The sequence below is a fragment of the Symsagittifera roscoffensis genome, chromosome 4, assembly GCF_963678635.1.
Source record: "Symsagittifera roscoffensis chromosome 4, txSymRosc1.1, whole genome shotgun sequence".
In the NCBI taxonomy this organism is placed as follows: domain Eukaryota; kingdom Metazoa; phylum Xenacoelomorpha; order Acoela; family Convolutidae; genus Symsagittifera; species Symsagittifera roscoffensis.
This window is the reverse complement of record NC_087065.1, coordinates 52,801,862-52,873,950: the sequence shown is the minus strand read 5'-3', so window position 1 is coordinate 52,873,950 and position 72,089 is coordinate 52,801,862. Positions and strand designations below refer to the sequence as shown.

The window sequence follows — 72,089 nt, the reverse complement described above, 5'->3', positions numbered from 1 at the left end:
AGATATGATGTCCTGCAAACCATACTTTCTTAAGTTTTAGATACGTGTGGGGTTTATTTAAACACACTCGAACAAAAATTCAGTTTTGATTGTTTAAAAATAAGTGTTTCACGATTGCTCAACAAAGTTTCGTTTGACAAAACCGCTTCTTTTTTGATTCTCTACTAATTTTTTAACTTGACATTTTTTTAAGGCTAGGAAAAAGTCAGTCTGGTCCAAAATCGTTCTGGTAAAAGTCTCAGCCCCAAGGTTACCACCACATACTCATACTTGTCCGCAAGCATAAAATTACTCCATTAATCTAAAATAATTGAGATAAGAAATCATAAGTACAAAATATTGATATAAAATTATTCTTGCGTATCGGGCAGAAACGTTTTGCTGCTAATAATAGCAGTTTTTTTTCTGCTGCATAAAAAACTTCAACTTTTTTTCTGGTCTTTGAAAAAGTCTCATTAACTATTACATTATATTTTAAAAGTTCTGTTACTATCGCTTTTCAAGATAAAAAGTTCCAATTGACAAAATAAGCAGAACAAACAGTAGATAATTAAAGCAGTTGATAGATGAATTTTCATTTTTCTGAGAGATAGGGAAGTTTCAGTGAAAAACATTTGCAGTGTTCATTTTAACGTTTTAAAATATTTCTGGGAAAAATTGTTAAGTTTTGCCTATTGATTGAAGTTCTGTTCTATGTGCTGCTCTATCAAATATTCTGCGCTATAAAACGAATTCTTCCAGTTCAATTGAATTCTGCTGCCTTTTGAGCTCTGCTTTCGTACATTTGTTTTTTGTGTATCATTTCCTGTTGGTTGATGTAGTGTTTGTGTCTTCTTACTAACGAGTATTTTTGCAATAATTACTGACGATTAGGCGCGGTTAGTTTTGGTCGGGGGTGGCATGCTCATAAAGTAATTTCTGATAAAGTACACCGTCATTTCGCCACGTTACCTTATTTTTGGCCGGATAAACTCGTGCAACTTCTTAGTTTAATACTAACTTTACTCTGATAGTTTTTAGTGTCAATGAATCTAGAATATATTGGTATTCTTGCGAGGTTGAAGGGAAGAAAAAAACAACTGATTTTAATCTGGATTATAACTTTACTGGCTGAAGTTATGAATAGTTTCAGCTCTACGATTTATTGTTATTTTTAGTATTAGATCATGATTGGTTTGTAATAAGTATTTTACAGTACTAAATATCAAGATTTGTATAAAATACTTGATTTGAACTGGTTCCAACTATTTGGAGCTTGAGAATTTTTTTAAATCAAAATTTTTCTTGCGAAGGGTTTGTGGAGTAACTTCTAAAATCTTTGAGGAGAGCGTAGATTGATTGTGTCAGCGAAGTACATATGTTGGGATTGAGAGATTGTTTTGATTCCAAAAAGATCTTAAAGAACTTGCAGATTTGTGTTATTGAAGGGTCGATTTTGTAAATTTGAGCAATACTACCTTCTTTATGATTCGTATTGGTCGAGTAGAAATCTATTTGTTCGCATTGATCGAGTAGCGAAACAAAAAGATGACTTCTCTGAGTGAAGCGCCACGTGAGAAGAATACGTATGTTTGAGTTTTGATATCGAGTTGGCCATTGTTTTTTGTCCCTTGTCCATTAATAATTTGCTGCAATGTAGGGTCCATACTCTGTTTTAAAAGAGTCGGAGTTCTCAGCAGATGCTCACGATGTCCTTTGAACGACAAGTGGGTTAGGCCAGTTGAGGTATACTTGTGAGTGTTTTTTTAGAAGTGTCTTTTCTTGCTTATAACTTTTTTCTTTCTTTGGTGTCAGGTGTTTTGTAAATTGGTTTGTTGTGTTCTTTTCTTAAAAACATATTGTCGTTAATTAGATTTGACTTGAATTTTTTTAAGGTTTCAAGTGTTCTTATTAAAAAGTTGATTTGTCTTTCAAAAACCAGTTTTATCTGGTTTGAGTATAGTGGGATTTTCTTGTACATGTTGGTAATGTGGTATTGTGGTGGCGTTTTGTACCTCATTACTCAGTTTTTATTATACTATATTGTATGACATTTTTTCAGCATTTGTACTATCAATTTACTGCATCGCTATAAATTTTTTCACAATTAGAGTTTACCGCGATCGTTAGCACTTTTATACTGTTTCTAATTTTGTTTGATTTTCATGATTTTAGAAAATATTGATGAGATCTAAAAGAAGATCGTGACATACATTCATATGAAATGGTGAGTAAATTTTCATAACTGATTAGTAAATAACAAGTTCATTCTTATTAAGTAGAATTGGAGTCGGGAAATGGCATTCTTTAAAATTTTAAAAGACGCCAACGAAGCTCAAGTGTTTTCGTGATCTTGAGTTCTTCTTGTGAAACATTGAAATCGTGATAAAACTTTTAGGTTTTTGGTGAAGTTCGACAACCAGCATTACAACCCGACACGAGTCAATCAAAATTCTTCTTTCATACTTTGATTCCGGAAATTTTACTCGTATTATTTACGCCTAACGAATTAGCCCGCACTACACGTCGTTCCACATTGCATTTAGGAAAAATAATTGGTTTTATTAATTTGATACGCAACACATTTTAACATCATAATTTGATATTATCAGCCTAAAATTCATCGTTTGTCATTATTTCGTTAACAGAGACCAGTTAACGATCAGTCGGAACGTTCAGGGTTTTGCCCTGATACGAGCAATCTTGTTATCTATCATTAAGGTAGCTTGGTCTGCTGTGCTAGTACACCCATCTATGAGTATCGAGCCAATGGCAAACTTTGATCTTGAGCAATTTCGATAGCAATATTGGTGATTTTGAACAGTTTATCCGGTCAAAAAAATAATGTGTAAGAGTTCTAATCTAGCTGAATTACTTTTTTGGACACAGTATTAATTGAGGAAATGAGTGATACGCTGAAGCCGACGTGAAATTGAACCGTGATTGATTATTTATGCTGTTCAGATTCATTGACCGAAAAGGACAATGCCAACGGTTTGCTATTAAGTATAAAACGCATGACATGCAGCCGGATCTGTTTGGCCGTGTTCATGTTTAGATCGTAACTTTACTTGAATTGACGATTGTATGCTCTTTTATTCTTGAATGCCTAGATAGTTAGAAGATAGGTTTTTCACAGTGCCATCGTTTGGTGCATTTAATTTAGCCTATGTTTTGTCATTCGCACAAAAGGATGCAAGATGGTTTGCACTAAAATTGTATTAAGGTGTTTTGTGCCTGCCTCTTTCATTTGAAAACTGTTGTACCTCCTTCAGTGTGATTTCCTCGGAAATACCTGAATGCATCCTTTGTATTTTTGAATATATTGTACCTAATAATGCTCAAACATAAGTCTTGTTGATGTTAGCGCCTGGTTTTTTATTCTCTCATTATGTTCCAGATTGCTTTGCGATAAAACATCTTCGTTTTTGACAACTTTTTGTCATTTTAAAGTCTGTACAACTTAACTCTAAATAAATCAATTAAAATAAATTTAAAAAGAACAAGACTGCTCATATCAGGGCGAAGCCCTGAATGTTCCGACTGCCTTTAAGGTTTATGGAGCAGTAATATCATAAACAACAAAAAAATAAAATAAAATAAAACGAAATTTTTTTTTCTAAAATTTGAATTTTTTTCGTTGAAAATCATCCCCCCACACGCCATATAAAGTACAAAACAGTAGATTTCGCTCCTTGTAACAAATCATTTAAGGCAAATAAGCTTCCTTCAACCAATTTGGAACGATTTTTAACACGGATTAAATCTCCGCTTATGCGTTATTAGTGCGAAATATAGCGCGCGTTAATTGTCCCAAATTGGCCAAAATGGAAATCTTTAAACCCCCATAACTTTATGAAAAATGATAGAATAGCTTTTCAAATTTGAGCTCAGGACAACAATACCTTTTGAATGATATTTAAAAATTCCGTCAAAAATGGCTAGTTGAAAAGTCGAAATTTGTGTGAAGAAAAAAAAACCCACCCCGAGCACAAATATTCCGTTACTTTCGTATCGAAAGTCGGAACAATAATCATTCTACAGTTTTCTAGAGTAGGCTCTTAATACATATATTAAGTCCAAACATTACAGCTGATAACGTCGATCATTAAGCTACTTTTTCATCTCATCAATTATATATCTAACCAGTAGGTTCTTAATATACATAGATTAAATACAAACATTACAGCTGATGACGATCATTAAGCTACTTTTTCATATCATCAATTATATATCTAACAGCTTGGCATTCCTTCTCTGCTGTGCAGAATAGAGTTATCGCTGTCTAGGTTGCAGAAAGCAGTTATTTTGTTGAAGCTAAATTCTGATCGCTTTCTTCAACTCTCACATAGATCTTGATTAAAAATTCTCCATTATAAATTCACGAGTTCGCTTACGAGTTTTCCAAATTCTCTGATTATAGGTTTGAAATCCATATTAACAATAGTGCTCTACAGATTGAATAAGTTGATTGTTTTCTTCTGATCTCCCCGAAAACCGCAAGAACTTCTGTCAAAAAAATTAATTAAAAAAAAACAAGACTGCTCGTATCAGGGCGAAGCCCTGAATGTTCCGACTGCCTTTTAAGGTTTATGGAGCAGCAGTAATAACCTAAAAAAACTAAATGAAATAGAATAAATTGAATTTTTTTTTCTTAAATTTGAAATTTTTTATGAAAATCATCCCCCCACACGCCATAGAAAGTACGAAAAGATAGATTTCGTTCTTTGTAATTATGGCGAATAAGCTTCGTTCAACCAATTTGGAACGATTTATAAGACGGAATAAATCTCCGCTTACGCGTTAATAGCGCGAATTATATCGCGCGTTAATTGTCCCAAATTGGTCAAAATGGCCAAGATGGCAATCTTTAAACCCTCTTAACTTTACGAAAAATGATCACAGGTGAAATATCTTTTCAAATTTGAGCTCAGGACAACAATACCTTTGAATGATTTTTAAAAAATTCCGTCAAAAATGGCTAGTTAAAAAGTCAATATTTGTCTGAAGAAGAAAAAGCCCACCCGAGTGCAAATATTCCGTTACTTTCGTATCGAAAGTCGGAACAATAAAATGTAAATTGCCTCAAAATTTTGTTATTGATCAGATAACTATATTTATATGAAAGGTATACGTACATATAAACGCACACTTCATATTGGCTAGTTTGATGAAGTTTTCAAAAAAAAACAACACTGCTCGTATTAGGGCGAAGCCCAGAAAGTTCCGACACCTTTTAAGGTTTATGGAGCAGTAAAAACATTTAAAAATTCAATGAAATAAAACAAAATCTATTTTTTTTCTGAAATTTGAAATTTTTTACGAAAATCATCCCACCACACGCCATACAAAGTACAAAAGGATAGATTTCGCTCCTTGTAACAGACCAATTATGGCACATAAGTTTCTTTTAACCAATTTGGAACGATTTCTAAGACGGATTAACTCTACGCTTACGCGTTAATAACGCGAAATATATCGCGCGTTAATTGTCCCAAATTGGCCAAAATGGCAATCTTTAAACCCCCATAACTTTACGAAAAGTGATCACAGGTGAAATATCTTTTCAAATTTGAGCTCAGGACAAGAATACTTTTCGAATGATATGAAAAAAATTCCGCCAAAAATGGCTTGTTAAAGAGTCGAAATTTGTCTGAGGAAAAAAAACCCACCCCGAGCACAAATATTCGGTTACTTTCGTATCGAAAGTCGGAACAAAAACAATTGTTCAATCTAACTCCACGCTTTATTTGGAAACTAGTGCAATATTTAATTTACAAGTGCAATATTTGATATACTAAAGCAATATTTTTCCTAGAATAATCAAACAATACGAATACGAAAAAAAATTGCGTATTAGCGTAAAAACTTGTTCAAATGTGTGTTTTGTTTAGTTTTTTAAACGTGTTTTGTACCAGATATGCAACAGCTGATATTGCATCTCGAAATTTGATCACATCTTATCGTGACACTGCGTTTATTCACAAAAGTTTTTACTGCAATATATAGCTGTTTTTCATCTACTACAAAACTCATTTCTGTGAACTTTATCTGCTTTTCGAATCATGTTTCCGTGCGATTTATGAAAAAATAGTGCAATATTTGAAAACAGTGCAATATTTGAGACACTAGTGCAAAATGGGAAACAATAGTGCAAAATTTTTCCTTGAATAATCAAACAAGTTACAAATTAACAACAGCTAAAACTGCATCGAGAAGTTTTTTGACATAAGTCGAGACACGCAGTGTCAAATGCGAACAAAAGTCGAACTGTTACATATCGAGTTGTTGAAAATTCGAACTATTCAAAATTCGAGCTGTTGTTTATCTGGTAAGAACAAAACAAAACTAAAAAAAACGTTTCAAGCGTAGTTATTTTTTTCTTTTGCATTTGTTTGGTTGATTAAATGAAGCTCAAAAACATAATGCATACTATTTATTTATTTTTCAACACAGCACAAAAACATATTGATCGCATAAGTTTGTTTTCAAATTGATACAATTTAGCATTTTTCTTTTCCCAGATTGTGATTGCATTGCAATTTTGATAATGGCCAGGCCATCATACACTATTGGACAAATATAAGCGCAAATTTAGTTTTTTAGTCTCTGAAATTTTTTAAAATATGTTTGTTTGAAGGATATCTTTTTGTCGTGATTTATTTCAGAGTTAATCAGAAATTTTACATGGACCGATAGTAAATGATCAGAGTAACCATCTCTGGATTTATTGTTCCGACTTTCGATACGAAAGTAACGGAATATTTGTGCTCGGGGTGGGTGTTTTTTTCTTCAGACAAATTTCGACTTTTTAACTAGCCATTTTTGACGGAATTTTTTATATCATTCAAAAGGTTTTGTTGTCTTGAGCTTAAATTTGAAAAGATATTTCACGTGTGATCATTTTTTGTAATGTTATGAGGGTTTAGAGATTGCCATTTTGACCAATTTGGGACAATTAACGCGCGATATAATTCGCGCTATTAACGCATAAGCGGAGTTTTAATCCGTCTTAGAAATCATTCCAAGTTGGTTGAACGAAGCCTATTTGCCATAATTGGTTTGTTACAAGGAGCGAAATCTATCCTTTTGTGCTTAATTTGGCGTGTGGGGGGATGATTTTTATAAAAAAATTTCAAAATTCAGAAAAAAATTTTCATTTTGTTCTATTTCATTGAATTTTTTAATGTTATTACTGGTCCAAAAACCTTGAAAGGCAGTCGGAACATTCAAGGCTTCGCCCTGATACGAGCAGTCTTGTTAAATTTTGGTTTCAAATGTTTACGAGTTAAATTCGGGTCTCAATAAATGGCCAATTTTCTCAACTTTGCCAAACCTTTTTTAAACGGCGTGAAAAATTTGGAAACAGTCGCGTTTAGCAAACGTTTCTCGCTGAAAGTGGTACACATGGCATAAACAATTTCGTTTTGTAGAGCAATAAAAAAATATTTCAAAAAATCATAAGTCAGATGAAGATGTTTGGAATATTCAGATCCAACCAAACAGGTAAGTTTTTCAAAACAAACATTAACAAATTCGCAGATGATATTCGCAATAATTTTCTCTTGGTCTATGCAAAATTTGTTTTGTGAATTCGAAGCAAGTGATGAACTCTGAAAAATTGCATATTAGGGGATGAAAATCTGAACCTGAGTTTTTTGTCCACTATTCTAGACGCCTATTACTCTTTTAAACAATATATATGTCTCTCACGGCCAAGCACGCAATCCGTATCACTTGGCTCATTTGGCGGGACGTTTGAATGTTTTTCATTCATATCGACTGCTTTCATTTCGACTACTTTCATTTCGACTAAATTGCTTCTTCGAGCATTCTCAAAACTCTAAAAACATACCCTATTTGCTAAATTTTCTTCGCCACATGTGACATTAAGAATAGCAAAAAAAGATATTTTACTGCCTTTGCTGAAACCTTTTGAACAGAACCTTTTTTTGCTGAAACCTTTTTTTTCAAATCAGAAATTGACCATTGTTGTAATAATGTATATTAATTATTTTTTAGATGGTCACTTTCATTGAGGGTCACTCAGATCATTTTCTCAGAGCGATCGGAAAAGTTTTTGAATTTCAAACAAAAATATTTATGAAATGATCTTTGAAATTAGGCTTTTTGTGCGTCAGAAACATCAAAACTTGGCGTTTAACTTTGACCACTAGTAGATAATCGCAAAAATTTGCAACTTCTTTTTGGGTCAATCTCGAAAATGAACTCACCTAAACTTTTAATTTGCAGACTTATAAGTTTTTTCTGAAACTGAAAAAGCCCGTTTTCACCACTTTTAAGAGTAATGAACGAAGTTATTTTTTTTTGTTATTTTCCGTAAAAAGTCTTAAATTTTGTTTACGCTTGTTGCCAAATTTTGTTGCCAAAATCGTTGTCAATAAATATCAAATTGAAGCCAGTTTTCACGCTCTGTAATATTTTTTCTGTGGGATTTAACAGTTTTTCGATTAAGCAAGCTGATTATAAAAAATCCATCATGCAATCTGAAGCAACTTGAACAAAAAATTAGTTTTTCATTGTGACAAGTGTCCTAAGCTTTCTTGTGACTCATAATCTTACGCCATTGAATTATATTATTACAGATGTCGAAAATTGGCTTTTTCAGACCTGGACTAACGGGTTACTGCTTGAAATCAAAGTTTTAGACATGCTTTGATGGTAACTCAGATAGTTTTCTAAGAGCGAACGGAAATGTTTTTGAATTTTAAATACATATTTTTAAAATGATTCTTGAAATTACGCTTTTTGACTCATATTCATTTTCACAACAATTCAAAGACTTTTAAGGCCAAATTTTTATTCGAGTTTCAAATTTTGAAAAAATATGTCGGTTTTCTTAGTTTCCTTGCGTTCACTTTTTTCTCTTTTCCAACTGTCTGTTGGCTAGGTTTAACTTTTTTCAACGGCGTCAAAGTCTAAAAAACAAAAACGTTGAGGAAACAACACTTGGAATACTGCAGTTTGTTTGCTTAAAATTTTTTACATACAAGATCAACAAGTTCTATTCCAATTCTTCGAATAAAAAATCTCTTCTAGAGATAATTTGATAGAAAACATGAAAAATTGGTATTTTCAGACCCATAATAAACTGATAAGTGCTTCAAATCAAAAATAGAGACTTTCAGAAAAGGTAGTTCAAATCATTTGCAGTCGGTCAATCTCTAAATTTTGCTAAAATTCGAAGTAACTATTGTCAAAAATTATTCTTAAAAAAGTACTTTAGAGATTGAAAGCGTAAATTTAAGTTTAATCTGTAGCAGATAAGCAACAACTAAATATTGCAGACCGTTTGTGAATAAATCGAGACACGCAATGTCGAGATGTGAAAAAAGTTCGAGATGCAATGCAAGCTGTTGCTCATCTGGTATGAAACACATGTGAAAAAATTGAACACACTGCTCACATTCTTCCAATTGTTTTTGGTTGATTGTTCTAAGAAGTTTGTTGCACTTGTGTTTCAAATTCATATTTGGAAATCTATCGCAATTTTTGAATTTTTGAAACACTAGCTTGCTACAAGTGCAATGTTTAAATATTGAACTAGTGTTTCAAATGGAAATGCACTAGTTTTTTAAATATGGCACGGAAACATACTGAACACGCGTGTGTTTTGTCCACAAGTGTAAAAGCACAATTCTTTAATCACTTAAACTGTTGGCAGTCACCAATATTGCTAACTATTTGGCATTACCATTGATTAATGTCATTTTTTTTGCCAAAATTGGTGAGCGTGAGCATCTTAATCGGTCAAAAAAGGTTTGTTACAAGCTAAGAAGAGTATGTTTTTGCTCTTTCATACATGTTCTTTCACGACAAGGCATGAATGAAAAATGAAATATTAGAACGCATGAATGAAAAAAGAAATCATTTGCATAGTTTCGCGCACGTTTCCGGGCTCTTTTACAATTTTCTGGGTTCTTTCACAATTTTCTGGCATATTTCCCTCAGAAAGAGCAAAAAAAAATACTCTTCAACAGTTAGTTTAGTACATAATTGAAGATAGCTTCGGGCAAAAGAACCGCACTTAATTGCTACTTTAATTTTTCAAAGACAATTATTACCAAAAAAAGAAAATAGAAACGCAAATTGACAAACGCAAATTCTTTACAATAAACGAGCATTTTTCACAAAAAGTTTAAAACAGTTTTTGCAGTCCACAAGTCTTTACTTCAACGAAGAATCGGCATTTTCCAATTGAACTGATTTAAAACGATGAAGATATAAGTTGCGTTTTAATGCCTTCTTGTTTGCGTAGCACCACCAGTAAAATAAAAATTAGTCAACATTCGAAACTGACAGCTCCCAACGTTTATAAACCACTTTCAATTGTTTAGTTTGTTGGGACACCGGTGAAATTTGAACAATGAAAGTTTTTGGAACTCAAAGAAATTCAGAAAAATGGCTTGGAATGTTCATTATTGCATGTGGATTATTGTACTTGTCTTCAATTTTTTTCAATGTCCAATTAAGCAATGATGAAGAAGCATATACCAGTTATCTGTTGAGACCTGAATGTAATCGAACAATAAGACTGCGCAATTTCACAACTAAAGACTCGGAACCAATGCAGGTGTTTTTTCTGGAAACATCTGGAAACTCTTACTTGCGTGGACGCCAAGTGGGTAACTTTTCGTCCAATTCATTGCAATTCATAGCCCTAACGCACCCCCAAAAATGGGAAGGAAAAAAGGAACTGAGAAAACAATAATTTTTTTTATCGAATCGCAGCTCTTGGAAAATTGGCAATGGATTTTATTTAGTATTCACACACTTCGCCTCCCGCTCCCAACACACGCTTCGCCCTATAAAAAATTGGTACATTCTTCCCCTTTACATTTCGCTTCACATAAGTATAAATGGCATCGGCGTGCTTACCAATCTAGCGACATGAGCTCTTTCTGAAAACACCTGGCGATTATTGGCGCTAGGCCAATTGAAGATACTTTTTTCTGGAAGTTTAGTATCAACACATTTTTTGTAGACAATTTAAGTGCAAACGGGCGCAACGCCCGACAGAAAATTGAGAGTTAAATAAAAATTAAAATGTTTCTTGAAAAATCATCACATTTTGTTGAATTCAAGTGGCTGAAATTAAAAGCAGTCTATTTTTTTTCTGCGCTTATTTCCTACCTCACTGTCCTATGAAGTGCTCCCAAGTGTACTTAGAACGTAAAAATACTTGGAAACAATATTATAATTGCAATTTTCAAAGAAAGTAAAGAATATATATGCTCGGGGTGGTATATTCAGACCAGCTGTTAGAAGAATGTTACTCTCAGACGCTCGATCACTTAATTTTTATCACGCCCATCTCTATGCTACCCGGACTTTCGATAGCAGTGAAATGAGTCAATCTAAACTGCTCTTTCATACTTTTGAAACGCGCAATAAAACACACAGTTTTAGTATGTTTTCATACCTAGTGCATAACTAGTGCAATTTCTGAAATATTGGTACACCATATTTCCGAGAACAATCAGCCAAAACAAACTATACTAGTGGACAAAATTCAGAGAAAAATTAGGTTTTACTCTTAAGGCTTTAAGGACCAGTTTGGATAATATTTACTTTGAATTTCATTAAAGCTTTTACATCAACCAACAAAAAAATGTTTGGAATTAAGCTCTCTGAAGTTTTTTAAACGCGTAAAAATATAATAAACAGCTGAGTTATATCAAATTGTCACACTAACTTTTTCAACTTTCTCGCTGAGAAAGTTTAGTGTTGCAAGAAAAACCTTTTTACTCCGCTGATTCGCGAAAGAGTTCACCACGATGCAAAACTTAGCTCAGACGATGAAAACGGGCATTTTTAGACCCGGAAAAATGTGTGCGCTTCAAATTAAAAATAGGACTTCCAGAGAAAGTAAATCAGTTGCTCGATGTAAAAAAAAATCTGTTAAAACTCAAAGTAAGAATTGTCCAAAAGGGTCCTTTCAGTTAGGCTTTTTGAGAGTAAAAACCTGAATTTGCGTCTAATTTTGTCTAATTTTGTGCAATACGAAAAAAATGCGTGTTAGCGTGAAAACGTTTTGAAATGTGTGTTTTGTGCAATTTTTCCTATGTTTTATACCAGATCGCATCTCGAAATTTATTAACATCTCGACACTGCCTGTCTCGATTTACTCACAACACTTTTGGATGCAATACAAAGCTTGTGTTTATCTAAAACACTTTTAAGGGTGGCTATTTATAATTATTCCAAGCGACAAACTCGTTCCAAATTGAACTCAGGCGGCAAGCTAAATGGTCTTATTAATTCCATACACGACTCACAAAATTTTCTCACTTTGTTCGGCCTACAATTATTTGTTTGTCATTAACTTATTAAGAAAAAACTTTTCCTAACCAGTTATTCGGCAATCGGGAAGCTCAAAACTTTGCTCTTATCCGAGCATACTTTTAGAATTATTATAGAGTCATGATCGTAGTGAATACTCTTATGTAGGTTTTTGTGATTTTTGTTACTTTTTTTGTTCACGCTCAAACTTGATTTTTCGCGGTTTGACGTTTGATTTTTTAAAATTTAGTTCAGTTTCTTTATTAAAAGGAAATTGAATGGCCTTATTAATCAGCAAAATCTAAAGGTCACGAAAAATTTAATCAAAATCTAGTTTCAAAATTGGAATTTATTAATAAGAGTAAGGAACGTAGTGAAGACTCTTATAACGGTCTTGCTGATTTTTTTAAGGAAAAAGTCTTAAAATATTGATGCATTAAGATATAATGCACTTTTTGAGTTCAATTGAAATTCATCTGCTGAAAGCGACGTGAATAGCACTTTACAATTACTAACGTGGAAATAGCGCGAAAAAATGTGAACAATTTTTAGTTTCGAATCTGGAATTTAATTTTTAGATTTCCAGCGGGATAAAAATTTTACCTATTGATCAAGTTTTTTTTAGTTGGGTTCATGTAGCCAAAAAAAACGGCAATCAAAAATGGTTCTAGAAATTCAAAGAGCTTAAAGTTTTTTCAAGAAAGACAGTGTTTTTTTTTTGTTTACTTGCGTTCATTACTCTTTTCCAATCTTGGATTGGCTATGTTACAGATTTCCCAGCGGAAAAACAATTAACCTGTTGATCCTGTTTTCTCAAGTTGGGTTAATTTCATCGAAAAAGTGTCGAGCATAAATTGTTCTTAAATTAAAAGTTGCCATAGGGCCTTTTTTTTACTTCGAAACTCGAAATGATCATATTTGGTATTTTTGAGTTCTTCATGGAATGGAAGGCAGTTTTGCGTGAATACTGTTTTGTTTTGAAACGAAACCGAGTAAAAAAAGGACAGTTTGCTGAGTTAATTGTTTGTTCAGAAAAATTTATGATGCCGGACTGTTCAACCAGCAGCACCAATTAAAAACATAAATTTTGTTTTTGCAAGTTCCATCCATTGAATTATAATTGTTTTGGTAAGTGATTTAGAAGAAATATACACAGTGTTCTGTAATGCCTTGTATAGAGTAGTGTTCGCTTTCAAAGTTTTGTTATTTTTTGTTCAGATTTTTTTTGAAATTCATCCCCCACGCGCTATTTTATTTACAAAGTGATATATTTAGCTTATAGCAAAGTTTTAAGTAGACCAAAAAGCATGCCTCATTTTCGTTTGGAACAATTTCTAAGACCGATTAAATCTCCGCTTACGTGTTAATAGAACGAAATATATCGCGCGTTAATTGACTCAAAATTGCCAACTATCTTTAAACCATCATTAATTTGCAAAAAAAGTCACAGGTGAAATTTGTTTTTAAAAGTCGAGATCGGGACAACAAAACTTTTCGAATGATCGAACTGTCATTTTCTTCAAAAATCGGAACGATAAGTCGAATCGCAAAGGTGGTGGACGCGCTGTATAATTTTAATGCCAAGTGTAGAGCGCTGCAAAGCAGAAAAAGCGTTCATTACTTTGCTTGCAAGTTTTTGGCTATTTTCGGTCAAAAGAGCATCCAAAGTTGTCGTTTCAATTCTAGGTAAAGGACAGCCTGTAATTACAGACGAGGTTGTATTTCTTGGCCACCCGAAGGTTTCATTTTGAGCAGCCGCGGATCTAGGAATTTCTCGAAGGGGGGGACGGATTTTCAAAAATATTTTGAAAATTTTGTCGAGTTTTTTTTAGGTCGACCAAATAGATTTTCTGAGCACTCTTTAATCATTTTAAAGACCCCATTTTAACAAAAATTTCTGCGCCGCAGAAATAATTTTGAAAAAACAGGCCAAAAAAGGCATTTTTAAGCAGTTTTTGGAAAATTTTGACCAAAAAATCGCGTTTTTTCGGCGCGCGCTCCCCCCTCAAAATTAGTAGATATTGGCGCCAAAAGCGCCTTTACAAAAAATTTAGGGTCCGTCACCAAAAATGGATGTTTGAAAATAGTACCAATGGGGACCATTTGGGTCGGCAGGGGGTCGACTCCAGGGGCGGATCTAGGATTTTCTCGAGGGGGGGGCGAATTTTCAAAAAATTTTCGAAAATTTTGACGACCTTTTTTTTTTTTTTAGGTCGACCAAATTGATTTTTCGAGCTCTCCCAAAGCACGGTTTTGTCCTTATTTTGGCCAAATTTTTTGGGCCGCAGGCCAAAATTTTGAAAAAACAGATTTTGACCGAAAATTTTGACCGAAAAATTGCGTTTTTTCGGCGCGCGCTCCCCCCTCAAAATTAGTATATATTGGCGCCAAAGGCGCCTTTAGAAAATTTTTAGGGTCGGTCGGCCAAAAATGGATTTCTTAAAAAGTATCAAAGGGGGGACCCTTTGGGTCGGCAGGGGGTCGAATCCCTGAGGGAGGGGCGTCCGCCCCCCCCCCCCGCCCCCTCCCCCCCTAAATCCGCCCCTGGTCGACTCCCTGAGGCGAGAAGAAGCGTTCGAAACCAACCCCCCCCCCCAGCCACCCCCCCCCCCTCAATCCGCTACTGATTTTAGGTATTTTTACATCCATTTCCAGCCATTCGTCAAATAACTAAAGCGTCGCTAATTTAAATGATGTTGAGCAATTTTGGAGTTCGAAAGTTGCTCTTTTATAATCAAAACTTGCCCAAAACTGGTCGAAAAACTCAACAAATTTTTCGATAATTCCATCGAAATAAGAAAATTTACGAACAGCGCCTCTTCATTGTTAATCATGAAGCAAGAGCAAAGTTGCATGTTTGTTTTGCAACTTTCAGTAAGAAAAATTACTGCAACTGCAATTTTGATGGCTAAGCGTTTCTATTTTATGTAATTTTTTTCCAAGCTCATACTCAAGTATCGTAAAAGGTGATCTCGATCTCTAAAACTGATGCTTATGTATCGCTGATAGTTGATTAAAGATCATTGGTTGCTGAAGGTTTGAATAAGGTTTTTAAGGGGACGGGGTATTGGAAATGCAATAAAAATCAGTTATAAATCAAATCAGGTGTGTTCTGTGGAATCTGCAGCAATCGCTTCTGGGCTCTTTTCAAATGTGATTCTAAAATCTCCCTTCTTGGATCTCTCAGTTAGCGAAAGTCTTTGTGATCTGTACTTGAACTACAGAAATGTCAATTTTTACACAGTCCATTTCCCGCAACTATTCTCGGCAACACCAGTTGACGGGATTGAGAAAAAGATCGACAGAGCTGTGGCTTATGGAGTAACGCATTACAGCGATATTGCTAGATTGGCTCTACTATACAAATACGGAGGTTTTTATTTGGACTTGGATGTGATTGTTTTAGACAAGCTGGTCAACCTCTCAAATGTGGTAACACTGGAATATGCGAAACCGAAGTAAGTTTATACCCAAATTTGTTTCTAAGATCAAGCTAAAAGGGGATTTGAAGGAGCGTCCGTTGGAAATCGACTACTTGGAGACGCACAAGATTCCGCTTTTCATTCCATTTTACGACAATTATTTGTGCTGACTTACCCATCTTATTCCACTGTGCTAATTTAAACTATCCGGACAAAATGAACAAAACTTGAGTTTTCAAACACGTTTTTCACAAATTGGGTTAAGATTAGACAAAACGTGAAGAGAACAAAAGTTGCTTAGAATTTCATCAAAATTCATATGGTGCAATTTTTTCTCCAAAATTTTCAACCAAAAATTCACCCCCAAAAATAGGTCGCTTTGGTTTTTTTTTCAAATAATCAAAAATTACGCTGAAACTACTTGGTTAATTGATAAATATATATTTTTGATAAATATATAGATATATATTTTTTATCTTGTAACCAAGTAGTCTCAGCGTAGTTTTTTTTATTATTAAAAAAAAACAAAAAATTGCACCATATTAATTCTGATATAATTCTAAGGAACTTTTGTACTCTTCACATTTTTTGTCTAATCTTAATCCAAATTGAGAAAAATGCGCTTGAAAATTCAAGTTTTGTTTAGTTTGTTTTGTCCGGAGAATCTAAATCAGCACTGTCTAATATACTGAATATATTAAACGAAGACAGCGCATGTCCAGTAGCGTGCCTAGGGAGAGGGGGGTTTGGTGACCGTCCCCTCCTGAATTCTGGCTGCTAAAATTTTCCAAAAGGTCTCCCCTTTGACATACTTTATGACATCCATTTTTGCTGAAAAACCGAAAATTTTTTTCTAAAGACGTCATTGGAGCCGATCTGACTAATTTTTAGGGGGAAGCGCGCGTTATAAACGCAATTTTTTGGTCAACATTTTCTAAAAAATGCCTAAAAACGCTTTTTTGGCCTTTTTTCCAAATCTTTCAAAAAATCCGCCCTCACCCCTAGGAAAATTTCTGTGCACGTCACTGCGCATGCCAAAAAACTTGACTTTTAGAATGTAACTTAGCAAAAACCCAAAACTATGAGACTTTAAGCCCTCTTAATCAAAAAATAATTGCGTGCAGTGCAGAAATTTTGGCAAATTATGGTGGATTTGCGCAAGCAACGTTCTGTTCACTTTCAATATAAGTCCATTTTTCAATTCAATTTTTTGCTTTCTATTCTAATTTTGAGAGAGTTAAGAGACCGAGGAGAGGTCATAAAAGGAAAAGTCAAAAAAACTTCTTTCTGGCGCTTCATTTAGCGCTTCCTTTACGATAAAAAGTTCTTGAAAAATTTGAAAGATAACTGAAGACAATTATGCCTAATGTACTAAAATTGTAAGTTTTTGTCTAGTCTAGTTCTTCCCTTCACATCACGCACCACAAAAATAACAATAGATTTGGGAAAAAGTTTTTTTTTCAACAGAGGTGGTGAGAACTATCTGTCCTTTTTTGTGAACTATCTTAGGGTTTGCATGTGACGAAGCAGATAGCGGAGCTCAATCTTTCATTGTTGCAAGGTCTATCCCTGTTTTTTTTTGCATTTTGTTGAATTTGCAAGCTAAACTTAGCTGTTTCTTGAACTTGTGTTTGCAAAGAGCAGCTCAACTTCTGCGTCGATAAAATCAGAGATACATTTTGAACAGTTTCCGTATAAAAAAGTGGTTTTTAAGTGTGATGGAAGTTTTTTAAATTTTGTGCATTTTTCAATGCATCTTTTACGATACCTGATTTTGCAAGGTAGAATATTAGAAACAATAACAATTGAAAATTACAAACTTTATTCTTAAAGTTGTGTGTGGTTGTTTGGGCAATTTTCTTTTATAGTTATTTGAAACGATGACTTCAGATTGTTTTACAACAAATAACCTAAGCGACAAGAAAACACAGTAAGCACTGTTCGGTAATCCTACTACTCGGTGTACGGCAATTAAAACGACAGCTGTTAAGAACACCACAGTCTTTGATGGGACTTTAAAACGACGCTACACACAATTCTTGAATTGTAGTTCTGAGAAATACAAATTGCAAAAAACTGGACAATCTAACTTGATAACTTTAAACCTAATTGGTCGTCTCAATGTCGAATGCTTCTAATGCCCTGTCTTCTTATTTGCCTAGCAGTACGCTAATCACTTTTTGGGTCCACTAAATATTGATATATAGAGGGAACAGAATTTCTAGCACGGATACCGAAAAAAGATTTTAGTCAAACTTTCTCATTGCCATCCTTAATTGCTGCTTTGATCTTCCAAAAACTAATTATTACAAAGAAAAGAAATTAGAAACGCAAATTGACAAACACATATTGTTTCCAATAATCGCACACGTTTCACAAATATTTTTTAAAAAAGTTTTGGCAGTCCACAAGTCTTTATTTGAACTAAAAACCGGCTTTTTCTAATTGAACTGATTTAAATCGATGAAGATATAAGCCCCGTATAATGCGACTGTGATTGAATCCTCTCAACAGAACAGTTGTGCTTTTAATGCCTTCTTCTTTTCCTAGCACCACTCTAATCACATTTTGGGTCCACTAAATATTGATAATTGGAGGGGGCAGTACAACAGTGCCGAAGTAGAACAGTGCCGGAAAAAATTAGATCAACAGTGCCGAAATGGAAAATTTTGTTTAAGAGTGCCTAAAATATGAACAAGTTTCAACATAATAAGTGCGGCAATCAAAAATTGAACGGCGAACGTTTACAATCTTAAGTGATACCTAAAAATTTTGAGCAAGAATTTTTGCAGTTTAGACGTTTTGGCGCCACAATAATTGTTAATTTTGCAGCTGCAGATGTTTTGGCGCCAAAAATGGAGTGATTTTCTTTGATAATTAGCGTCAAAAATTTCTCGCTCTTTAGATTATGCGTTTAAATTGTTCTGAAGTTTTCCCGCCTTTTTTCGGCGCTGTTGTACTTCGGCAAAGTTGAATGCGGCCATTTAGAGAGAACAGATTTTTTTGCCGGTATACCAAAAAAATTTTCAGTGATGTTTATTCATTGCCATCCCTAATTGTTACTTTGATCTTTCAAAAGACAGTTATAACAAAGAAATGAAATTAGAAACGGAAACTCACAAACGCAATTATTTACAAATGTCGAAAACTTTTAAAAATTTTTGAAACAGTTTAAGCAGTCCACAAGTCTTTATTTGAACTAAAAACCGGCTTTTTCTAATTGAACTGATTTAAATCGATGAAGATATAAGCCCCGTATAATGCGACTGTGATTGAATCCTCTCAACAGAACAGTTGTGCTTTTAATGCCTTCTTCTTTTCCTAGCACCACTCTAATCACATTTTGGGTCCACTAAATATTGATAATTGGAGGGGGCAGTACAACAGTGCCGAAGTAGAACAGTGCCGGAAAAAATTAGATCAACAGTGCCGAAATGGAAAATTTTGTTTAAGAGTGCCTAAAATATGAACAAGTTTCATCATAATAAGTGCGGCAATCAAAAATTGAACGGCGAACGTTTACAATCTTAAGTGATACCTAAAAATTTTGAGCGAGAATTTTTGCAGTTTAGACGTTTTGGCGCCACAATAATTGTTAATTTTGCAGCTGCAGATGTTTTGGCGCCAAAAATGGAGTGATTTTCTTTGATAATTAGCGTCAAAAATTTCTCGCTCTTTAGATTATGCGTTTAAATTGTTCTGAAGTTTTCCCGCCTTTTTTCGGCGCTGTTGTACTTCGGCAAAGTTGAATGCGGCCATTTAGAGAGAACAGATTTTTTTGCAGGTATACCAAAAAAATTTTCAGTGATGTTTATTCATTGCCATCCCTAATTGTTACTTTGATCTTTCAAAAGACAGTTATAACAAAGAAATGAAATTAGAAACGGAAACTCACAAACCTAATTATTTACAAATGTCGAAAACTTTTAAAATTTTTTGAAACAGTTTAAGCAGTCCACAAGTCTTTATTTGAACTAAGAACCGGCTTTTTCCAATTGAATCGATTAAAAACGATGAATATATAAGCCCTGTATAATGCGACTACGATTGAATCCTCTCAACAGTACAGTTGAACGGGGTCTAGATAATTGGACGACTATCAAATTAGACGACCGTTATAAAACGGAGTTCAGACTATAACTCTATTTGAATTTAGACGTGATCTATCAAAGTGGTCTCATTTTGTTTGGAATTGGAGAAACGATCTCAACTTTTCACATATCGGTTTTTTTTTTGAAAAAACAAAAACAAAATTGAAAAATTGAGCTAGTTTCTCCGATTCTAAAGCAAATGAAACCACACTTATAGAGAAGGAATTTCTGTAAAAACGAGTATCATACGTGATTAGGGAACCATCTAGTACTAACTGCGGTTATTCTCCTGGATCTATTTTGTAAACGTTGTTGGCGCCAGGGTTAGATTTAGGGGTCGGGTGGGGCGTACTTACTTTTACCCTCCTCAGTGATCCAGCTTCACGCCGCCAAATGCTAGTCTTTTATCACATCTATTTCAGGCCGACAAACCCTAAATATTTTCTAAAGGCGCCTTCAGCGCCAATATATACTAATTTTGCAGACAAGCGCGCGCCAAAAAACAGAACTATTTGGTCAGACTTTTCCAAAAAGATCCCAAAAACGGTTTTTTTGGCCTGTTTTTTTTTTAAATTCGACTAGGGCGCAAATATGTCAAAATAGGTCTTTTATAGTGTTTTGGGATTGATAAAGAGCTCGACAAGACTTTCCTTTTTTTTGAAAATCCCCCTCTGGAAAAATTCCTAGACACGCCCCTAAGTGGTGCTTTTGTAAAAACTGCATTCGTGAAAACATTTGGTTCAACCGTACATCCCTCTAACAGATCGTGGGGGAGGGAGAAAAAAGAGCCAATAGTTGGATCAAAAAGCGCATTTTTTATTTTGTTTTCAATCATTTTGCCCAACAGCATTATGCCCGTATCTGCCCGTGAATGCAAATTTTAGAAGAAGTAGATACGATAAGGTCACGGGACAAAAAATTGGCAACTTTCAGCTTTGAAGCGTTGACTTAAACATTTTTTCTACTTGTGTGCCTTTTGATCTACAGCAAATAAAAAATCACGGTTGACACCATGAGATATGATTTTTTAAAGAATTTTGCCTAAGCGAAACGTAGAAAAATTGTTTTCAAGGCATCTTTTGGTCAAAATATTCAGAGATCGTGGAAAATCCCCCTAAAAAGTTGAAGCAATTTGTTTTTATTTTCGACTGAAAAATATTCGTTGGATAATTTAAGGTCTAAACTGAGCCCTCATATAAATTTTTCCCAATTTAAAAAATTGCAAAAAAACTAATTAGCTACAAAATAATAATTGACTCAGAAGCTGACTAAAAATTCAGAATCTTTTTGGTGGAACATCAAATTCTGAGTCAATTATTATTTTGTAGCTAATTAGTTTTTTTTTTGCAATTTTTTAAGTTGGGAAAAATTTATATGAGGGCTCAGTTTAGATTCTGAATTTTTAGTCAGCTTCTGTCTAGGAGCTTAACAAATCTTTTAAATATTTTTCATGAGGAAAAAACTTATACGGGTGCCTAACTTAGTTCTTCAGTTTTCCTTTCCAAAGAATACTTTTCAGTCCAAAAAAAAAACAAAATGTTTTTCTGCTCACGGGGACTTTTTGGTAATAAGAGAATAACAATCATCATACAGGTATTAATAATACAACAGACAATGTAAAATCACAAACCACTCAGGGAGACATTACGAGCCAACGACTATTTTAGGAATTGCCCCGGATGTTTTTTTTTATAAAATTAGAGAGAAGAAGTAAGCTCATTTACGGTCAGTCGCTATAGATCAGGTCAAATAACTCCGATTTTTTGTTTTTGTATGGAGTCCTAAAATTGATGCAGAACAGATCCAATTTTTATTTGACAGTTTGCCAATATTTTCAGGAATGAGTTAGTTTGAAAACAAAAAATTGTATGATTTGTTAATCTTGACTTTAACCAAATTTTGATAACAAAAGGAGCGACATAGAATAGAACGGGGAGTTTTATTTTCTTTGTACCTAGTCAATCGTTCTTCTGCAAACTGCGAAGCATTCAAGAAACAAAGCGGTGATCTGTTCAAAACTTGGTATTTAGTCTTATTCAGAATTTCATTTGAAAAAATAATTTTAAACTGTTGCAATTGCATGTTGACTGAAAACAGTTTGTATATGATTAAACTTGCGTTTGAAAAAATTTGTTCTGAGGATTCTTTTTTGCAAAAAAAATGCAATTTCAATACAATTTTGTTGAGCACTCGTATGCCAGCAGGCCATAGCAGATTTTGTGAAAACAGCTTCTACTTTCGTGAAAACACCAAGTGGATACTTGATACAGTTCTGTCCTGTCAATACTATATAAGAGAAGCAACAAAGGCCCTAATACAGAATCTTATCTCGTGGTACACCAGGTGTGATATCATGTTTTTCAGAGTTCTTTGAATCATGATTAACAAACTGTTCTGTCACTTAAGTACAATTTTAAAAGATCAAGTACAGAAACAAAATCCAGATTTTTCAAGTTTCTTCTACAAAATGATTTAATCGATTGTGCCAAATGGTTTTTTCAAATCAACGAAACAGGCAAGTTAAACTCAATGATTATTACTAAGCTGTCTCAACAACTCCGTGTTATAACAATAGCAAGAATACACGAAAGATTTTTCGGAAACCAAACTGTTGAGGAGCAAAAAGTCTATGCTTATCTTTAAAAGCCACAAAATTTTAAGCAAAATTTTATAAAAACTTTTCGCAATATTGGGAATAAGACTTAATGGTCAAAAGTTAGAGGAGTTGTTTATCAGCCCACTTTTGTGGAAAGAAATTACCTTAGCCACCATGAAAAACTTTTGGAAATTACTTTTTCTTTTTTGTTCATTCTAACCAGTTGTACCAGAATAAGAATGAGTACCCGTGCACAAATGTTATTCATCTTATCAAAATTCCATTACGACCAAATTTAGATTTGCTTTTGATTTCAATTAAAATATCAGACATTTCGGTTTCAAAATCGGATAGAGATAGAATTCAGGTGGTTTATCCCTAAAGGCATGCTTTCCGCTGCTTGCAGCAAAATTTTTTTCTAATTTCATTCCTACAATAACGAAAAAAAGTTGAAGTCATCAGCTGGGAGCTTTGAGAACATTTTTCCTTTTTACCGCAAAACTCATTAAAAGAAGCAAAATTTCATTTGGGTGCTTTGTTTTGAGTCAATTTTTTTCTCGCTATTTTTTTTTATTGGCATTTGCCAATTTCGTTCTAATTGTATGTCAAATAATTACGTGTTTCTTCTTTTTTGCTCGGAAAACTAACATACTTTTTTCGAAGAGTGTTTCTTTTCTTTGTCTGATTTTTGATATAGTGACATACCCGCACTGAAGTTTCATGGATAATAATCGATTATATTGGATTTTTATTGTCAGTCTCTACAAAATAACAAAAATAATCGATTATAAAACTACATATTGGTCGCCCCTGGATGAACGTGTTCGTTCGAGTTTTGCAGAAAGTTGCAGAAATTAGAGTAATTATTTACAAAATATATTCAATTTTCTTGGATTTTATGTACAAAAAATAATCCATTATATTGAAAACAAAAATGGATTATAATCGATTATAATGGATTATAATGGATTTAAATTTTTCCCAAATAATCGATTATAATCGATTAAAAATCCATTATGTGGTCTAAATTTGACATGATAATCGATTATATTGACAACATTTTAGTCAATAAAAATCCATTATAATCGATTATAATGGATTATAATGGATTTAAATTTTTCCAAAATAATCGATTATAATCTATTAAAAATCCATTATGTGGTCTAAATTTGACATGATAATCGATTATATTGACAACATTTTAGTCAACGAAAATCCATTATAATCGATTATTATCCATGAAACTTCGGTGCGGGCATCCAATGTGTTTTTTGCTTTTAATTAGTTATTGTGCAGTATTTATCAAAAACACCTATAAAAATTGCTTAAATTTTTCAAAATTTAGATCCGAGATCTGCATCAGTGAGTGGAATAGAAAAAACATCATTTTCATTTTAAAAAATGATTCTCAAAAACTTTGTATTGACGAAATTATACATTCAATTATATATATATTCAAACGCGATGAGATTTTGGTTTGCTTCCGTTCAAATCAGTGTCTTAAAACTTACAAACTTGTCAATCCAAAGATGTCCCGTCCCGCGAAAAATGCATGTAATAAACTATCCTTTGAGGTAGTTAAACTATCTAACTGAACTATCATTTGAGGTGTAGCGTGCTTGATTAGACAGCCGTTGCTCGAGTTTGTCAACTTTGTTTGATAGTGAGTTCATAATTTTTTTTTCTGTTCCAAGTTTGTCACTTTTTTGGAAAGAATTGTTGTCAAGGAACTCGTCTCTAATCTTTCTATTAGTTCTTGAATATTCTTATCCTCAAGAGAATCCATTAGATTGCACTGTACTCGCAACAAATATTATCTCTGCGCTGCAGGACTCACTGTCAATTAACTATGCCTCGCAGGCTCATCCCTGGAACTATTTATTAAGTTTATCACAACATTTAGGCTAATATCTTAACGACGCCTTCTGTTAAGTGACCAAACAAAGCCTTGAAATCAACTTTTTACGCATTTTAAAAAATATTCGATCGTGAATCTCTAGTAATTGTCACTAAAGACACAAACGTGAAAAAGTTTTTGCTCATTTCATCGCCTGAAAACTAAAAAGAACAATTTCTATGCCCCGTGACTGTAGTTTGTCAAACTTCAAATTTTTGATTTTTGTGAATTATAATTTTTTGTGATTTCGAAATTTTGCTGACCAAATAGTGAATTGGGATATAATTTCTCCATTTTCCTTGTACAGATTGCGGAACAGAAAGACATGTGATATCGAAGAAGGAGTTCAAACATCGCATCAGTTTCTAAACGGAAACCTTCATTTCAACTCAGGTCACGAGCTGCTCTGGGCTATTTTGGAGCATACCAACAGGACTTACGACCCCTCAAAAAGCAACAGACATATGATTGGACCAGAAATTTATAGTCTGGTGGCCAAGAAACTCTACAGAATAACTCACTTCAAAAACCAAAGACTTGCATTTCCAACAGGTAAATAGCTATGCTTTAATTGTCGTGGTGGGTGGAGTTTTGAGTTCTTTACGTTTCAGCTTGCTGTCCAAAAAACACATTCGCTGTCCAAAAAACACACGATCAAGAGTGCATCCTCCATACCCAAGCAATTTAGGGGGCTGCGTCTATGTTGGAACTTTGAATCAACCAAAACCAGTTCGAGTGTTTAACACACCGCGCTAATCTTTTTTAATCCAAACTATTTTGCGATGGAGAGATTTTTGCAATTATTTTTTCGGATAGGGGGAGGGGTTGTAGACTTCATTTACTCGTCTGAAGCACTTAACAACTTGAAATCAGTTTTACGGCTTCGACTAATTTTGAACAAGCCGGGTTGATAATTCCTGTTTATTAAAAGTCGACGAACGTAGTTTAGACTCTTATTTAAGTCCCGATGACATTTGTGTTTTTTATTCAGGAAAAGTCTTAAAATTTGTTAAGGCTCAAATTTATTTTTTTGCGGTTTGAATTTGATTTATTTTTCAATTCAGTTTATTTCCATTGTTGAAAGGAAGACACACTCCACTATCGAACAGCAAAAGAGCAAAGGCCACGAAAAACGTGATCAAGTTCTAGTTTCGAAAGTTGAATTTAACTACGGCATTTCCATGCGAAAAAAAATGTACCGTAAAAATTTCAACCATTTTTCTATCAGTCCATTTATTTTTTCCTTGAATTTTGAAAGCTGAAAAGTACTTCCATGAAACTTTCAAATAGTAAGTCCTTTCAGTTTTGCCTGTTTACTTGCGTTCATTGACTCTTTTCCAACTGTCTGTTTGCTATCTTTTTTTTACTGAGGCCAACAATTCAACGTTGGTTCGTAACTCCATTTTCGGAAAGCAATCTTACATTAAGCCTAAGTTTGGCCTAAAACTTTGGGTTAATGTAAGATTTGGGAACCCTTAGGTTGCAAAATCTTAGAGGAATCTTTTAAAACTTGGAATTTGCTGTAAGCAAATTTCCTCAAGTAAGTTCAGCTCAATATAACACTTGACAAAGTTTTTTCCCGATTACCAATTTTTGTTAAATTTGTTTAGAAAAAAAACATTAAATTAAACTCTGAATGATCAAAATTGAATTTGTTACGCCCCTATAGTTTTAGGCAAAATAATCAATTTTGTACAGATTTCATATAGATTCAATACAGATTAGCTTTAGATGATCTACAGATTTTGTACAGATTATATAAAAGTTTTATTACAAAAAGATTATATACTGAATTTATGCGGATCAAATGATTATATACAAATTTTATAGTAGAATTTCATAGTATACAAATTTCAGAGTAGAAAAATCAATTATTTTGACACCAAAATCCATTTAGTTTTGGTGGAAAAAAAAACAAATTTTATCTGTATAAAATCGATTATCGTTCGCAAAAAGGTTGCAGATTGTGATATTCTATGCGGGTATCGTGGGAAAACCAGTGATAATTCAATAATGTATTCTGAAGTACTGAAATAAGTTTTTTTTTCTTTTCTTTTTGAATTGGTTACTGAGAGATAAATCAGAATCGAAACTCTGAGTTCTCAACCGTGTGTCAATTTCACTTCGCACATGACCTTGGACACATCATAACTGCAGGTTGGTAGTACATAAATCAATTACTGCTATTGCAGTAGCAGTATGACACAGATAAATCGATTCATCAATTTTTCTGTATATAATTCATTTCTGTCACTCCGGGTAGCTCTGAAGTAAATTTTATATGCGATAGTTCATGCTCAAGAGCCTTTTCCCCAATTATTCCGGAAATTTGTCCGTTGGCTGTAAAGACCACGGAACAATTACAGTAAAAATGGGGGGTTGTGTTCAGGTGGGGATCTGGGATTTTTTCGAGGCGGGCGGATTTTCCATATTCCAAATTTTTCGACCTTTTTTTTAGGTCAATCTAATTGATTTTCCGAGCTCCCCAAAGCACTAAAATGACCCTGCTTTGGCAGATATTTTGAAACCTGCCGTAGGCAAAATTTTGAAAAAAAAATGTCAAAAAGGAGTTTTAGGCACTTTTTGTTGGAAATTATTTTGACCAAAAGCAGGCGTTATTTCAGCGCGCGCTTTCTCAAAAATAGTAAGTATAGGCGCCTATGGCGCCTTTAAAAACTTTTAGGATCCGTCAGCCAAAAACGAATATCTCAAAATAGTACAAAGGGGGACCCTTTGGGTCGGCAGAAGGCTGATTCCCTGAGGAAGGGGGCGTACGCCCAAAACGCGCCCCTCCCCCAAAACCGCCCCTGATAGTGTTATCAATTTAGTTGACTTCACAAGAAAAAAACCTAATTTTTGTTTTCGGAAAAGCTTTTAAACCTCAAGATTTGGCTCGTTTTAGCATTGAATCAATCTGATCTGTATTCAAACACGGTCGCATTTTTTCCACCTTTTGACTTTTATTCAGTGTATTTCCATACGCTTCACTAAGTGTTCCTATCTGATTGCAGGTAATCGGAATATCACATTTCTGCCCGGGTTCACTTTCTTGCCCACCGATTTTGACGAAGTAGCAGAAATTCTCTGGCGCGTTAATGAAGATATGACCGACACAAAATGGGAAAAAGAATTCCACTGCTCGTATATAGTTCATTTCTTTTCGAATATATTTGGTAAACTCAAAATCAAAAGAGACCCTAAAAGAAATGCATATGCTTATCTCGGGCCAAAATACTGTCCCATAGCTTTTGAACATCTAAATGAATTCAATTGAAAATGAATTCAATTATTCAATTAAATTCAATTACTACTGATGATGAAAACTCATTAAATTGTACTGTTTTTCTTATCGTATTCGCCCATGAACAATAATTATTCGATCTTGCTAACTATTAATCCCTCTATCGTATCCGGTAAAAAAATTCCAGCCCCAAAAAGCAGAAACACTTTCGTAACCCAGCCCCCCGCCCCGCCACCATTGGTGCTCAATAAGAGGAAGAGTTGGAAACAAGATTCTAAACCTTGCATTTTAGCTCAAAAATTGCATTGGTATTGATTTGTAAAAGAATATTTTGTTCTAACTCTTTGTCTAAAAATTAGCTTGTTAAAACTGTGAAGCACTTGATTGAATTCAATTCTAGTTTATTTTTTGTTAGAATATTAGCCAGATAGATTGGGTTAGCTGATAGAATCAAGACAGCTCGTATCAAAAGGAAATATTTTACTAAATGCTCGTCCAAATGATTTCGGCAAATGATTCCTGTTTTTCGAGGTTGAGAAGGAAAAAAATTCAAAACTCAACAAGACTGCTCGTATCAGGGCGAAGCCCTGAATGTTCCGAATGCTTTTAAGGTTTATGGAGCAGTAATAACATAAACAACATAAAAAAATTAAATGAAATAAAATAAAATGAACATTTTTATTTTCTAAAATTTGAAATTTTTTCTTTGAGAAAAACAAATCAATTAAGGCAACTAAGCTTCTTTCAACCAATTTGTAACGATTTCTTAGACGGATTAAATCTCCGCTTACGCGTTAATAGCACGAAATATATCGCGCGTTAATTGTCCCAAATTGGCCAAAATGGCAATCTTTAAACCCCCATAACTTTACAAAAAATGATCACAGGTGAAATATCTTTTCAAATTTGAGCTCAGGACAGCAATACCTTTCGAATGATATAAAAATTACGTCAAAAATGGCTTGTTAAAAAGTCGAAATTTGTCTAAAAAAAAAACCCACCCGAACACAAATATTCCGTTACTTTCGTATCGAAAGTCGGAACAAAAAGTCAGAACAAAAAAACAAGACTGCGCGCATATCGGGGCACAGCCTTAAATTGTCTTACTACACTTTAAAGCCAAATTTTTACTTTTTTTCATATTATACTCCCACAGGCTATGAGACATACAAATAGTGTGTTTAGCGTCCAGTATTATTTTAGTAAGAATATTTTGCTGGCCTCAATTCAATGTAAAAGGCATTAATTTGTCGCTTACGCGTGATTTAAGCACGCAATAACAATCACAAATTGGCCAATTTCGCAATTTTCAAAGCCCCGTAAATTTGCGAAAAAAGTTCACAGGTAGAAAAATTTTTTGAAATTGAGCTCAGGACAAAAATATTTTTTCGAATACTTTAAAAAAATTCTGTCAAAAAGCTGAGTTCAAAAATCCAAATTTTACTGAATCAAAAAACAAACCCAAGTATAATTATTCTTCGAAAGTTGGAACAAAAATGAATATTTTTGAAGTATTTCAAATTGAATTTTAAATCATCATTTTTCTTCTCGGAAAAGATATGGAGCTTTCCCGAGTCAAGTTTTGCGACTATTTTCCAGATTTTAACTGTCGCACAAATGTTAATTCCGCTACCGAAAAACCATGGTATCGAAAAGGTTTTAAAGTGGCAAAAATTGTCTAGAAAAACGAAACTTCGGTCACATAGTTGGAAAAATGAGTTAAATCGGGTGCAGTTTCATCTGTTTGTGCACAAGCAAAAACATGTTTGTTGTTCTTATATTTCAACCTCTATTCGCTTACTTTTATATTTTTTATATAAGCACCGTTTCTAGTTACAAAAGTTAATAAAAAATTATCATGAGTTTCAAAGAAATGAAACAGAACCTCCCAATACTTGCGATACAGCACAGACATAGCCTTGCAAGTAATGAAACAGAATTTGAAAAAAACCATTAAATCAAAAACAAAGCCACAACAAGGTTGCTCGTATCAAGACGAAACCCTGAATGTTCCGACTGACTTTTAAGATTTCTGGAGCAGTAATAACATAAAAAATTAAACGAAATAAAATAAAATGAATTTTTTTTCTTCTAAAATTTGAGATTTTTTTTGAGAATAACGCCATATAAAATACAAAAGGATAAATTTCGCTCCTTGTAACAATTCAATTATGGCATATAAGCTTCTTTCAAATAATTTGGAACAATTTCTAAGACGCGCATTAATTGTTCCAAATTGGCCAAAATGGCAATCTTTGAACCCCCATAACTTTGCGAAAAAATATCACAGGTGAAATATCTTTTCAATTTTAAGCTCAAGACAACAATACCTTTTAAATGGTATAAAAACTTTCCGTCAAAATGGCTAGGTAAAAAGTCGAATTTTGTCTCAAGAAAAAAAACCCACCCGAGCACAAATATTCCGTTACTTTCGTTACAAAAGTCGGAACAATTACAAAACCCTTAAATTTCTATGACATGAATTCTGAAACTTTGAATTTGTTATCCCCCTTGGAAGCACACAAATTGACAAAGTCAATTTTTTTAAAGGACAAATTCAAGTCACTCAGCCGATAAAACATTATTCGAATCAGTTAGAGCAAGTAAAGCTTTTTAGCTAAAACACAAAGGAATTACAAATATTAGTTTTGATAAGTTTGCCAAATGAAAGACTACATTAAAAGCACTCTCACTTAAAATGCAAACAACTAACAGCACAGGAGAAATACATGATGTGGCAACTAAACTGGTGAAACATAAATGGACAAACTAAACATAAATGGACAATATTTTCAAACAGGGCATTTCCAGTTTAAACAGAATTTGGTCCTCAGATTCAAACATAGGACCTTTGCCGTCCCGGACGTAGTCGTTACCGCTAGACCAATTGTTCCGGATAAGCTATAACATCTATTTTTTTTTATAATTCAAACCAATTTAAAATTGCAGGCAACTTTCAAGACTAATTAATATAATCAGTAGATCGATGAAAGGCAACAGAAAAAGTGAAAAAAAAAAAAAAAACTGAATGTTAAGCATTGCGCAACAAAAAAGCACTTTTTCTTAAGCATTTTTTCTCACATAAATTTGCGAAAAACGACATTCAAAGTTAATCCAAGTTGAAAAGTAAACGACAAAGGTTAGGTGAGAAAATATTGAGTCAAACAACTGTTCGCGATAAATACTATCCGAAAAACAAGTATCCGAGAAAGGATTTATAACATAATTCGAAAACACTTAATTTTTCTTACGTAACTTCAATTACTTAAGTTTAGCAAAAAAATTTGAACCAAAAATCTGGTTATAATAGTTTGAATTCTTTTTTCAAAAATGAGCTCAGCCAGATAATTGGCAAAAAATCATTTTTTTTGTCGTGAAATTTTCATTTGAGTTTCAAGAAAAAATTCTCGAAGCTGTATCAATTTTTGCGCGACAGTTTTTTTCACGCTAGTAGCTCATTGATATTGCAGAGGATAAATTGCAATACATTTAATAAAAAAAAACTAAATGATAGTTTTTACCATTTACTGTTTCAAGTATGAACAAAATAGTATTGATCATGAATTAAAAATTCAAAACCTCAAATTTATTCTTCTTGTTTGAACAGAAAATTACTTGAAAAAACTCGATTCAAACATAGAGGAACGAAACAAAAAAACACTTGCAAAGAACAAACAAACAACTTTGAAAAACTTTGAAGTCAAAAACAACTCAAAACTTTCATAAAAACAGCAAATTAATGAGAACGAAACATTTCAGAAACAATTAAAACAATTGAAAATCTTAATATTTATGCTTTTGTGAACAAAAATTGCTGAAAAAACTCAATTCAAAAAAGGAGATAACAAACAAGAAATAAACAGTGGCTACGAACAAACAAAGGATTGTGAAAAGTTCTGAAGCCAAGAACAAACGCCGGTTTTTAAAGAAAAGAAAAAATTGAACAAGTAAATTGGAAAAACACATTCGTTTGGCAATTTTGAACAAAATTGATGAAAATTTTGAGTTAATTTGCTTTTGATTTGATAAGATTTCAGGCTTGATTGGTCCTCGGATTTTAAATCAAACGGCTACCTTAAAAATATATGGAGTTGCACCCAATTAAAAAAAATTAAATGTCAAAAAACTAATGCGCTAGTTCGTCTGCACCAAACAATTCCAATAACGCGGTCGATCGAAAAACTGAAAACAACCATGTTTGAACCAAGGCTGATACTTGAATTCAGATTAAAAGATTTAGAAAATGTTCAGAACTTTTCGATTTTTTCACTTTTCTAAAAGTTTATTTTTTTTCTTTTGTAAAAAAGCTAGGAGTTTGATTGATATTTTTCTTGAACTTATCAAAAATTCAATCACTTCTATATAAAAACAAGATATCTTGATCGAAAAAAAACAACAAAGAAAATAAGCCGACAAAATTTAAAGTTTTCGGCACAGAAAAAATAGTCTCAAAGCACTTCTTAACAGGCACACAAAGCCCTTACCTAATATGCAACTACTGGAAGCTATATTAAAAATGGTGTTTAAGAAAAAATAATCATTTATTTTGTCCATTTTGTGAACATTTTCATTATTGAAATCATTTGACATTTTTTAAACAAATTTCATTTTAACAGAAACTCGAATTTGGAAAAAAATCAGCCCAGCTTACCTCCAAATCGTCAATATTTAACAGTATAGGTTTCTTTACAGTCAAAAACAACTAATAGAAGGTATTATGATAAATTTTCCTTAAATTTAAGCAAAAAAGGGGTACCCTAGAAAAAAAAATCATGGGCAAATTTTATACAGTAAGGCAAAGCAGAGCTTCGAACAACTTCTGATGCAAAAAACTTGGAATAGCGAATTTTTTTATCATAAGCAAGAAAATGGAAACATAAAATAAAAATTCAGAAACTTGATAGTAGTGCACTTAATTGCTCAAAAAACAAGCAATAAAATCATGTATAAATTAAAAATGATGACAAAAAATCCTAAAAAATCTCTTTTATTCTGGTATCATTTTCAAATAAACCAAACATTGATATGATACAAAAAGTTTTTAATTCAGCTTACAGTAACCAAGACGAATTAACTCAGAATCAGGCATTTTGACAGAAAATTTTCCCAAAAACTGCAACAAAATTTGAAGTTGATGTTCGATATTCGAATTCAAACGACGTAACAAAAATTCGATATATAAAAAATTCAAAAAAAAACAAAGAAACAAAGCAGAATAAACAAGATATCAAACACATTAAAAAACTAACCAAATTATTTTATCTGTTAAACTATGAACCAAAAAACAAACGCAATTTTCTCAAGAAAGACAGACATTCAGATTAGACAAAAAGAACAATTTTCCAAAACATGCAGGGCGTGAAAAACAAAATTAACAAAAAAGTGAAAAACAGAAATATTTTGAAGCATATGAAATGTGCAGAACCAGAGAAATGAAACAAAATTACTATAAAAAAGCGGAAATCAGCTCAAACTGATAATTAAAAACGGAAAAAATTTAAAAATGTTGAGCAAAATTATCAAATTGTTCTGAGACAATATAGACCGGAAATCAAGCAAAAAAAATCATTTGAGGACGAAAAAATTAGAACGGAAGTTAATAATGAAGAAGTGACTGTGAGGTTGATTAACGTATCAAAAAGAAAACTTGTAGTGTTTCAATGACTTACATTCACTACGAACAAAAACTGAACCAAGGGGCAAAACGGAGCTTTGCAGCAAGAAAACGACAAAAATCAGCCCTATAAATGGAACTAAAAAAAGTATAAATAAACCTACTTACGGATTCGAACCTCCGACCTCAAGATTTTCAGCCTGAAGCATTTCCCCTTCGGTCACGGACCTTGCCGAACGTCAAACTCTAGCCACAAATTGCCCAAAAAAATTGCGTTTTATGGAGCACTCTCCACCTCAGAATTAGTATTATGCGTCTTTAAAAAAATTTAGAGTAGGTCAGGCAAAAATGGAAGTAAATTAGTTAGAGGGGGACTTTTTGGGTGATCAGGTGTCGATCAAACTCCGCTTTTGATCAAAGATCTCATAATTCAGTTTCACAAAAGTTCATTGAAGATAGTTAATTGTTTTGTTGCAATTTACTTTGTACAGTGAATTTTTAAAATCATCATTTCAAATGTGCAGTCCACAAATTTGCAATTGAAAATCAATAAATCATTAATTCTAATTTGGAAAAAATTCAGGACCCAATAATCTAATCAACATTACTTGCCAGCTCTAGCTAGCAAGAGAAAAAATTCAAATCTAGTTATTCGAAAATCAGTTCTGGTAGCTTTTTGAACTATCTCGTTTGATCGCAAATGTGGTTGAAGTTACGCGCATGGTGATCTCGCGTTCTCTGGGTGAGACAATTTCTGCCGTACCAACAATTCGGTCGATTCGTCACAGTCCTCGGGAGCTGATCTTCGGGAATTCGTTTTCGGTACTCGTAGCACAGAAGTCCAGCACTTCGTATGGCACATTGTCGGCAAATTATGGTGTCGGCGGTTAAGGGTTGAGGCGATGTTGCAGTAATCGAGTCACTCTCCATATATGGTAGTTGGGTGAGAATATGGTCTACGAAGAAATCTGCCAGACTGATTTCTCTGTCCTAAAATTCATCAAAACTACAAATTAGTCCAAATACTGATCTAAATATCTGATGAGCCCCCCTATAATTTAACAGGTGAATTTAGTTTATTCACTTGAGTGCTTTGCATTTCATTTAATTTAGTCATTTGAGTACTGATCGGTGGCTTTCAAACTTCATATCGCAAAAATGGTGGGTTAGTTCTTCGTTATCTGACTGGAAAATGTTGCTCTTACTCTTCTAAACTGTTCTAACTTCCTATTTTTTTGATTAATCAAAGAATCTGATCAATAATTAATCACTATCCAAGAAAAACAATTAACTTCACGACGCCGTTTTAAACTTACTTATATTTTAAAGCCGTTATAACATCAATATATTTCGTTTGCCGTTTTAGCACAGGCTGTTAAAAACTTCTTCAATCGATCATTAGTTCAAAACCTCCCATTTTATAGGATTGCTTGATCAATTTGCCCAACTCTGGTGGGATTTATTTTCTTTCACTGATATTCAGGAAGGGTTTTACGACGGCAGACGTTCTCCTATCTGATACCCTCCCCCTGACAAAGTCTTCCACAAAAAGCCCATTATATCTGTACGAACAGTTCCCAATACAGTAAGCGGATCAAGTTAACATCCTCAACCCTGAGTTTCTGGGAGGCTGTTAACTTGATTCTATGGAATTTTCAACCTAGAAGAATTGATTATTTTAGTTTCTAGAGGGTCGAAGATCTTAACTTGGTGGCCTATTCATTCAGGTGGTAAGGTGTTAAATTGGTCCTTTATACCCTGAGATAGTCTTGGAGAATGAGGGACTCATATCTGTTTCCATTTAACATGGCGTTGAACTCGTGCACCGTAAACCGGAATTCCTTGAAGTAGTCGATGCACGTTACACAGCCAGGCCTTAAACAAACCAATAGTTTTAAATTGGGAGCAGTGATGATGGTGCGATCACACCAAATGCCGAAAATGAACTCCATCGACCGCCCCTAAAAACTCTTTCAGGTACCTGATTTGCGTGGAACAAAACAAACAAATACAAAAAATTTGATCTCACGTTTGATGATCGAAACAAAAAATGTATTTACTGTATTACTGCATGCTGATTTTAAATTCCAGTGGTCTAAGCTGTATGCTGTCCAACTCTCACGAAACTTTTTAGCACCAAAAAAAGCTAAGTCAAAAGACAATCGTGCTTCATGCATGACTTTGTAAAGCATTAATGAGCTCATAAAATTGAAATTTAGGAGTAGGAGAGCAGTTGTGTCTCACCTATTTCCTGAATCACAGGTGCCAAAATAGAGTCTGCAAAAAGGCTTGCTGCATTTGAAGCACATCTGGGTCAGCCATTCTTGCTGTACACTGCTGTTGTTGCTGCTTGATGCGGATGATGAAGATGAACTGCCTATTTCATTGTTCTCTGCACTACCAGCATCAACGGCAACAACCCCTTGCATTGACAAGGTTACTCTTGCTCTGCGATCTGGCATAAATCTAGCGCAAAAAAACAGACCTTCAATTCTCCAACGAAAAGTTAGGAGTAAACGCTAATAAAACTTTCTTTTTCTCAAGCAGTGTACAAACTTTAGCAAACAAACAAAGCCATCACATTAGCAAAAGTGTTAATGAATTCAAAGAGACCAAAAAAGAAACTGACTTTTCAAAAAAAAAAACTATTCAAGATTTAAGGAAATAAAAAATATCACATTGAACTTTGAAGTTTCTTTACTGATTGACACTTTTTTCTAAAAGTAACCTAATTTGAGAAAACAGGATAACTGTTACTTTTTTATTCATTCCATTCAACTGGCAAATCTCAAAAACACTTGCAAAACTAAAAGTCGGTCACATTTTTGAACTTTCGTAATTGGAGAGCATAATTTGCCTTCCTTTCAGCAAATGAATATGAATTGAAATTAAAAACATTGCCAACAGAAAAAGAGTCAATGAACGCAATTGAATAGAAAAAAAATTGACTTGTTTCCTGGAAAAATTGGTTTTTTTTTCTAAATTTGGAATTTAAAAAAAATAGATGCCCTTTAAGCTCTTTGAACTTCTAGAACAAAATCTGATTAGCAGTTTTTCGATAAAATTACCCCAATTTGAAAAAACCGGAGCGATAGATAAAACTTTTATTTCGCTGGTAGATCTGAATATGAAATTCCATTTTCGAAACTAGAAATCGAATGCATTTTTCGTGACCTTCAAACTTTTTTTGCACGATATTAGATTTGACTTCACTTAAACAAAGCAAATGAACTGAACTTAACATAGCCAACTGACAGTTGGAAAAGAGTCATGAACGCAAAGAAACAGAAAAAAAAACTGACTTGTTTTTTTACCTCAGCCTTCGATTTTCGAAGAAACGAAAGATTGCCTTAAGCCTTTTTGCAATTCTAAAACAATTTATGATTGACAATTTATTCATGAAATTAACCCAATTTTAGAAAATTGGATCAATACTCAAATTTTATTTTGCTGGAAACCTTATAATGAATTTTAATTTTTGAATTTAGAAGTCGTGGCCTTTTCATTTTTGCTGTTCAATAGTGGAGTTTGCCTTCCTTTTAGCAATAGAAAAGCACCGAACTTGAAAAAAAATGATAAATCAAACCTCGAAAAATTAAACTTGAGCGTTAACAAATTTTATACTTCCTTGAAAATAAAATCACCGAGACCTATAAAAGAGTTTTTACTACGTTCATTACTCAAGAAATTAGAAGCAATATTCGTGACTTCGGCTGGAAACAAGTTGCCTTGTAGTATCACACTACGCTCCGCATGTGTAAAACATGCCAAGCAAGACCTTCGAAAATCAAATTAGCAACTGAACAACAGCCAACTGACATTTGAATAATAGTAATGAACAAGGAAACTGAAAAAAAACTGACTTGTTTTTTCATAAATCTTTGAGCTCCGAAGAAAAAAATAGATGCCTCTTAAACTTTTGGAATTTGCAGAACAGTTAATGATAGATACTTTGTTGTTAAAATCAACCGAATTTGAGAAAACTGGATCAGCACTCAGATTTTATTTCACTGGGAAATCTGAGCATGTTTTTCGTGACTTTTGCTACACCCTTCGTGATCTTTACACTCCAATATGCTGTTTGATACTAGAGTTTGGCTTCCTTTTAAGACTGGAAATGTACTGAACTTAAAAAGAAATCACAATTCAAACCGCTAAGAATCACAATTGAGCAAAAAAAAAACAAGAAAATTACCAAGACCTTTATAAGAGTACTCACTAAGATTAAAAAGAAATCAATACTCTTGAAAAAAGAAATCAAAAGTCAAATCGCGAAAAAAAAATTAGCCTGAATAAATTTTAAAAGTTTTCCTGAAAAACGAAAAAAGCCAGGCATACTTACCTAGAGAAGTATTTGAAAAACATAGCAAACTGACAATTGTAAAAGAGTAATGAATGCAAGGAAATTGAAAAAAACCGACGTGTTTTTTTTTTTAAAACTTCAACTTTTGAATGTCGAATAAAAAACTAGATAGTCTTTAAGCTCTTTGAATTTGTAGAACAGTTTATGATGGACACTTTTTAGTTGAAATTATCCCAGTTTGAGAAAAATGGATCAATAGGTATAACTTTTGTTTCACTGGGAAATCTGATCATTATTTTCTATTTTCGAAATTAGAAGTCGATTACGTTTTTCGTGACCTTTACAAACTAGCTGTTCGATAGTTGAGCTTGCCTTCTTTTTAACAATAGAAATGCACTGAACTTAAAAAGAAATCACAGGTGAAACCGCGAAAAATTTAAATTGAGCGTGAACAAACTTTAAGACTTTTCCCTGAAAAAAAAAACTGAAAAAAATCAGCAAGACCTTCTTAAGAGTCTTCACTACGTTCATTACTCTTGAAAAATTTGAATATGACTTATGAAAATTTTTTGCAAGACAAACCACTTTATTTTTTTCTCTTTCTAACTATGAAATCATGAATACTCTTTTTACAAGCTCAACACTCCGGCCATTCAATCATTTGTGGAAAAAAATCGGATTATCGAAAACCTTTATTAATTGGATAAAATCATCATTTCAGAGAGATGAAGACATCAGGCTCTCTAGTCATTGCATTCTTGTCACTAAAAGCACTATGAAAAATATTGTAAAACAGACACTCGCACCACATGCAATACAACACAAACACAAAAAAGCAGACAGAAATTGAGATAAAAACCGTTAAGTCGAAATTGTTTTTGAAAATGTTGAGAAAACCTACTCTACCAAAAATTCTGAAAAAAAAACCTATTTCCAAAATTGCCTTGACTTAAATTTACTTTTTTAAATAACACGTAGCCAACATATAATTGGAAAAATTAACCCAATTTGAAAAACTGGATCAAAAGGCAAAACTTTTATTTCGCTGGGAAATCTGAAAATTAATTTCCGTTTTCGAAATTAGAAGTCGATCACGTTTTTCGTGACCTTTACACTTTTGCTGTTCGATAGTGGATTCTGCCTTTCTATTAAAAATAGAAATGCACTGAACTTGAAAAAATCACAGTCAAACCGCGAAAAATCAAAATTGAGCGTGAACAAATTTCAAGACTTTCCTGAAAAAAAAAAAACAAATAAAATCAACAAGACCTAAATAAGCGAATTAACTACGTTCATTACTCTTAATAACAGACAAATTTGCATCGGTACAAAACTTATGAAAAGTTAATTAAATTTTTGAGCAGACACACGTTGAGCCAAAAACTAATTTGACACATAGGCGAAGCAGAGCTTCGCACCACTTGCGATACAACACAAACAGAAAAACACTCGAAAAAATAATTTAAATGTTGAAAAACACTAGGTGAACCAACATTTTCGTACGTCTAGATAAAAACAACTAGCGGCCCAGTTAAAGCTGGAGGTATGTTTTTAATACTGAATGAATAGGCTACACTGATGCGGCAGGAAAAAAGTGATGTCAAAAATTGAACTTTGCCCAAAGCCTTAGTTGTTTCTCTCCTGAAATAAGTGAGAAGAGTAAAAACTTTTGAGATAATCAATTTTCCCAGGGAGAACATTTCTCTACAAAAAATAAAATTTGCATAAATTTGGAAATTTTACATAAAATTAAGTTCAGAGCCGCCGCAATTGCAGGAACTATTATCGCAACCGTTTCTTTCAGTTGAACATTTCATCTCAGATTTGATTGTGTAAATTTTAAGAAAAGGCAAAAAGTTTCTAAAAAACGGTCAAAAGTTCTAAAAAACGGTCAAAAGGACTTCTTAAATCCATGCCTTTTTCCTACAAATAGCAGGTTGTGGCCGGTTAAGCAGACAAATTCCCAAAACCGGCTATCTCGATTGAACACAACCGGTAATTGTTACGGTAATTTACGCGTTATGTCAAAAAGTTTGCAAAAAAAAAACAAAAAGTTTCAAAACTTCGACTTATTTGAACTTTTTTCTTCAAAGAAGTGGGCATAGTCAGTTATAAAGAAAGACTTTCAACAAACTGTTGTTTTGATTAAACATACGATATCAGATTTGGGAGGATAGTTAGCGAGAAAAGGTCATTTTTATTTGAAACAATAATTCTCGTTTGAATAAACAAAAACAGGTCCTGGTCAGCTTCGAACACAGAACCTTTGACTTCCCAGCCATATTCATTGCCTTCAGGCTAAGTTGGCCGTGAATGCATAAAAGTTTGAATTCAACATGAAACAAGTTACAAGTGATTCTGTTAAACAAGTTGTAAACCCGAAAAAAGTCTATATTCCAGTTTGATAAAGCTTGATCGTAAGCGTAAACATAGCCAACTGACAGTTGTAACAAAGTAATGGACACAAGGGAACAGGAAAAAAAACAGGCTAGTTTTTTGAAAAATATATACCCTTGAAGCTTTTACGATTAGAGCTTTTTTGATACAATTAACCTAAGAGAACTGGATCAACAGGTTAAATTTCTATTTCGCTATGAAAGCAGATGATTCAATTCCATTTTCGAAATTAGGAGTTGATCACATTTTTCGTGACCTTTACATTTTTGATAGTGGAATTGGCCTTTCTTTAAACAAAGGAAATTAATGAATTTGAAAAGAAATCCAAACTGAGTGTCCCAGATTTTACGCGAGGCAAAGCTGTGCTTTCAAACACAAGCGAAAGCACGACAAAAAGCAGTTGTACAAAATGCAATAGAAAAAAATAGAAATAAGCCTCAAATTAGTGAAATTCGGTTACGTCTCAAATTTGAAGTGCGACCTAGAGATTATGACTCTCACGTACTAATCACTCAGCCACGGACGCTTAAAAATCACAAACAATAGCAGAAAAAGCAAAGAACAGATGCAATGAAATTTTGTTACAGATGGTGATTTTAGTAAAAGTGCCACCAAATAAAAGAACAATTTTTATGTACTTTTTATTTGCGAGATAGGTTAGAAAAAAGAAGGTCTATACTAATACACCAAAGCTCCCAAAATCGATAGTTTAAAGACTTTTTCCTAAAAAATTTATAGACAACTGACAGTTGAAAAAGAGTAACGAACGCAAGGAAACTGAAAAAAACGGACTTGCTTTTTTTCTCCAAAATCTTCAACTTTTGAATTTCGAAGAACGAAATAGATGGTCTTAAAGCTCTTCGAATTTGTAGAACAATTTATGATGGACATTTTTTTGTTAAAATAAACCCATATTGAGAAAACTGGATCAATAGATAACACTTTTTATTTCACTGGGAAATCTGATAATTAATTTCCATTTTCGAAATTAAAAGCCAATCACGTTTTTTGTGGCGTTTACAATTTTGCTGTTCGATAGTGGAGTTGCATTGCTTTTAACGATGGAAATGCACTGAACTTAAATAAAATCACAATTAAAACCGCGAAGCATCACAATTGAGCGGGAACAAAATTTTAGTTTTTCAAAAAAAAACAAGAAATCACCAAGAACTATATAACAGTACTCACTAATATTAAAAAGAATTCATCCCGCGAAATCCAACCGCGAAAAATCAAAATTCAGCGTGAACATGTGTTAAGACTTTTTCCTGAAAAAAAAAACGAAAAAAAAATATGCAAGACCTATATAACAGTACTCACTATGTTCATTACTCTCAATAAAACGCTTACAAACGTTGCAAAAAATATTAATTACCCCGCTCAAAAAACTCACACGCACAGAAAACATTTATTTAAATATTAAGACAGAAGCGAAGTTGCACTTCGCATACACAAGCAAAAATATGACCGTTAACGCTTCTGTGAAAAACTGAATGCGTAAAACTTAAGTGACTCACGCCAATTATGACACATTAGCAGTACCAGTCAAAAAATACCAACTAACATGCCTCATCTTATAGAGCAGTCTATGGATCAGTAATAACATTAAAAAATCAAATGTAACAAAAAAAAAGATTTTTTTTTAAATTGGGATTTTTGTGGAAATCATCCCCCACATGCCCATATTAAGTACAAAGTGATAAGATTTGCTCCTAGCAACAAATCAATTATGGCAAATAAGCATCCTTCAACCAATTTGGAACGATTTCTATGACGGATTAAATCTCCGCTTACACGTTAATAGCGCAAAATATATCGCTCGTTACTTGTCCCAAATGGCAATTTTTAAACCCCCATAACTTCACGAAAAATGATTTACAGGAGAAATATCTTTCCAAATTTAAGCTCAGTACAGCAGTACCTTTTGAATGACAAAAAAATCCGTAAAAAATGGCTAGTTAAAAAGTCGAAATTTGCTTGAAAAAAAACACCCCGAGCACAAATAATTCCGTTACTTTCGGAAACAAAAACAGTCTGCGTTAAAATGCTTAGCATTGGCTGTACTTAATAGCTGGTTATTGATCAAAATGAACACTTTCAAAATGAACACATTTTATCGCAACAATAATTGCGACTTAGGTTGAAAAAAAGATAGTTCATACTATAACACAAGCATTGCTGGTGTAAATAGAATGGGTATTTGAAACGCTGATATGATCAAAATCTGTCTGCCGGTTGAGAGCGGATTTGAGAAAATGATTCGGTGATTCTGTTGGACACATTATTTGTGTTCAGATAAGAAAAAATATGTGGAAATGAAACAGTCTGTGTTCGGCAGTGCTAACGATTGCCACAATAGTGAGGAGGAAAAATCGCATGAGTAATTATTACGTGCACATTAATCGACGAAGCAAACCATTAACAAATTTTATAAAAATCTTTTCTGAAACACTTTTTAAAAAAGTTTTTGGAAAAAAACCATAAGATCTTGTAACTCGGTAATCTCCACCAATGGGCCTTAGAAATGCCATTCAGAAAGTTAGGAGAAAGCTGAACCTCTGAAAAGAGTCAATTCTACGGAAACTAAACCGACCAAAAGAACAGCTGGATAGGCTGAAAAAGCAAATTTCTAGTTTGCAAACAATTGGTCCCGGTCGGACACGAAGCCCAAGACTTTGTATTTGACGGAAAGGAACCCCCGACCTACAAATTAATAGCCACACGGGTGCTTGTCAATCTTCAAAGATATAGTTACATGCAGCAAAAGTAATCCAGATATAATATTGTTGTTGCAAAAATACCAAATAATAAGTGAGCAATTTTTTTGCTACTTGGGTCGAGAGAAGGAGTTCGCAATACGCAACTACGCTCCGCTTGTCCAACTAAAAGATAGATTATTAAAAAGGATAAATTTTCAGGACAACCCCCTTGCTTTTTTTTGTTGAATTGAGTCTTTTTGACACATCAGGTTGGAGTATAAAATCAAAATATACTCCAACCTGATATGTCAAAAACACCCAATTAAAAAAAAACATTCATGTCACGCTGCTAAACAAGAAACTAATATTTTGGTTTTGGTATAGTTTTTCGGGAAAAATCAGAGCTGGTCTGTCAAAAATTGGTTTTCTTACCTAAATTGAAATTTGATACTTGAAGAGACTTGATCGATCAGATCCCTGAAATAACTTTTCTGGAATTTTCTGCCGCAACTAGGGCAGTCTGGCGTATATAGCCTAGATTAAGAAAATTTTCATAGAGTTACGAAACAAACAAAACTGAAGCCGAATTTAATATATAATTATATGAATGGTAGAAATGTGATAGATGTGTCACTGTAAAAACTAATTGCGAGAGAAGGATCCCGCATGAGACTAAAAAGAAGCCAATACAGCAAATTTAGCAAATAAACAAAGTCGATCGCTTGTTTGAAAGACCATTTCTCAGGGTTAGTTAACCTAAAAAGTATACGCAAGGTTTTATTTGATTCTTCGAGCCACACAAAAATTACAAATTGAACAACCTTGAAGCACTATAATTTACATAAGAAAAGGACTCTAGCTGTTTCTTGGAACCCCTCCATCACAAATGCACAATGACATGCTAGTACTTTTTATACACTATTTTTTTAATTTTTATAATTCTATATACCACATACGTTTTTATGATCATATACTTTCATATCAATTCGGCAAACCTGGCGCAACATTGGCATGTCAAGTGTCTCGCATTAGTTGCCGGACAAGTGTAGGGTCGCATAGTTTCTGGCACTGTGAGACCATGTTGTCTGGAAGGACACTGGAGGCACGTTATTACAGGCAAGATGCTGTGCCGGTCTAGAAAAAAACAGGAAAGAACGAGCTTATTTCTTCAGACAGATACAAATACAGTAAGTATAAAAAAATTATCGAAATAATATGAATTGTGTGTATTTTCTGAAGAGGATAGACGAAGCACAATTTAGCTGCACACCCAATGTTTACCCGAGCTAAAGTAATTCAAACAGCAAGGTAGATACGTGAACAATATTTGAAAGAAAAAACTTTTTAAAAAGGTAATAACAATAACATTTGGATCTAAGATGCAATTTTCAGCCCAAAAAAACGTAAAAAAATATCCACTCATATTTTTAAGCTCGATGAATTTTAAGTTGAGCCTTGCGAGGATGATAACCTTATTTTGTTCAATAACAGATCGATTACCTTTCTGAAAATTTTTCCAAAGTAATTTGTAACGTCCTGAGCTCCTGAATTTAAAAACCTGAGACTATTTTATCTGATTTTGTTGACATAAGGTGATTGTTAGGTTGATCCATCTGAGTTGGATCAAACACGCTGTCCAATTAAAAAAATAACAACGATAGGTTCCCAGCCCTGTTTTTGACGGCGTTCGCGTGTTTAAACTAATTAGAGACCTGGCCATATGGAAGTTCTATTTTAGGGTAATTTTGGTTGTGGCCTTAAAGCTGTAACGATCCGAAAGTTCCGTGTTTAAGTGAACCACGAAATGGCTCCAACCCAATGTGGTAGAAAAGCACGAGAGCTAGTGTCACTGGCCTTTCAGCCAATTGCTATAGAACCTATCCATCTTGACCTCAAATGTGACGCAAGGAACGAATGTTACACTGCAGCGAACATTTTAAAGACAACTAGCATGTAACACCTCCGGTGCTTCGAATTTATGACAACTATAAAAACGGCATATATTGGAAATAATATTTATATCCTTTGAGTGTACTCTCTGACATAACCCAAGTATTACACAGGGTTGGTAATTTCAAATTTTGTAAAGTTAGTGAAGCTTTTTTTTAATTCAAATTTTGAAAAACCATACAATTTTGTGATTTTTTATATCAGTTCATTGAAAATTTTTAAAATGACAGAAAAACGTCACATCTCGAAAACTAAAAGCAATTGAACAGTCGCATTTGGACGCAAGATTTGCAACTTTTGAGAGTACTCACAACAGTCAACTACAGGGTCGAGAACTTCAAACTTTTCTAATTTTATTTTTGAAAAAAAACCAAGGAAAGTGCCATATCCCAAAAACTACAAAAAATTGAGCACTCATATTTGCATGCACGATTCGCAACCCCTGAGAGTACTCTGACAGCCCCCAACTTCAGGGCTAGGAATTCCAAATTTTGAAAAAATTTAGGTTTTCTGAAAAAAATTTTGAAAAAAAATCATAAAGACGTCATATCTCAAAAACTACGATAAACAGTCATACTTAAAGGAAAAACTCGCAGCCCCTATGAGTGCCCTGATAAAAAACATCAGATGGGAACATAAGAAAAATTTTAAATCTAAGTTCTTTGAACAATTAAGAAAAACTACAAACGTCACATCTCGGAAACAAAAAGCAATCGCATTTGGACGCAACACTGCAACGTGACACTCCTGAGAGTACCCTCACAGTACCCAACTACAAGTTTGAGAATTTCAAATCCTTTGAATTTTTTAAACTCCAAGTTTTCTGAAAAATTAAAAAGAAATCATAAAACACTTCATATCACGAAAACTACAAGGATTGGAGCAGTCATATTTGGAGGCGAGATACGCAACCGCTGAGAGTACTCTGACAGCCCCCAATACAGAAATGGGAATTTCAGATTTTGAAAAAAAAATTAAATTTATGTTTTCTGAAACTTTTTTGAAAAAATCACAAAAAACGTCATATCTCGAAAAGTACAAGGATTTTAGCAGTCACATTTGGAGGAAAAAATCGCAACTCCTGGTAATTTTTCTTTCTTTACCCTGACAGAGCCTCACTATAGAGATGAGAACTTCAAATTTTGTGAATTTTTCTATATCGAAGTTCTTTGAAAAACTTAGAAAAAATCCTAAAAACCGTCATATCTCCAAAACTACGAGAATTTGAGCAGTTAAGTTCAGAAGCAATCTCGTAAACTAAAAAGATTTGGTAACTCAGATATTGAGGCGAAACTCGCAACACCTGGGGAAGCCCTGACAGCATCTCAATATTGGGTTGCTAATTTCAAACTTGGTAAAATAAACATTGAATTTAAAGTGGAAAATCGAAAAAAAAATCTTAACCATTGCAATATACGATACAGCTTAAACATGCAAAAATAATACGTTGAAAAAGCTTAACCAAGGCGAGATAGTGAAGCCCGCATTTAAATATATTATAGATTATAGATTTTTTACAAACTTTTGAAAAATCTCAAAAATTGCAGTATCTCGTAAACTAAAAAGATTTGGTAACTCATATATGGAGGCGAAAATCGCAACACCTGGGGAAGCCCTGACAGCATCTCAATATTGGGTTGCTAATTTCAAACTTGGTAAAATAAACATTGAATTTAAACTGGAAAATCGAAAAAAAAAATCTTAACCATTGCAATATACGATACAGCTTAAACATGCAAAAATAATACGTTGAAAAAGCTTAACCATGGCGAGATAGTGAAGCCCGCATTTAAATATATTATAGATAATAGATTTACAATAATGTTAAAAAGAAACAGGACAAACACCGAAAACTATTGATAACACTCCAGAGTGTAGTTGTGCGACAATTTTATACCTGCTTAAACTGACTTTTTGTGGGCTCGTGTGGGAGTACTTTGTGTGTAGTGGGAGACTGTTTTTGTGTCTTATGAGAAATTCTAGCAGAGGCTCAAAAACATTTACATGCTAACGGAAAATATTAATTCGCTTGTATCTCAGGGGAAGCAGTTACGAACGGGAAGACCGATGAAAGTTGGACCTGGAGGAAAAGTCTTCGCTTTACGTTTATCAAGGTCTGCACATGACCATCTGGAGGTTATAACAAAACTGGTCCTATTGTTAAACTGGTCCTATTGTTATCAGAATACCATTGTGGTGCACTGACAAAATTAGGTAGCTATCGATGAAAGTATGTTCGAACTGCATTCAATAGTCAAGACCTCGTTAGGTGGCCTTCTGCAAACAAGTTTTTAAGATATGAGGGGCGATATCTGACGAGAAAATCAACAACGGAATTCCAGAGAATAAGGGCTTGGGACCCAATCTGAAGCTCGGGTATGAGCAATTTAATCAGGGTCGAAGGCTACGTCAATGCAGCAGATTACCAAGCCATTCTGAATGAAAAACTTCTTCCATGGTGAGAGGACAACAACATTCTGTTGCAAGATAACGCTCTTCTTCATCGCGCATCAAGTACTCAGGAGAGCCTCCAAAACGGTGATATTGTACTGGTTTCCGACTGGCTACTCTATCTCCTGACCTCATTGCACGAAAACTGAAACTGTCAAAAACTGCATGATCCGTGGAAACAAGTAGAAACTGAACATCTGTTCTTATAAAGAGCTTCTGTTCTTACACAAAACTGTGAGTCCGCACGACTTTAAGAATAGAATTTCACTTTGTCTCGTTTTTTCTTAACACTTAAGATTTCAACATGCAAAGGGAAAAATAAGTTGAATTTAAGTTAAGTTATACTATATTCAAATACCAAAGTAATTACTCGGTACTAACTGATTTTTAGAGCCTCGCAATACAAATCGACTTATTTGACCCATCGTCTAAAAAATCGAACCCCAATAACTTGGGCAATTGGGGGGATCAACGTAATTTCCATACTATGAACTTTATACCCAGGGTTTTAGATAAATATGCCTTTTTCAGAGCTCAAAACACTTTTGAAGACCTTTCTTTTCAGTGTCAAAAAAAGTAATCTGCATTCAATTGTTAAAAATTCGCGCCAAATTAAATAATAAATAGATAAATTCACTGCCAGCAGAATCACAAGCCTCATAACAACATAATTACAGTAAAAAAAATATAGGTTCAAATGAAGATAGAAACTCACCACAAGCATTCGACCTTGATGTCTGGGTTTTATTTAAAAAATTTCGAATAAAAACCACAGCAGATAGCTGGAGGAAAATTAAACTGATTTGATTTTTGAACGGAAAACTCAATTTGTTTTACTGCATCAAAGGAAGGTCACTGAAGACCACCACTAGTAGCAGTAGTCAATTTTCTACGTTGACATTGATCATATTATGATGATTATAGTTCTGAAACTTGCTAGTGGAGACCCTACTAACTGTGGCATGTGCGTAGAGCCTCCACAAACCTGTAGAATATGATGGATGCTTTTTGGACAAACGACTTCCAACTGAGCCCATGCAACAGTCGCCAGTGAACAAGTTCATGACGGGCTTTAGCTTACTTAAATCAAAATCATGAATGATTTATAGATATCCATAGAAAAGCTACACAATAGTTCTTGGTTCAAAAGTAAAAAAAAGCTTTGAGAGCACACTGTTCTCTCAATAACCACAAAATTTCAAAACTGCCTTGTTTTTAATTTTTATAAAAAAACCTTGGGTAAATCTTTGTAATCAATAAAATGGCAGTCCAAAATCCTGTGAACATAACAACTGAACCGATATCGGCTATCATTATCAGGTATTTTTTTCTTATACAATTTAAGCATTGAAGTAGCTTTAAACTTTATTCAGCCTATTTTGAAGCATTAATTTGACACCTGTGTCTAACCTCTGAAAAAAATAGAATCAGCAAAACTTAAGGATTGACACAGAGTCCACCCTCGCTCTACAAAATTCATACAGTCTAAATTTCTAGTTTTAAAAATTTGCTTTTACTACCTCGTTGAACAGTTCGTACAAATGTAATTGACCTCTGAATATTTTAATTTCAACAAAGAAGCAAAGCTGCGCTTCGCAAGTAGTAGCAAGAACACGACACAAATAAGCTCTATTTAGTGCAAAAAGAAGAAGTAGAAATAAGCATCGAATTAGTAAAAATTCGGCTATGTCTCGGATTCGATCTGCGACCTACAAAATTGAATCTTGAGAACTAACTTCTCAGCTATGGAACAACGCTGTATTAATCACAAATGCTAGTTTCAAATGAAGCAGAGAACAGATGCTATGAAATTTACAATGCTACAGATCGCGATTATAGCAAAAGTTCCACCAAATAAGGAACATTGACATCAAATAATGAACATTTTTATTTGCGAGTTAGGGTAGAAAACAAGAAGGTTCGTACTAATACACTAACGCTCGCCAGCTGGCTAGTGTAATCATCAGGTCCCGAACGGAATCACGGTATTTATGGAAAAAAAATATTCTTGCAATTCGTTTCATTTGAGCAAACGTATAATAACACCATACTGAATGATTGAAATTCTGAAATTATTGTCGTAATTAAACAGATTTTACGACGAAACACGTACCTGATTCTATATAAAAGACCACAATATTTTGATAGTTTATTTGAAATGTTATTTATATGAGGATCGAAACTCAAATCTTCGTAATTCCAATTTCCTAAATACTTATCAACCAAAAGGTGTTCGCATGCTTTGTTACCTAACTCAATTGTCTTTGATAGAAAACACATCATTATCTTGGACAACTAATGTTCAAAAAAAGTTCGGCTCGTCTTTGGTATTAATAAATGTATTAACAAAAAGCGACACACTGAACCTGATAAGTTGTAACCACTCGCAAGGCTTTTAGTCAAAAAATGTCTGGCCACTCAGTAATTTTCGATCACCCGCAAAAAAGTACTGAATAGTAAGCGCAAAATTACCTGCTTTTAAACCAAAATAGACGCAAAAATGTTTCTAAGCCAGTCATAATTGAATAAGGAATGATCTTGACAAAAAAACTATCTGTTAAATGAGATATAGAAAACTTAGAAATAATAAATAAATTTTGAGAAAAATTAAGTAACTGAAATGAAATTATCATTTTTTTGCCACGCAGATAATTACTTACTTGAAAGACGGCCTTGACTGATCCTTTCAAACCTTTCCCGCGCACGCCTTCTGAAACGAAATAAAATCTATAACGAGAAAACTGAGAGCAAATCGAACCTAGGAAGCAGTAACACACTTCTGACAGCAAATATAGAGCCACAGCACTTAGCCATCAAATCGGTTACAAAATTTTGTTTTATGCTAACTTCAATTCTCCTGACTTGAAAAAAGAATCCTTAAATACAAAAAAAAACGAAAACTCCGTTTCCAAAGTGGTGTTTGAAGTCCCACTGTAAGACAAATTACTGACGATAAACACAATTTGCTAGAAAATATGCTTTACAAAATGCTAGAAAAACCTTTAAATGAACAAAAATAGCTATGAACAAGTAAATAATTCACCTCAATGGGTTAAAATACTTGAACTGAAGTCAAATAACTTTCATGTAATGTTCAAGCCATTTGGGTTCAAATTTTTCGTAAATACAGAAAAAAAAGTTCCATAGTCATGCACAGGTCAAAATAACATCTCCAAAATAACTTCAACTAACGATTTGAACATTCAATTTGCATAAAAGACAACCATCTGAAATCATGCGCAATCAATCTTTTGACTTCCTACCGTATTTCTAAAAGACTCACAGGCGGTGTATCGACTAGGATAAAGCTCGGCTAGCATGAAAAATTTATTCAAAATGCATACAAATCGATCAAATATCGCTGCGCTTATATTCGACAGGATTGGAAATATGCGCGTGAATGATTGCTTATCGCTGATCTATCGCTGTCCTAGACTCCCCAGAATTTTATATAAAGTAAGTCACTAACGATTGTAACAACATCGGTTCAGCGTCCTCATATTCCATAAACTCATCATCATCACTATTAACTTCTTCCTCGTCTTCCAAGTCCTGCTCCTCTTCGCTCGAACTGCTGCTCCTCTGATTTGTCCAGTCAAATTCATAACTACCCGCAACCACCTCCGGCTGAGTGATTACATCCTCTGTCACCTTATTCAATAACTCCAGCTGTCTGAAAACATCTGTATTTCAAAAACATGAGCCGATTCCAGAGGGTATGTAAAGTAATTGTGAATAATCTTCATATGAAAAAAACCCAAAGGAAATATATCTAAACTTGAAAAAAAAATTAGATCAATCAGTATTTCGGAGAATTGCCAGCTCATTGATGTATGAGGTAATTTATGGCCATCCGACCACTGATTGCTGGAATTTTTCGACGCAAAATGAAATGTATAATGTTTATGATCGACGAGTTATCCGATTATCGCCTTTTTAAATATTTCACTATCTACACAGAGACAAAGCTGAGCATACGATACCAAAAGCATAGTATTTTACATCACTTCTTTACATCACTTCCTATACCACACAAACATGCCGATGCAAACTAGCAGACAAACAAGATGGAACTAATAAGTCAATTTTTTTAAAGAAAGCCTACAAAAACTTAGGTTTGTCTCGAATGATGTTTTGTTCACTTGCAGTTCAACTTTATATTTCTCACTTTAAGTCCTGCTCGTGCCTCCTTTCCTGCGGATGAGTGTTCAAGTAAGACTCACAGAGATTGGCCACCAGTCTGTTCTTGCTGATCTTTTCCACTGAGTGACGACACGAGGGACACTTTTCGGATTTGGTCATCCAGCCCGAGTAGCACCCGCCACAAAACGTATGCATGCACGGCTGCAAACGAAAAAAGTTTTTGCATAGGAGTGTCAAGTTGCTTTTACATTAAACAAAAAAACTGCGATTTTTACACAGCGAAGCGGAGCACAGCATTGCAATATGGCCGATCAAAAATGAGACCAAAGGTTAAAAAAACAACAACTTTTTTTACAGCGGCGAACCGGAGTTTCGCATCAATTTTGATACAAGGCACGCGCAGCACGGCAAGCTATCGAATAGAAAATAAGACGAAAACAAAACTTTTTTGGGAGAAAAATGAAAAAAAAAATCAGAAAAACAGTGGAAAAACAACCACCCGTATTGAAAACGATTTTGGAATTGAACGAGCGTCACCTTTGCCGGCCGAAAACACGTGGGCTGATTCATCCGAAAAGAAAAAAATGCCCAAAAGAAATTTTTGTCATCAATTTTTGTGAGCGACTAAGTTTTAAAACTTTGAAATCTTGCAACACAAACTACCTGCATTTGTCACAACAAAGTCAATAATCTTTTGCCTTTGAAGCGGCACAAATTAAAATAGCAAAGCCAATAAAACATAAGCCAAAACCAATTAGGCCAAATAAAGCTTTTAAGCGGAAAAAAAACTAAAACCAAGAAAAAATTACAACGAATTGGTTTTAACTTTACAAATTACAGGAGCAAACCAAAAGCATTTGCACTAAATTAAAATTGCAGACAGGACAAAAAATCCCGATGTAACAACTAAGCGGATAAGACATAAGCAGACAAACGAAGTGTCCGGCAACTCAAATTTTTCCCGGGAAAAATATTCAATTTCAAATATCCTGAAAAAATAGACAAGGTCCGACCGGAACTCGATCCGAAGACCTTAGGGTACTAAGGCAAAAAAATTACCTCTAAGCAACGTCGGATAAGGTCTCGAAGCTGCAAAGCTTCACTAGTAAAGGAACTTTACGAGTTCTTACAGATGTGTAAGAACATTTGATTACGGGGAAAGGTATAAAAAGACACGAATAAAATTGATCTGCCAAAATTGTCATAACTATGTCTCAATTTGTCTTCTACAAACTTATTTCAGATAAGACAATAGGAAAGGTTAACACAATGACTAAGCCGAGCTGCTTCGCACCATTTGCGATACAACAAAGATAGCAAGGAAAGCCAGCCGACCGAAAATGATATGAAATTCGCTATGTCGAAAAAACTATTTGACACAGAGGCGAACATGCATTTTGCAAATATACGCAAGAAGCCGCTCTAAAAAGTGAAATAAGCCTCGAATTTAAATTTTAAAAAAATTCCTACGCGTCGGAGTCAAACTTGTGACCTCAAGACTTGGAGACTCACATTCTCGCATCGGCGCCACGGGTCATTGCAAATACGTCAACACTAGCGACAAAAGACGCAGCTATAGATGCTAATAAATTACCTATGCTATGCAGCAAAAATCCCAAAACAAATTTAGTGCTAAGTGCGCCGTTTAACCTCCGACAAGTAGCTTAGGAACCTCAGGTCCTTCCCTCTAAGCCACAAACGCTTAACTAACGGCAGGCACTGGACACCAATAAAACAGAAAAAAAGATGCTATTAATTTTTCAATGAAACAGATCGAAACAAAAATGTCATCAAATGAGCTTTCCTCTTTGAGAGATTGATCGGAAAAAAATAAGAGTCAACAATAGCTTGCGTAAAAAACGTCGAACTAACTATTTGAACAAAAAAACTTCATACGTGTCTCGGGGCAGTTCAAATTGATAACACAGGGAAGGGCGCAGCTTCGCGTCACTTGCGATACAGCACGAACATAAAAAACCTGAGTAAAAAAAGGATAATTGCTAAAAAAAAAAAGCTCGGTCTACCACAATTTTCGGATCGATAAAAGTTTTCTCGATTCAAGTTCATTCTAGGCAAAGATGCCAAGCAAAGCATTTAACTATTAAATTGGCAAAGGAGCGAAACTTACAGAGCGGAGACAAATCCGATAATCTTTGAGCAGACACCAGTTGAGTCGAAAAAAAAGGATTTTGTAGAAAACTTCGAAAAAATTTAATCAACCCTGAAACTACAATGATCAAGACTTGGAAAATATTTTATACTTGCTTTCAACGCACGAAAAAAACGGCGATGTGGCACCTTAGCCGAAATTTGAGCAGACAAGCGAAAGTCCGACAGTTCAATTTTTATCGAAAAAAAAAATCAATTTCATACATACTGAAAAAAAAAACAAGATCCTTCCCGCGACTCGACCCCAAGATCTTAGGGTGCAAAGGCGACCACGTTACCTCTAGGGCAAGTGGGAACGAACCTGGAAATTTTTAAGTTTAAAAAAAAAGCAAGAAAAAAAAAGCAAGTAAGATTTGTAATAAAAATAATTTACGGTAAAAAAAGCCTACTTCTCGATCACAAGACACTTGATCTCGCATGTGTAAAAAGATATGTCGAGAAACAAAATCACCGTCATTTAAAGAAGAAATTATATTAACATTGCCAAGCGGTAACTAGGCCGACAAAACTTGGGTAGACGCCCGTTGAGCCGAAAACATACTATTGTCCTAAAGAAATTCAAAAAATAGAAAATTTCACCCCGTTCATACATTTAAAGCACGAGAAAAAAATATCATCTCCTTCAAACGACGCAATAGGCGGCGCATAAGCTGATAAAACAAGCCAAAAAGCCTTTAAATCAGAAAGGAAGTTATACAAAATCAGAGATGAAAAATTTTTAAAATAAGGAATGAACCAAAAATGACTTTCAAATGTAGTGAAACAAGTTCAAATCGAAACAAAAAACCATGCTCTTTAAAAACAAACTGACTGAAAAAAAAGCAGGACAAACGATAAATCGAGAATGAACTTTTTCTAAATAAAAATGACTTTAGCCGGAATTTAACATATCTCCTTTTTCGTCCTAATCGAAAACGTTGCCTAATTATTTAAAAACAATTTTTAAATGAAATTGTTCAGAAGAAATTTTACCTAATTAAGAAATTTTCAAACCGTCCGTGACGCAGCGGTTAAGCGTAAAGTTTGTTTGGTCCCACGTAAAAATTTGTTCTCACGTAAAGTTTGTTCCATTTTTTGAGGGGGAGGGGAGGGAGGGTTGTGATACTTGCACAGCAACTTGATACTGTATTTAACCTTTGAAATTATACTTTTTCACGTTGAAAATTTTGATCACAGGGTGCTTCTGCTAGACCCATCAGCTTAATTTTTTACTATATCAAATAAGAGGTCAGTTGCTCGTATAGTCTAGAATCGAAGAAATATGTATTTATCAAAGTTATTGAAATTTTATTCTCAAACATTTCCAATAAAAATTAATGCTCCTAACTTTGAAAGGATAGGTAAAGAGATCAGCTGATCTGCGTAAAATCTACCCTGACTATTAAAACATAATAAAATGAATATATATATATATATATATATATATATATATATATATATATATATATTTTCTTTGAAAAAAAAGTTCCCGACAAGGATCGGACCTATGCATCCGGCGATGAAGGCTGGCCTTGATCGCCGGATGCATTCGTTCGATCCTTGTCAGGAACTTTTTTTAAAAGAAAAAATATATATATTCCTTTTTTATTATGTTTTAGTAGTCAGGGTAGATTTTAAGCAGACCAGCTGATCTCTATACCTATCCTTTCAAAGTTAAGAGCAGTAAGTCTTATTGGAAACGTTTCAGAATAATATTTCAATAACTTTGATAAATTAATACTTCTTCTTCTTCGATTCTAGACTATACGAGCAAACTGAGCAACTGACCTCTAATTTGATACAGTAAAAAATTAAGCTGATGGGTCTAGCAGAAGCACCCTGTGATCAAAATTTTCAACGTGAAAAAGTCTAATTTCAAATGTTAACTATAGTATCCAGTTGTTGTGCAAGTATCACAACCCTCTCTTCCCCCCCCCAAAAAAAAAATGGAACAAACTTTACGTGGGACCAAATATTGGACCTACTAAGGCACCACAACATCTGTAAACAGGCGATAATTGGTAGTCTGCAAAGTCAAAACAAACAGCTCGAAACTAGAATTAAAAATTAGACAATGCTTGCTCAAATTAGGTTCGGCAGCTGGGAAAAGTGGACCGAAAAAAAATACGGATGAAGTTTGCTCCCATTTATCACCTGTCCCTAGTTGACCAGACACGATCTATAAAAGAGGCCTTTCAATAATAACATTACGAGGCCAAACTGTGCATTTTGTGGATTGTAAGCGGATTCCGCAACAAGGACGCTCCTTTTGTTCTTCTTATGTTCTTTCATTTTCTTTGATCGTTCCGACAAAATTTTAACATGTTCAAAGATTTGTCTATGGAATCCAGAAACACCAACCTGCAATGACACCAACCTGCAAAGAATGAAATACCAACCTGCAAAGACACTGGTTGATGGAATATTTCAGTGCATATGGAGCATTTGAGTTCACAGCCGAACATGTTCTGCCCATCGCTATCCGAACCCGTTTCTTCAACTTTAACCCCAGTATCATCACTTTTTTCTTTCACAATTTCTTCACGCTGATCTGTGCCGCTGGAACAGTCACTTTTCGCAGTTTTAGAACAACTAGGTGCTTCATCTTCCAGTTTATTCTCAGCTTGTCTTTTTTGCCCATTTTCAGAATATACATTACAGCTAGCAGCCCTTTTATCCGTAGATTCCGAGTTCTCTAATTCTGCTGTTTTGACGGAAATTATGTTTGCCTCGTTGGTATCTACGATGTTATCAACGAGATTGTTCTGATATGTTTGTACTGAGCCTGTGACTGCATTTGAACTACTGACGTTAGGTTGGCTTTGGATAAGATCTGACACCGGTGCGTTAATTTCGGACTCTTGGTTTTCGGTCACATCGAATTCTTGTGTCTCGTCTATCTGCGAAACAAGTGTCTAGAACGAAACAGGCAGTTTTATGTGGTTTAAAGCAAATATCCCAGAAGAAAAGCAATTAGTCTCTGACGCAGATTTAAAATAAAAGTTTTCTGCCTAAAAAATCATGTTGCTCTCAGCACAAAAATTACCTCAATTAGCATGACAATTATTAGCTGAAAGAAATTAAAACGAGAGACGAGTCGAAAAACAATGATTGAAACAAGTGAACATAAAAATCAACCAAAACTTTTATAAGTTTGTCTGGAGTGAAGTAAGGAAACCACCCGGAGAAACACAATGCCTGGGTTAAATAAGAATTGAAAAAACATCGAGCAGTAAATAAGCAGAAAATGAACGGGTAGACGCCACTAGCCAAAAAAAATCGAACATCTTAATATGAGGCCAAAACTACTTAATACTTAAGCCGATAAAACATTATCTGAAACCATTTATACCGAAGGAAAATTTTGAAACTTAATGCACTGCCCCTCAACGAGGCAACAACGACACAACAACAGCAAAACACAACAACTTGAGCGAAAAAAAAATAATTAAAAAAATCTTACAATTCAATTATATGCACCATTACTAATGTTGAATAGGTTACTCGAAAATGATAACATAGCCAACAGATAGTTGGAAAAAGTCAATGAACGCAAAAAAAAACAAAGACAACTGACTTGTTACTCGAACAAAAATGTCAACTTTCGAATTTCAAAGAAAAAACAGATGCACTTAAGGCTCTTTGAATTTCACGAACAATTTGTAATTGGCACTAATTGATAAATTAAATTAATTGAGAAAACTTGATCAAAGGTCAGATTTTTATGCGGCTGGGAAATCTGAAAAGTAAAATCCACTTTCGAAACTAGTAGTCATTCACGTTTTTTGGTGACCTTTACACTTTTGCTCCACGATACTGGAGTTTGCCTTCCTTTTAACAAAGGAAATGAACTGAAAAAATCAAAAATCAAACCACGAAACATCAAATTAGAATGCGAAAAAAAAACAAGTGACTTTTTAATGAAAAATTAAGCAAAGAATTATCAAGACTTACACAAGAGTCTTCACAACGTTCATTGACTCTTAAAAATTGCAGATCCCTCAAGAAAACGGCACACAATTTTACAAAAATAAGCAGACACACAACAGTCTATTTTTTTATTCAGCAGAATATTTGGCAGTGTATAAAAAATGCAGGTCTCGCCGGGCTTCGAATGCTTGGCCTAAGTCGTCCCAAGAACGGGTGGTACTTCTAGACTAAATGGGCAGAATTACCATTGGAATTGGTTTAATTGAAGCCAGTAAAATTTCGCGAGCAAAGTAATTTATACCCCCTGATTTTACACGAAAAAATATAAAACCCAATTACAACAGGCTAGCTAATTGTCCTATCTGTGCGTTAAAAGAAGGAAAATTTATCACTTTTTACTTGACCTTGCCAGAAAAGAATACATCAAAAAAAAAATTCGCGAAAGCAAATAGAACGAAAACAGATTTTCATGTCAGAACTGGGCTAAAAGGTCTTGACGCTTTACATAATCAACCGATGATTAGAACTAACAAGGAACTACAGTGCAGCAAACTAAAATACATAGACATTATAGGTGTAAATTTTTTCAAATTTTACTTTAAAGGAAAGACAATAATCGAAAACATTTTGTCATTTTAGAGACCTAAAAAAAGCTATTCAGCATTTTTAATGCAGGAAAAGTTTGCTACTATAGCAAAAACAGAAACATTTCGGCAAAATTAATGCATCAAAAGTTCAAAGAATTTTTTTATGTTTGAATGACGCTCATTGCCTGTTGAGAAACCGAAAATCTCTATGCTTGAAAGCAATTCATATAAGAAAAGCCTATACTAAGCAGCTGGAAACAAAATTACCATCAGATCACTTAATATTGAGCAACTGTAAATTTTTTCAAATTTTACTTTAAAGGAAAGGCAATAATCGAAAACATTTTGTCATTTTAGAGACCTAAAAAAAGCTATTCAGCATTTTTAATGCAGGAAAAGTTTGCTACTATAGCAAAAACAGAAACATTTCGGCAAAATTAATGCATCAAAAGTTCAAAGAATTTTTTTATGTTTGAATGACGCTCATTGCCTCTGTTGAGAAACCAAAAATCTCTATGCTTGAAAGCAATTCATATAAGAAAAGCTTATTCTGAGCAGCTGGAAACAAAATTACCATCAGACCACTTAATATTGAGCAACTGAAAACTTAAGCAGCAACTGAAAATTAAAGAAAAAAAAAGTTCAAAAATTAAGGAGCCGCAATTTCTCTGGAAAACAACCATCCTGACCACAAACTTTCCATCATTTCATTGATAGTATCAGAAAAAGTGGTAGTACCAAGTCATGGCACTGAGTGTTCCCACAACCCTTTAACGTATCAAAACTAGTTTTAATTTTAAATAGCAATATTGGTAACAACAAGCATTCTCAACTTAAACAATTTGTATGCGCTAAACTCAATGCATGCGCTAAACGTTTTAAAAAAGCTGGAGAGTTTTTTTTCAATTTCAACAAAGCGCATCGAAATCTTTCAGATGCTACGAAACAAGTTTTGTCAAACGGTGTATGTAAAAAAATGGTCTGAAAAATCGAACCGGAACATATAAGTTCGACTTATTTTTCTCGAAAATCGGAATGCTCAATGGACTGGTAGAATAATCGTGAGTTAGCAAAAAACGGTCTCAATAAATGAAATTAAAAAATAAGAATTTCTTGTTTCCTGAAAAGGCTATGAAAAGAAAATGGCAACGAAGGGAGCCTGAAAGTCCAAAAAACGAAACCAAATCGACGGGTATTTCTCGACACAAGTTCCAAAAACTCAAATATGATATCTCATTTGAATCTGTTCGACGTTACTTCGTAGTAATCAGGCAGTACCCTATTCGTAGTTCCTTCGTAGTACCCTTGGATGAAAAAAAAAAAAAACATCCGAATGTACAATTCCTCCTCTCCTTCAGTGTTCGCAAAAGCTCGTACCCAAATAACTACATGAAAATCTGCCGACAAAAAAATTATGAAAAAAGTCCCATACTCGAATTTACATTTTCTGCCTCGCAAATAACGCTTAAAAGAATTTCTATCAAACCTCAGGTAGTGCAATCTCAGATTGTCTTTCAACTTTAAGCCACACACAATCATCCACAGACTTTTTGCCAATCAAAATTGGGTCACCGAAATGAACGCTAGTGGGTTCGTTCTTAGTCAGTTTATGACCATTCACTAGAACTCCATTGCGACTTCTGTCCACGACTTTAAATGTATTTACATCTCTTCTATCTGAATCAAAATCTAACTCGCAGTGCAGCTGAGAAATCGTTTCATGAGTCACAGAGAGAAACGACTCGTCATTCGGATGCTCGGCTCGGCCCACCCTAATTTTCCGAGTCGAGTCGTCGCTTATATTGCATGAGGTAACAATTACAGAATTGGTCGCATTTCCCAAGGTTGCTCTGCATATAGCGATGGTGATCGTCGCATTTGAAGAATCAGCGCGAGTTCCATCGTCCATTATGGGCGGCAAATCAGTTCTCGGTTATTTCTTTCATTTAAGTTTTCACATTTTGGTTTCCGTCTGCCTGCGCCAGCGCCATATTTAGCCTAGAACAAGGGTTTATAGAACTAATTGCAGCTAGATAAAGACAATAAAAAAGAGCGGATGACCATTTTGTGCAACACTTCCGGTATTTGTAAAGAACGCCCTGAATTTAAGCCGAACTTTGGCAAACTTTATTAACACTTAGTGATCCCAAGGCTCCCTTGACAAACTCTAGAGCTACTGCTGATTGACAAGAAGGAGAACGGATTTCTCTGACAGCAGTTTAACATGAAATTAGCGCAAGCAAAAAAATCCTTGTGGTCTGTTGTAAGCCTGCTCGCTCACTTTATTCGCTCGAAATTGAAATAAAAAAAAACAAAACTTTTAAATCAGTTTTTCTCGATACTGAGATACTGGCATGTTACGACTTCTCGATTATTCGTCTACTCGAATATTCTCGAATATATATACATATATAGGTTTCAAGAATCATGAAAAAAGTACAGTTCACTCTAACGACTCGACCTTATATTTTCAAAACAGAATTAAAAAGTGCACCAATTACATTAGCCAACTCGGAAATCAGTTATAATAAAGCAAAAAATTTTCGAATATAACGATTATCGGAAAAATAACTTGGTCTTACGAATAATTCGAGCAGCGGGTTGTTTGATATCCTCCTGATTACAAACAATCAACATAAATTTCATTATTTGTTTATCCTGCTTGAACTACTACTACTAACAGCAGTTAAAATCTGAATTTGAGTCTTCTAAATTAATCGATTCAAAAAAAGAAGTTGGAGCTTCCAAATTTATCAGAATTTTCTGAAATAATTGAAAACATTGAAAAGTATAAGATTTACAACACAAAATTATTTTACTATTACTCAACTTCCATGACTAGTAACAAACAACATGACTTCCGAACGATTTGGTGTTTTATAACCTAGAAAAAGCAAAAAAACTAAAATATACCAATAGTTAAAAGTTAAACATTTGGGAGCATCAAATTTCAATCTTGAATCGCATCCTTCAGTTTAAAATCGCCTGACTTATCGGTAACACAAATATAGACGAGGCCTCGCACCAGTTGCGCTACACAAATATGTGACAACATTACAGTGTACAACACAAAAAATCAGAAGATAATTAAAACGAAAATATTGCAAAATTGGTACAATTTAGCGATTTTCACCTGACAAATTTAAACCAGGTGAATGAAATGATTGTGCAGAGGGAAAACAGGAAAACTTACGTCGTAGTAAAAAAAAGGAGCAGCCATGACCGAGTGGGGTAAGTCAAGCGTCTCTCAAAACGAGGGTCATGCGTTCGAATCTCACTTTGGTCATGGCCGGAGGGTTCCCAGTGTCATCCGCCTCCTCAAGGTGGGACTGGATGCGGAGAAATGGATGAAATCCCCCTCCCCCACGGATTTTCCTGCATTGAGTAGGACCGAGGGCAAATGAAACGCCGTGGTATTGTCATTCATATCATCTTTTCAAATTAGTGCAACCAAAACTTAAAATTTTTGAAAAGTATTGAGAGCAGGCTCTACTTTCTTTTTGCATAGAAGAATGCTATGAAATTTAAAACTTCTATTATTTTTTAAATATGCAGCAGTTACAAAAAAAACAAAAAAACTTGTTCCTTGGACGGAATTATTTGAATATAACCGGAAAACAATGAACACAAAAACTTTCAGTCAATCAAATCGACAGTTAAAGTGAAAAAACGAATGTCATTTTTTGAGAACTTTAACCCTCTTCTACTCGACTTTTCCGACTTTTAATACTAAAATTACTCTAAATTTCGGAGAATTGCAAATACATGAGTCAATTTTATTGATGGATGTGCATTTCTCCCCTATCACTGCGCGTTCAAAAAAAGTGACCTGCAATTGAAAATTGGTACTCGCGGAAACATTTTAGAGACTGGATAGCGTAAGATTTAAAGTCTCAAAACTCTGTTGAACCAATCAAAGCTATGCCACCTGCATTAGTTTTAGCTTCAAGTTTATACCAACTGAAGAAAGATGAGCAAATATCATTCCGCTGATCCGGTATACTTGCTTCTGATACATGTTTATTAAAGAGGAACGGATCAGTTATGCATAACTTTTTAATTAACTGCCAAAAATTAGAATATAGTTTGACATGGCGAGATAGGTCTTTGATTACACATGTAAAACTGGTGTTTCAAACAGATTGATAAAAATGAAAAACGACTATTTAAAAAAGATTAAAAAAACGCCAAAACAAATGCAATCGTCAGAATAGATTAGGGCATCCAACAACGCCTTATATTTCATTTAAAAAAATGGCAAGCAAAAATTCACTTGAAGGTTCTTTAAAAGAAAATGAACATATTTCTTAAACTACTGGGCTTCATATCTTAGTATTTTCTCATTCGTATTAAATCACAAAAACTAACCCTGAAAAAGCCGACAGCATACATCTTCACTTTTCAAAAGAAAAAAACTTCTAAAACGATTCTATTAGTATTATCATATATTCGCCAAGTAGATTCTAACATGACATTTTTTTTGAAAACTACCCCGTACCGTATGTATATCAATTGATGCTATCCATCTTTGAACACAGAGGCGAAGTTGCAGTTCGCATACACAAGCAAAAATATGACTGATAACGCTACTGGGAAAAACTGAATGAGTAAAACGTTGATACTAAAATTACTCTAAATTTCGGAGAATTGCAAATACATGAGTCAATTTTATTGATGGATGTGCATTTCTCCCCTATCACTGCGCGTTCAAAAAAGTGACCTGCAATTGAAAATTGGTACTCGCGGAACCATTTTAGAGACTGGATAGCGTAAGATTTAAAGTCTCAAAACTCTGTTGAACCAATCAAAGCTATGCCACCTGCATTAGTTTTAGCTTCAAGTTTATACCAACTGAAGAAAGATGGGCAAATATCATTCCGCTGATCCGGTATACTTGCTTCTGATACATGCTTATTAAAGAGGAACGGATCAGTTATGCATAACTTTTTAATTAACTGCCAAAATTAGAATACAGTTTGACATGGCGAGATAGGTCTTTGATTACACATGTAAAACTGGTGTTTCAAACAGATTGATAAAAATGAAAAACGACTATTTAAAAAAGATTTAAAAAAACGCCAAAACAAATGCAATCGTAAGAATAGATTAGGGCATCCAACAACGCCTTATATTTCATTAAAAAAAATGGCAAGCAAAAATTCACTTGAAGGTTCTTTAAAAGAAAATGAACATATTTCTTAAACTACTGGGCTTCATATCTTAGTATTTTTTTCATTCGTATTAAATCACAAAAACTAACCCTGAAAAAGCCGACAGCATACATCTTCACTTTTCAAAAGAAAAAAACTTCTAAAACGATTCTATTTGTATTATCATATATTCGCCAAGTAGATTCTAACATGACATTTTTTTTGAAAACTACCCCGTACCGTATGTATATCAATTGATGCTATCCATCTTTGAACACAGAGGCGAAGTTGCAGTTCGCATACACAAGCAAAAATATGACTGATAACGCTACTGGGAAAAACTGAATGAGTAAAACGTTGAGGCAATTACGGCACATTAGCAGTACCAGTCAATATGAAAAAAATACACAAACAAGCCTCAATTTATAAAGCGGATGCATTTCAATTACTATACCAAAAATTTCATTAAAAAAACATCCGACCCTGTCCAGTTTCGAACCCTCTTATTTTGTTACCAGTTTCCTTCCCAACCTCTACGCGACAGATTCACGATGCCTTGAAGCTAAAGTGTTATTTGTAATATAGTAGTCTGTGTTAATATCCTTAGCACTGGCTGTACTTAATAGCTGGTTATTGATCTTATGCACATACTGCAATAAACGAACACTTCCAAAATTAACTCTAAATTGGCGACTTAGTTTGGAAAAAAGAGAGTTCATACTATCACACAAGCTTTGCTCGTCTGATCAAGCATACCTACTCAAAAACTTAAGGCTTTCAAAACATTCAACTATTCAAAATTGAACTCCGTGAAAACTTTTTGAGCAATCAATCGAAGTTTTTTTTTTGAAAAAAAACGTCAAAATTGGAAAACAGATATGATCCAAGCTGTCAATTTTGACGCCAAATCGGCAAACCCAAGAAGTAATTTAAAGTAAACCCGCCAAAATTAGGATTTTCAAATTCTGAGATAGGTTTCAAGTCCGATGCTAGATGAAAATCAGCAGGTAAGCGGTGATTATTAAACCTATTGTACGTCATAGATACTTAAATATAGACTAACTAAAATACGTACAGAAAGTGAATAATTCTTAATTAAGTTAGCTTAGTCTAAGCCATTGCTGGTAATACCTTACTCAATTAAATGATACAAACGTGTGTCGCACCTTCAGTGCTTCTAACAGATTAGTAAACGTGAAAACTGCTCATAGAAAAAGTATATGAACAACAACCAAAAGAAAGGAACTGAAGAAAATGACGAGGCTAACCAACAACGCTTATGATTTCAAAACTGAGCAATTACAACTTTAAGGCTCTTTTTAAACTAGAAGTTTGAGTCTTAGTTTGATGAGAATTTTTAAGACATCAAAAGAACGTAATTTTAGAAAACTTAACCAATTTAAGCAAAATTTTTTTTATTATAAAAAAAATTTAATTATTATTTTTTTATTATTTAATTTTTTTAAATAAAATATATAAAAAAATACAACAGATAGATAGATAACAGATAGATTGATTATAAAACGGATAGATCGCTCAAGTTAGCGCTATGAAAGGCTTTCTTTAAGGGTGCAACAGATCAAAGTTTTCAAACCCTGGTGAGTACTAAGAACTTCAATATAGTTTTGTATTATATACTTTTGGGACAGGAATATTAAGATAGAATTTCGTTGACCAAGATATAAATAAAAATTGCATCGACATTTTGTTTCATAAAATTGCTCTTTAGTTGTAATAGCAGTGGAAAACTTCAGCAGAATGACCCTAGATCTTTCGCTTTTCTGTGTCAGCTTTCCATGAGTTTCTGCAGACGGTTGCACTGATTGCATATGTATCATAAATCTGCATGTCATTCGTTCAGTAAAGTTGCTGTTATCAAAAATCCAGTGTTTGTTAATTTTGTTTTATTACACGTTTTCAATAACAAAAAAGAGCAATTTAATCGTATTTTATGACGCTCGTCTTGCATTTTTCCGTCAAAACGAACTGCCACTTATTTTGAGGCTAAAATGATTGTAATCACAGCATCCAAGAAGCTTATCCAAATTCTACTGAAACAACCACTGGTTGGTCTGAATGAACTTTTAGCTAGCGTTGATAATGTTTTTGTATAGAATAAACATCAGTGGCCCCAAACGAGAGCTCGAAGGAGCGCCATTATGAACCTCTAACTACTCTGATACGTCTTCACCGATTTAGTTTCCGTTGATTTAAAGAACTGCTAAGTATTTTCAGGAAATTGAGCTTTTGTTCAAAATTTCATGCAAAACTGGATCATATACATATTCAAGATCAAGCAAAACGTGAACCCGCCATAGTCATGATTTAAAAACCTGAAACAATTTTCAGGTCCGATGCTAGATGAAAATCAGCAGGTAAGCAGTAATGAATAAACCTATTGTACAGCATAGATAATTAAATATAGACTGTAATTAAAATATGTACAGAATGCGATAACTCTTAATTATGTAAGCTTAGTCTAAGCATTTCTGGAAATATCTTAGTCAATTAAATAATACTAACAGATTAGTAAACGTGAAAACTGCTACCAGATAATTAATAATAAAAAACCAACGGAACGCAACCGAAACAAATGACGAGGGCACCCAAGAACGCTTTTGATTTTAAAACTGAGCTAATTCAACTTAAAAAGTCTTTTAAAATTAAAATGGTCAAATCTCCAAAACTACTGGGTTTCAGACCTTCGTATTTTGAATTCAGAAAAAAACCATAAAATGGCCGACAGCACACAACTGCCTTTTCCATATGAAGCCATTTCCATGCCAATATCACTAAAAATCATTAGACCGTACGTTTGCTGCCATCAATCCAGCGTAATTAATTTGAAAACAAACGACTTTTTTCTTAGTTTAAGTCTTAGTTTAATGAGAATTTTTAAGACATCAAAAAACGTAATTTTAGATAACTTAACCGATTTCAGCAAAAATATAAGGAAGGAGGCCACATCTGTGACTACTGGTAGTAACTTGACGTAATCCCACCAGTGCGTCGACACTTTTTTTTAAAAGTTTTTTTTAAAAAACGTGTAAAAAATACAATCGATAGATAGATAACAGAGAGATTGCTTATAAAACGGATAGATCGCCCAAGTTTGCACTATAAAAGGCTTTCTTTCAGGGTGGATCAGACCAAAGTTTTTCATAGCCTCGTGAGTTCTAAGAACTTTAACATAGTTTTAAATTTACTTTTGGGAAAGGATTATTAAGATAGAATTTCGTTGACCAAGATATAAAAATTGCATCGAAATTTTGTTCATAAAATTGCTTTTTTAGTAGTAATAGCAGTAAAAATCTTCAGCGAAATGACCCTAGATCTTTCGCTTTTCTGTGTCAGCTTTCTATGAGTTTCTGTAGACGGTTGCATTGTTTGCATATGTACCATATATCTGTATGTCATTCGTTCGGTAAAGTTGCTGCTAGCAGACATCCAGCATTTGTTAATTTTGTTTTATTACACGTTTTCAATAATAAAAAAGAGCAATTTAACCTTATTTTATGACGCTTGTCTTGTATTTTTCCGTCAAAACAAACTGCCACACATTTTGAGGCTAATATGATTGTAATCACAGCATCCAAGTAGCTTATCCAAATCCTACTGAAAAGACCTCTGCTTGGTTGGAATGATTTTCTACTGAGCGTTCATAACAGTTATGTAAAATAATAAACACCAGTGGTCCCAATAGAGAGCTCCAAGGAGCGCCACTCTGTACCTCTAATGCTTCTGATACGTCTTCACCAATTTAGTTTCCGTTGATTTAAGGAGCTGCTATTGCGCTCCAGGAAAATGCGCTTTTGTTCAAAATGTCATGCAATACTGGATCATATACATATTCAAGATCAAGCAAAACGCACGTAAATCATTACTTAGGGTCATACTTTTGGCTCTATAGATTTCTTCAAGGAACTAGATCATTTTTGTATTAACGTTTAACGTCCCGGTCTGAAGCAATTCTGCGCTCTCAAACATTGCACAGTAAGCTAGGCAGAAGACCGAAAGCCACTAAGCTGAAAAAAGTAGTGAAAAGCTACACCTTCAAAACTTTCTAAAATTTGCCTGAAAAAAACTTTCCTTAGCCCAAATTATTTAATTTGAACCTGTTGAACCAAAAATTGCATTCATGCGGCATTCGAAAGGTCTTTACACAATTATTCTCATCTTGAACAATAAAAACGTAAAATTGGAATTTCTTACACCTCCGAAGCACACAAAATTGTAATTTCGTCCTTCAAACACCGCAACATGAGGAGACTAAGCCATTTGAACAAAAGCTAGACCAATTAGGCCAAAAAAGAGCCAATTCTTGCCCTTGAACTCGACAAAATATTGGATCTGAATTACCTGCACCATTAAAACCCATTTTCATTCTTTAAAGGTAAAAGCAGCTAAATCTTCAAGAAAACAAACTGCTACGGTAACTAAGCCGACAAGCAAAAGTCCGAACATAGGGTTTTATTAAGCAACAAACTTCCAGTTTGCAAAAAAGGTACAGTGCTACATTAGATTTGAACTTATTATTCAGCAGGACCGGGGGCTTGAGCAGGACCGGGAGCTAATATTAATAATAAATACATGTACTTGATACATGATATCTCCTCACGTGAAATTAGGTGACGAAGTTTTTAACGACCAAAGTATAGCACAAGGAGCAAGATCCATGCTAATCCCAAGATTCAAGATGAAGGACTCTACTCATATTTACCTGGGAACAAAGATCGAAATGATAGACGAATTGAAAAACTCAAAAAAAAACAGTCAAAAATATTCGATCAACTTTTTTAAATTCAGCAAAAAAAAATCCGACACAGAGGCGAAGCGGAGCTTTGCACCACTTGCAATTAAACACAAACTAAAAACATAAGCCGAAAAAAGCACAACTTGGAAAACAGAAAAAGAAAACAGAAATTTGAAAATTAAATTAGCAACGAAATAAAACTTAACAGAAGAAATAAAAATAAAGCCGGCAATTTTTGAGCAGACACAAGTTGAGCAGAAAAGTATGATTTCATTAAAAAAATCATTACAGTTTTAAGTCAAGTCCCACCTGAGACTAGAATGAACAACACTTACACCTTGAACAGAGGAAGCTGCCTACAGCACAAAAAAAAATCAGTGATGCGGCAACTAAGCCGACAATCTTTGAGCAGACACCTGCTGAGCCAAAAAAACTAATTGATTTTTAAAAAAAATAATAAGTTTTAAGTCCACCACCGTGAACCTACTCAAAAAGCAACACTTGCACTAGCATTGAAATTTGCCTACAGGACGAACAAGATTTAACGGAAGTCCAACAATTCAATTTTTAACGACTTTTTTTTTCAATTCCCAGATCTTAGGGTACAAAAGCAACGGCGTTAACTCTAGTTCAAGTGGAAAGGAACCTAGAGGTTGTGAAGGTTCAATAAAAAGCAATTTGAAGAAAAATAAAAATTTGAAAGTTGTATACTGGAAAAAGTCTTGTCCTCGATTTCAAGACACTTGCTCTCGCAAGTATAAAAATACCTCATTTTGTCGAACAGGAATTTTACCGTCGAAACAACGCAATATGAATTCAATATGCCATAAAATTTAAGCTGAAACCGTTTAACCGAAAAAATAAACTATATAAAAAAATTATTTAAAATCAGACTTGGTAAAATGACAAGATTTAAACTTTCAACAGGAGTAACAAACATTCAATATCAAAATAAAATCCATGCTGAACAAAAAACCCGACAAAACCAATACCAAACAAAACAAATTTCATTATTAAAAAAACACGAAATGAACCGAGGAAAACTAGGCCGAAAACCATGAATCCGAAAAAAAATCAACGTGTTTTCAAGAAAATTATTTGAGAACAAACTAACACCGGAAACGGACTACACCTATTAACTTTTTTAAATGAAGGTAGTTTTATTTGAATTTTCAAGAAACTGACCATGTTTGAAATTGAGCATGTCTGAAATTTATCATTACTACACACTTGGCGATTCTGTGCCTAAAGTTATTTACGGGAAAAAGTCTAGTACCCGATTGCAATACCCTTGCTTATCGAAAGGCTAAAGAGCTCGTATCACAAACTTGCATTCGTCTAGGCACATCGTTAAATCTGCGCCGAATAATCTTGTTAATCGCGAAATTAATTACACTGCACCTACTATTTGATACAAATTTAAGACAAAGTTACAAACTTGATACAGACTTGATATGGACTTAAGACAAAAGCGATCAATGTTACCACACTCGATCATCTACGAGCTCTGTGAGGTTTCCTAGCTTTCCCTCGACTTCGTCTACGCGGCACAATGAGTGGATGCAAATGAGAATAAAGAAAGATGAACATCTTGATTTACTTGATCCGTTAAATTCATGCTTCATAACCTGTGATTTGAATTCGGTCGAAATAGACTGATCTTTAAGACAGACTATGTTCAATTTTTTTCAAAAGCTTGGTAGTTCTTAGGGCAGCTGTCAATTAGCTCGAAATAAAAAACATAGCCCATAAACGGTCGGAAAATGCTCAACGAAAACAAAAACTCAAGGAAAACAAAAAATGTTGAAAATAGCTTTATCAGCCTTTTCAATTTTAAGAATATTTTATGAGACAAATATTTGAAAAAGATTAACTTGAGACACCAAGCTTCGCACATCTTCTGATAAATCAAAACCACCTGTTTGGAATTTTTCCTCAAAAATGACTGGTCGAGACGTAGCAAGGGGGAAGAAAAAAGAAGACAGGTGAGCAGATTAAAAATGGAAACATTATCTCGTTGCAGAAAAATCCCCAAGAAACCAAATTATGGAGGCGGAGCAATAAGCAGAATGGTCCAAGTGCAGAATGGGTCCAAGATGAGAAAAACAGAAAAATATTGACTTATATTGGTTTAAACGTACTAATTGACAAAACAATTATTAGAATTGTCAAAAACTACCTAGAAAACGAAAAAAAATTATGCATGAATTGACTAATTTCATTAAGTTTTTTGATTACACGTTTCAAAAAAATTCTTGATTAATTGACTCAATTATGCATAAAATGTTCATTGCTTTGGTATTATTGACATTTCTGATAATTAATTCACAGATTAGCTAATAAAAATGATATTTTTCTGTTTTTCTGCTCTTGGACCCATTCTGCTCTTAGACCATTCTGCTTATTGACTGGCCACCCCAAATTATTTAGTACCGGAAATATTTTATCGAGAATAAGAATAATGAAAGTTCTCTACATGCAACCCTCACGCAAACTTTACATTTCAATCCATGGCCAGAGCATCCACTAAAACAATTTTATTGAAATAATTTTTGATAAATAATTTAGTTTAGATAAAATATTAGAGAAAATAATTTATTTACAAGTTATTGAAACAAGACTGCAAAGCCCTGAATGTCGCGACTACCCTTATTTCATAACGAATAGTTTTTGAGAAAAAAAAATATTGAAAACCTATTGAAAAATATTGAAATTTTGGACCATATCAAAGATTTTTTTTAGTCGTACGAAATTACTACCACCAATAAGCCAGTCTCAGTTCAAATTGGAACGATTTTGTTGTGCGGGATAATTCGCCACGCATAAATAATTCGCGTTACGCTCTCAGCATTATGAATGAATTCTTCAAAGCGCGCATAATTTAGCCCAGAACATGGCCAATTTGGCAATTTTCAAACCCCCAGAACTTTACAAATAATAATTGGATTGGAAGTAAAATATCTTTTTACATTTGAACTCAGGAAGTCGATATCTTCAATGGGGTATAAAAAATTTTTTGTTGAAAAATATTTTGATCGGCGAAAATTGACTGAATAAGAAAACTACACCGAGCATAAATATTCCGTTTTCTCCGAAAGTCCGAACAATAATTATGGACCGGTATTCAATTATTGCAGCAATAATTCCAAAATTATTTTTGCGGAACCGGGTCTCCTGGGCCAATAAAAATGGACTCGTACTCCTAGTATAGTGAAAAGTAAAGAAACTGTTCGCTAATCTGCTTGCCTATTTCTCTGCCGTTCCATTACGCGTTAGCGTGTAGTAAGTCTGTGAATTACCCTATTTTAAGATCGGTCATGAGCAACAAAGTAATTTCAAAAAGTAGAACTTTGCAAAAATGGGAATAATTCTTTGCGAAATTGAATTATTTCCATTAGTTATTTTTTCTCACAGAAACAAAAAAATATTTATTCTCGAGTAGCGCGATCAAGTTAACATCCTCCCCCCAAATAGACCAAGTTAAGATCCTCCACCACAGCGCTTAATTAAAATTAAGTTTGAAATGCTCTGCATGTAAAATGCTCGATTCTGATTGGCTGAAAATTCCCAACTTTGAACCAAATTAACATCCTCTCCCCTAAACGTGTATAGGGGGGAGGATGTTAGCTTGGTCCGAGTAGGGAAATAATTTGGGGCGTATGTACCATTCTATGCCAATTATTTTTGCGGAGGCTGAAATGGGAATGAAGAAAACCATATCATAAAGAAACGACACCTAGCATCATAAATTGCGTTGAAAAATTTTTCAATCGTTAAATCTTTTCAAAAACAGCTGATGAAAACAGACAGATGAGAGATGAAATCATGTTTTAAAGTTTTTGTTGTTTAAAATGTTCATTTTACGAGATATTTTGCAAAAATCCTCCACCTACAAGTCTCATCGACTACCTTCAAAAATACAACTTTCACAATAAAATTGATCAAACTCTGGAAAGAACATGAGCTAAAGAGCATACTATGGAAACCCAGGCAAAACTAACACAAGTGTTTAGTCATTGCTTTCGAATGAACAAAAGGAAAACTCAAACGCACAATGAAAACAATTCTTATACTGCTTGGAAAAAATCTCAGATAAAAAAATAGAAAACTCAAAAAAGCTCAATTACTTCCTCTGAAGTAATTGAGCTCTATTTTAAGATTTCTATTTTTGATACTACTGTTTTGATAACTACAGCTTTTTCCTCTAAGAGCCACATAGACAAATGAAAAAGACTCATTGAACGTAAGTAAACAGAAAAACAAATGAACTGGAAAAAACATGTTCCGAGAAAAAAGACCCTTAAAGCTCTTAGAATTTTTAAAACAATTTATAATTTATAAAATTTTGATTGAGTTAACCCAATTTGAGACAACTGGATCAACAGGTAAAACTTTTCATAGGGAAATAAAAGTGGGTCATAATCGCAGAGAAAAA

The 72,089-nt window shown here is 34.0% G+C and overlaps 1 protein-coding gene across 2 annotated transcripts; it reads right to left on the bottom strand.

Moving 5' to 3' along the window:
• Nucleotides 1-33,618: 33,618 nt before the first annotated feature.
• LOC134845091 (E3 ubiquitin-protein ligase CHFR-like) lies at nucleotides 33,619-59,746 on the bottom strand. Of its 2 annotated transcripts, none has more exons than XM_063861941.1 (9): nucleotides 59,238-59,746; nucleotides 55,634-56,149; nucleotides 51,112-51,287; nucleotides 50,413-50,616; nucleotides 49,604-49,653; nucleotides 43,538-43,676; nucleotides 35,388-35,609; nucleotides 34,901-35,018; nucleotides 33,619-34,133 (listed from the first exon to the last, which is right to left on the bottom strand). In XM_063861941.1, exons 1-9 carry the CDS (start codon nucleotides 59,658-59,660, stop codon nucleotides 33,825-33,827), a joined length of 2,157 nt encoding a protein of 718 aa, XP_063718011.1. In that variant the 5' UTR covers nucleotides 59,661-59,746; the 3' UTR covers nucleotides 33,619-33,824. The 2 variants fall into 2 exon arrangements, with proteins under 2 accessions (XP_063718011.1, XP_063718012.1); XM_063861942.1 differs by having other exon boundaries at nucleotides 55,634-56,134.
• Between the last annotated feature and the right edge of the window lie 12,343 nt (nucleotides 59,747-72,089).

Coding starts and splice junctions, on each gene's coding strand:
- LOC134845091 (XM_063861941.1), bottom strand. CDS start 59,660: ATGGACGATGGAACTCGCGCTGATTCTTCAAATGCGACGATCACCATC. Junction 51,288..55,633: donor ATCAACCAGTGTCTTTGCAG/GTTGGTATTTCA, acceptor TTTCGTTTGCAG/CCGTGCATGCATACGTTTTG. Junction 35,610..43,537: donor ACATGCCAATGTTGCGCCAG/GTTTGCCGAATT, acceptor TTTTTGCGCTAG/ATTTATGCCAGATCGCAGAG.